This window comes from Chiloscyllium plagiosum, unplaced genomic scaffold, assembly GCF_037043375.1.
Source record: "Chiloscyllium plagiosum isolate Xiang-an unplaced genomic scaffold, Cpla_swu_hap1 HiC_scaffold_12, whole genome shotgun sequence".
NCBI lineage: Eukaryota > Metazoa > Chordata > Chondrichthyes > Orectolobiformes > Hemiscylliidae > Chiloscyllium > Chiloscyllium plagiosum.
In genome coordinates, this window is record NW_028270150.1 from 100,830,579 (window position 1) to 100,902,667 (window position 72,089).

The 72,089-nt window shown below is 41.1% G+C and overlaps 2 protein-coding genes across 2 annotated transcripts; both read right to left on the reverse strand.

Annotated features, from left to right (window-relative positions):
- Positions 1-3,424: 3,424 nt before the first annotated feature.
- Positions 3,425-8,064, reverse strand: LOC148148648 (putative G protein-coupled receptor 139). Its single transcript, XM_087992417.1, has 2 exons — positions 7,866-8,064; positions 3,425-4,335 (listed from the first exon to the last, which is right to left on the reverse strand). Exons 1-2 carry the CDS (start codon positions 8,011-8,013, stop codon positions 3,425-3,427), a joined length of 1,059 nt encoding a protein of 352 aa, XP_087848543.1. The 5' UTR covers positions 8,014-8,064.
- Positions 8,065-28,750: 20,686 nt separating this feature from the next.
- On the reverse strand, positions 28,751-33,245 carry LOC148148649 (putative G protein-coupled receptor 139). The gene is made up of 2 exons (XM_087992418.1): positions 33,176-33,245; positions 28,751-29,661 (listed from the first exon to the last, which is right to left on the reverse strand). The coding sequence occupies exons 1-2, from the start codon at positions 33,243-33,245 to the stop codon at positions 28,751-28,753; spliced, it is 981 nt and encodes a 326-aa protein (XP_087848544.1).
- Between the last annotated feature and the right edge of the window lie 38,844 nt (positions 33,246-72,089).

Sequence of the window (72,089 nt, forward strand, 5' to 3'; positions counted from 1 at the left end):
GCTTTAGTGAGCAGAATTAAGGAGAATCCCAAAGCATTTTATTCTTATATAAGAAGCAAGTGGATAACTAGAAAAAGGATTGGTCCACTAAAGGATAATGAAGGAAGGCTGTGTGTCGAACCTGAGAGAATGGGTGAGATTCTGAATGATTACTTTGCATCAGTGTTCAATGAGGAGAGGAACATGATGAATCTTGAGATTAGATATAGAAGTTTGATTAGTCTGGATCATTTTGACATAAGTAGGGGAGATGTGTTGGGTAGGCTGGAGGTTATTAAGGTGGACAAATCCCCAGAACCGGATGGGATCTATCCCAGGTTGCCGAGGGAGGTGAGAGAGGAAATAACTGGGGCCCTGACAGATATCTTTGTGACATCCTTAAATACAAGTGAGGTGCCAGAGGACTGGAAGATTGCTCATGTTTGTACCCTTGTACAAGAAGGGTAGTAGGGATATTCCAGTTAACTACAGACCAGTGAGCCTGACATAGGTGGTTGGAAAGTTGCTGGGGAGGGTACTGAGGGATAGGATCTATTTATATTTAGAAAAGAATGAGCTTATCAGTGATAGGCAACATAGTTTTGTGTGGGGGAGATTGTGCCTTACCAGGAAGTGATCAAGTTGATAGATGAAGGAAGGGCTGTTGATGTCATATAAATGGACTTTAGTAAGGCATTTGATAAGGTTCCCCATGGTGTTCTAATGGAAAAAGTGAAGTCACATCGTGTGCAGGGTGTTCTAGCTAGTTGGATAAAGAACTGGTTGAGCAATGGGAGACAGAGTGTAGTAGTTGAAGGGAGTTTCTCGAAATGGAGAAAAGTGACCAGTGGTGTTCCACACCAGGTCAGTGCTGGGGCCACCGTTGTTTGTGATATACATAAATGATCTGGAAGAGGGCACTGTTGGTATGATCAGCAAGTTTGCAGATGACACGAAGATTGGTGGAGTAGCAGAAAGCATAAGGGACTGTCAAAGAATACAGGAGGATATAGATAGACTGGACAGTTGGGCGGAAAAGTGGCAGATGGATTTCAATCCAGACAAATATGAGGTGATGCATTTAGGCAAGACTAATTCTAGAGCGAATTATACAATAACGGAAGAGCCTTGGGAAAAGTTAATGGGCAGAGAGATCTGGGAGTCCAGGTCCATTGTACCCTGAAGGTTGTGCACAGGTGAATAGAGTGGTCAAGGCGGCATATAGTATGCTTGCCTTCATTGGATGGGGTATTGAGTATAAGAGCTGGCAAGTCATGTTAAAATTGTACAAGACATTGGTTCGGCCACATTTAGAATATTGTGTACAGTTCTGGTCACCACATTACCAAAAGGATGTGGACACTTTGGAGAGAGTGCAGAGAAGGTTTACGAGGATGTTGCCTGGTATAGAAGGTGCTAGCTATGAAGAGAGGTTGAGTAGGTTAGGTTTGTTTTCATTAGAAAAAAAGGAGATTGAGGGGGGAACCTAATTGAGGTTTACAAATTCATGAAGGGTATAGTCAGGGTGGATAGAGACAAGCTTTTTCCCAGGGCGAAGGATTCAATAATGAGAGGTCACTCTTTCAAGGTGAGAGGTGGAAAGTTTAAGGGGGATACACGCGGCAAGTACTTTATACAGAGGGTGGCGGGTATCTGGAACGCGTTGCCAGAAGTGGTGGTAGAGACAGGCACGGTAGATTCATTTACGGTGCGTCTGGACAGATGGATAAGGAGGTGGGAGCAGAGGGATACAGATGCTTAGGAAGTGGGCGACAGGTTTAGATAGTAGATTTGGATTGGCTCAGGCTTGGAGGGCCAAAGGGCCTGTTCCTGGGCTGTAAATTTTCTTTGTTCTTTCTTTGTTCCATCTGCCACTTCTTAGCCCATTGGCCCATCTGGTCAAGATCCTGTTGTAATCTGAGGTAACCTTCTTCGCTGTCCACTACACCTCCAATTTTGGTGTCATCTGCAAACTTACTAACTGTACCTCTTATGCTCTCATCCAAATCATTTATATAAATGACGAAAAGTAGAGGACCAACACTGACCCTTTTGGCACTCCACTGGTCACAGGCCTCCAGTCAGAAAAACAGCCCTCCACCACCACCCTCTGTCTTCTACCTTTTGAGCCAATTCAGTATCCAAATGGCTAGTTCTCCCTGTATTCCGTGAGATCTAACCTTGTTAACCAGTCTCCCATGGGGAACCTTGTCAAACGCCTTACTGAAGTCCATATAGATCACATCTACCACTCTGCCCTCATCAATCCTCTTTGTTACTTCTTCTTCAAAAAACTCAATCAAGTTTGGGAGACATGATTTCCCCCACACAAAGCCAAGTTGACGATCCCTAATCAGTCCTTGCCTTTCCAAATACATGTACATCCTGTCTCTCAGGATTCGCTCCAACAACTTGCCCACCACCGATGTCACTGGTCTATAGTTCCTAACTGAGTAAAGCTACAACACAGGACTACCTCCACGCCAAGCAATGTAGGCAGCATGCAATAAAGAATGCTTTACAATCCAACAACCAAAGAACAGGTCAAAGTGCTGTAGACCTGTCACATTCAGACAAGATGGTGGTGGATAATTAAATTATATTGCATTAGATCATAGTTTTAGGATATGGGGTAGCAGATTGAAAACAAAGTTGAGTGGAAATTATTTCTCTTAAAGGATCTTGAATCTAGAATTCACTATCCCAGAGTGTGGTGATGTGGCACTTATAATAAATTTATGGAAGAGATAGGTTTGTAATGGATAGTGGATTGAAAGATTATCGAGAGTGAACAAGGAAGTGGAGTTAAGGATGAGATAAGATCAGCCATGATTGTATCAAAGGATGGAGCGGGCCCAAAAGGCCTACTCCTGCTTTTACTTTGTGTGTTAATAATAGTAAGGTTTATTCTACAAACATTCAATGATGGGGGAGGTCAGTACATCAGTGCAAACTACAATCATCTTCAGAAGAATTGCAGCACGGATGATCCATCTCAGTCTTCTGTGATATCCCCAGCATCACAGATGCCAGTTTTCAGCCACTTCAATTCATTCTATGCGAGAGCAGAAAATTGCAGAAGATACTGTGTAATGTAAAGCTATGGCCCTGATAAAATTCCAACAATACTACTGAAAACATGTGCTGCAGACTAATTGTGCCCTAGTTATGCTTTTTCGGTTCAACTACAATCCTGGCATCAAAGCAGAAATATAAGCTTGCTCAGGCATATCCTGTACATAAAAAGTCCAACAAGGCCCATTGTTGCCTGGTCGATATCCTCTTGCCAGTCACTGAAAACAATTTACATAATTGACTTTTGCAGTGATACAATGTTTCTTAAGTTCACAATCTGTGTTAGGATATAAAAGCTTGTGTCCATTGCATGTGACATGGAGAAAAAAAGACAAAACATAAAGTACAGTTTGTGTTATATTATCCTTTGTTAAATTCTAAATATTTTTACAAATAGACTGAGTGGGTACTTCATCCCCTTCTTTAACTCGTCTCTGATCTTACTCTGGGTCCCAGCATAAATAAAAGGATTGATGCAAGAACTCAGTAGCTGAAGCATATATCCGCTTTGTTGGAGAACAAACGTGGAATTGCCAAAATCAGAACCCGTGGAATAAGTTACACTTGCAATTCGAACGTAGAGAATATTGACAAAAAATAGCACATATGAAAGCATGAAACTGCCTGAGATGGCAAAAAGTAAAACAATGGATTTTTTGCGCTTCTCAACCTCTGGATCACTCTGTTTTTCTCCATTGTTCTGGTTCCGGAGTCTACTGCGGGCTATATTTGCTGCTAGAATGTATCTGACGGTCAGAGCATTGAGCAGTAAAATCAGGATAAATGGGAGACAAGGAGTCAAAATGGATCGAATCCAGTCATAAGCAGTCCATGCAGGTGATGTATAATATATATCTTTTATGCTGCAGAGCCAAGGTATATTGTTTGTTATGTACATAGGTTCGAATTCAAAATATATGAAGATATTTTTTACGCAACACAGTGCACACACAATTAATATAACACGCACTGCCACCTTCTCAGTGCAATATTTTATTTTCAGGTTGTGGAAAGCAATGGCCATAAATCGATCAAAGGTGAAAGCAACTGTTAACCAGGCAGAACTGTCAATGGCTGCAATGTTTAAGGCAGCACGAAAACTGCATACTGGTGTGATAGAGAGGAAACTGGATGGAAAATAAATCCCAACAATCCGGTTTAATATTACAGCCGTAACCATGACCAGAAGATCCGTCACTGCCATTGACACCAGATAGGAAGTGATACACTTCGAGAGGCCACATCTCCTTTGAGACAGGATTACAATCACTGCCACATTAGCTGTTATAGAGAGAGAGAGAGATCATGTTTGAACAAAACCATTCATTTCATAGGATTATTTTTGAAATTTAAAGTTTTAAGAGGTGGTTCTAACTTTGAATTTATCCTAATGCTGGACACAAATTATCCTTATGTTGGTGATACCAGATATTGTGCGAAAGGCATTGGACAAGTAAACTCCAGGCTCAAGTTAGTGTTCTTAAGAAAATGGATTCCAATTCCTCACAGCAGGCTGGAAAAATGGAAGATCAATACCAAAATTAATAATGTGAGGATATGAAGCGATTAAAACACATCAAAAATGAGAAGAGCTCATACAACCAAATGAACTAGGAACAGACCTAGGCCATTCAGACAATCAATCTTCCTCTGTCATCCTTGATTTATTTGTGTTTTGAATTTCCATTTAATCCAATCAGCTTTGATTCCTCTGCCGTACAAATATGTATTTGTATTTACCTTAAAATATTTACTGACTTGCTATAAGGTAGAGATCCAAAACAGTACAACCCTTTGAGGAAAAAAAACCCTATATCTGTCCTAAAAAGACAACTCCTAACTTTAAAACAGAGCTCCTTAGTTCTGGGTCACTCACAATAAGAAGCATCAATTCATGTTGTCAAGACAGTTCAGGATCTTTTACTCTTCACTCAAGTCATTTCTCACTCCTCTAAATAAGCCTGGTCTGTCCAACCTTTCCTCATAAGGTGACCTGTTCATTTCCAGTATCAATCTAATACATTTCCTGAGATTCACTTCTAATGTATTATAATGTATTTACATAGATCCTTAAATAAGGAGACCAAAACTATATGCTGCATCTAAGATAGATAGGTACAATGCCCTGTAGAATGAAAGCATGGTGGGTGGCGTGGCAGTTCAGTGGTTAGCACTGCTGCCTCACAGTGCCAGGTTCCAGGGTTCGGTTCCTGCTTCGGATTACTGTTTATGTGGAGTTTGCACATTCTCCCTGTGGTTTCCTCTCATAATTCAGAGTGTGCAGGTCAGGTGAATTGGCCATGCTAAATTGCCCATAGTGTTAGATGCATTAGTCAGGGATGAATATAGGGTATGGGAATGGATCTGGATCTAGGTTACTCTTCAGAGGGTGGTGTGGACTTGTTGGACCAAAAGGCCTCTTTCCATTCTGTAGGGAATCTAATCACATATCCTTGTGTATATAATATCAAGAACAGAAACTTCTAGAGAAGCTCAGCAAATCTGTTAATTTTCTGTGGAGAGAAAGCAGAGTTCATGTTTCAAGTCCACTAGCCCTTCAAAACTGATAGTAGCCAGTAAAATGGTACCAAACACAGAAAGATGGTGGCATTTGGGGAGGGTTGGTGGGGGGATTGAGGGGAGATGTGATGAAGTGGAGCCCAGAGAGAGAGAAAACAGGTAGAAAAGAGGATGAATGTTCAATATGTTTAGTTCCTGCCATAATGAAGGATTGCATTCCATTAACCTTGTTAGTAACTTGTACCTGCATACTAACTTTTTTGTAATGCATGTCCTAGATCCCTCAGCACCTTATAATTCTAGTTGTTATCTGTTTAAGTTAATTATCTGCTTGTTCATTCTCACTGCCAAAGTGAGCAACTTCAAATCTTCCCACAATAAACTCCATCTTCAATTTGTGCGCACTCATTCAACCTATCTGTATTGGTCTGCAATCTCCTTATATCCTCTCCAAAACATACTTTCCTCACCATCTTACTCTAATCTACATATTTAGCTATTATGCTTTTGCCAACCCCAATCTCCTCCCATCTAAGTCATTGATATAAATTGTAAGTCCCTTTAAGACGACTCATTACAACCTGTAAGTCAAAAGAAAAGCCCGTTTATAAATGGTATGTTTTCTACCGGTCAGCCTAACTTCTGTTAAAGTTAAAAATCACACAACACCAGGTTATAGTCCAACAGGTTTAATTGGAAGCTCTAGCGGAGCGACGCTCCTTCATCAGGTGATAGTGACAATCACCTGATGAAGGAGTGACGCTCCGAAAGCTAGTGCTTCCAATGAAACCTGTTGGACTATAACCTGGTGTTGTGTGATTTTTAACTTTGTATACCCCAGTCCAACACCGGCATCTCCGAATCATGTCTGTTAATGTTAGTATCTTACCCCTATACCATGTGTTTCTATTTCATGCAATAACATTATGTGGTCCCTTGTCAATTGCATACTATATGCAAAACCTTTTCACGTCAGCAAAGAAAAGAAACCTATTGAAGCAAGTAAGAAAGGACCCAACACGACGGCGGAAATTAACAATTATATCTGACTGACAATTCAAACTGATTAATTTTCAATGAATACTTGTGAAATTATTGACTGTTGGAACAACGTGTACAAACTATCACCAAACTGAGGTGGGTGAAGAGACAATTATCGTATCTCTGACCTTATAGATAGCTTCCGAATAGCATGAAGTCGTAAATCTGAGTTCACCTCGTAAGCCCCTGGAATGTTCGTTATGAGTCTAACGTTAACTAACAAATTATGAAGAAACTGTCAGAGATATAGCCTTGTACACAATGCACAAAATCCTGTCACATTGCGCTGTTCAGATAAATGAACAACTTTATATCGCATAAGAACCTAATTTATTTATCCACAGGAGATGTCACAGGTTACGGGCCTTTCCTCAGTGTGGAGACATTAGAGAAGATGTGAACAGTTTGAATATTGTTGGGAGCAGGAGAAAATCCCGCATTCAGCAGTCTTCAATTTAGAATCAGCAGCTAGTGTGGAGAGGAGAGTCCCCCCCCCCGAAACAGTGTAATAACCGTACGAAAGTTTACCCACAAACCCTGACAAAAACATAATAGTACTTCATTGACGTAGTGATAACTGTGAGGACTGACCCAGTCCTCAAGAACAGTGATAGTAACGGAACAGAACTTCCTTTACTATGTAACAACACCGAGAATTCACCCACAGGTACAGTAGCAATAACGAAATGAAACTTCGTTTACGCTGTGATAACAGCATGGGAATTTACCCACAAACCTTGAGAATAACGCAATAGAACCTCATTAACTCTGTGATAACAGTGAGAATTCACCCACAGGAACTCTGACAGTAACGCAATAGAACTACACTTAAGTAATAATTGTTTGATAATTTACCCACAGTTTAGCAAATGATGCCACAAAAACGGAACTATAAATATGTCATGATTAGTGTGAGAATTCACTCGCAGGAACATTGTGAAGAATACAATACCACAACGAGAAGTTGGTATTAAATCTGTACACTTTTAAATGCGATAACTTTAAAAGCAGTATGTGCTGGAAAACGTGTGAACTCTCAATGTTAAAAGCAACGTTTATAGCAGCAATACGATAAAATATGTCACTGAGAGGAAGGAACCATAATGCTAAAAGACAAATTGATAAAGTTGAAAAGGGAAAAAAAGTAGAAATGTAAATAAGAAAAAATATTGTATCGCTGAAAGGGCTAATATACATAAACTTGAAGAGAGGATGATTCACGCAGCTACGAACAAACGGCAATACTTCACCTGGAACTCCAATAACAGCAAGGACCGGGTAGTAGACGGCAAAGACCAGACCTTTTGGTATCTCGTGCATTTCTGTCAGAAACTGAGCCCTTTCTTCAATCCACTGATAAATTGTAACATTTAAGGTGATTTCAGGCTCCGGGGACATAATTAGATGCTGTGATCTTTACAATTTAGTTCATTCATTGCATTAAACAAAGGGCGCAGCTGCTGCTTTCTGCTGTTTACTTTTTTGTGGAATTGAATGTTTACCGTGGGATCTGACACTAAAATGAAATACGTATACCAGGGACAATAGAATGATCACAGTTACATTTCTTCATGAAAAAAAAGTTACTATCTGGATACTGGGGAAGAGCAATTCATGGCACACGAATTGCCACAGACAATGGAATGATCCCGGTTATGTTGGCCTGGATTTGCATGCCCAGAACGAAGTAGGGGTATTCACGGCTAAGAAATGCGAATTTTCCTTATTCATTGGCAGCAGCGACATTTTAAACCTTGCATCAGCGCATCGGAGAGGAGCCGTGTCCTTAGTGTCTTGATAAACCGTGGACAGGTCACACTTCATGTCAAAGGCAGCTACACGCTAATAAAATGTTTGACGAGTTTTTGAAATTAAAAAAAATGACACCGTGGGACAAATTAATATGCATTGACATATTTGTATGTACTTTGGCACACGAAGACATGAGGGCCTGAACTCTGATCTGTACCAACAGAAAATGTATACCAGACATAGGGACCTTGGCGTGGGTTTTGTAGAAAACTCCTAGATCTCCATGTGGCATTCACCGTAATTGTTTTTTAAAGAATAGGAACATTTTAAGAGATCTTAACATAACTCTGGCATTCACCGTCTTTATAAGTTTGAACTATTCCGCACTGTAGGGAATCTAATAAGTTAAATTATAAGGCATTAGTAGGGGAATGGGTCTGGGTGGGCTACTCTTCGGAGGGTCGGTGTGGGCTCGTTGGGCCGAGGGCCTGTTTCCGCACTGTAGGGAATCCAATATTCCCTTGGAGAAAGTGAGGACTGGAGATCAGAGTCGAAGAGTGTGGCGCTGGAAAAGCACAGTCGGTCAGACAGCATCCCAGGAGCAGGAGAAGCGGCGCTTCAGGCACAAGCCTGTCAGCAGGAATATGAGGCTTGTGGGCCAAGGGGGTTGAGAGATAAATGGGAGGGGCTGGGAGGAAGATAGCTGGGAATGCCATAGGTAGGTGAAGGTGGGGGTGAAAGTGATAAGTGGGAGAGGAGGGTGGAGCAGATGAAAAGCTTCCAACCTATCTGCTCCACCTTCCTCTCTGACCTATCGCTTTCACCTACCTATGACATTCCCAACTAACTTGCCCCCAGCCCCACCCCCTCCCATTTATCTATCATTCCCCTTGTGCCTGAAACGTCGATTTTAAAAAAAAATCTTTCGATGACCTCGATCCCTCTGGGCCATTTGTATTAAGAACTCTCTGGGTGACTTTCTTTAATTTAACATTCCCATTCGTGGTTTCAACGTGTTCCCGTCGCTGGCTAACTGAGCTACATGTCCGGAGCACAAGTGATCGTGGATTCCAGTTTTCTTGTTATTTAATTTAATTTATAGGATGTATTTAAATAAAGGAACAAAAATGTAATATTCTGCAATCTAGTTTGCAGCGTGTTTTAAATATATATTGCCAAGATTTTAAACATTGGCGCTTTCATTCCAAATAGCAGTTAAAATTGAAATCACGTTCGTACAGAAAGAAATCCAAGATAGACCATCATTTGCGTCAACCATAGCATTATTGGCACCTGACAGTGCCGGTGCTCTTGAGCAGGCCTTATGCCTCATATTAGCAGCGAAAGTTACGCTGGCAGTCACTTGCAAAGACAAGTGAATGTTAATTCCGTGTGTCCTGACTTCATTGGAAATGAAGCCAAGTTCACACTTTTAATTATCATGATAGATCTTGGGTATGTGCAATACATCTCTGAAGCTATAAACAATCGTATTTGTATTCATTTTTAATTTTTTTTTGTTTTTTTTCTTGTATTACCCCCACACTACCGCCTAATTGCGGTACTGCTTATTTCGTCCCCAGCACCCACGTGTGTGTGCAGGTGTGAGACACAGTGAGAGACACAAGGTGCACAAATCTTTATTCAGTGGCCAGTGACAAGCAGTGTCCTTAACATCAAAGGGCAATGCTGCTTGATCAAACAGTGAAGGGGATTAAATCAAAATAGAATTGGAGGGGGAGTATTTGTATTCACTTTTTTTTTCTTTTTTTTGTTTCCCCACACCGCCTAACTGCGGTAGTGCTTATTTTTTTCCCAGCACCCATGGTGTGTGTGTATACATGTGAGACACAGTGAAAGACACAAAGTGCACGAATCTTTATTCAAATTCCACCACCAGGAAGATAGGAAAACACCCGGGTGGCCAGTGACAAACACTGCCCTTCACATCAAAGGGCAGTGCTGTGTGATCAAAACAGTGAAGGGGAGGGTAGGGTCTAAATCAAAATAGAATTGGAGGGGGAGTATTTGTATTCATTGTGTGCAAGTCCAATAGGCATAGTTATATATCGCGTGCAGAGGTCAACATAATCATACTGGGTACAATGTGGTCCTTTCAGTTTTGTTACATTTGACACAGATAGGCCCAATCTGCATGAATGAGTTCATTACTGCACAATTGCAATCAATGTGAAAGTGCAACATTCAGCATTTGGTGTCCTTTGCCCTGTTTACTGTATGTAACTTCAGTCGTCATAAATCTACTCATGTGTACAGGTCCAGAGTGGAGCTGTTATGTTCACTTTGGATTTCACAGTTTACAGAAAATTTCCATTCAGTGTAGAAGTTCTACGTTTAAAACCAATTTTGCGCAGACCAATACACTAACACATATTCAGCTGTACCCGATCCAGATCCCATTCAATGTGACAGTATTCAGAATGATTAATTTCCATGTGACCAGATTTCTTTAAGTCGGTGTGAAGTTGCCCAGGTCAACCTGGTTATAACTATGATGGAGAATTCAGTAATTTTGATGGTATTAGGCAAGAACTTTCAACAACTGATTTGGGGCAGATGTTCGCAGGTACAGGGATGGCTGGAAAATGGGAAGCCTTCAGAAATGAGAACGAGAATCCAGAGAAAGTATATTCCTGTTAGGGTGAAAGGAAAAGCTGGTAGATATAGGGAATGCCAGATGACTAAAGAAATTGTGGTTTGGTTAAGGAATAGAAGGAAGCATATGTAAGGTATAGACAGGATAGATCGAGTGAATCCTTAGAAGAGCATAAAGATAGTAGGAGTATACTTAAGAGGGAAATCAGGAGGGCAAAAGGGGGACACGAGATAGCTTTGGCAAATAGAATTAAGGAGAATCCAAAGGGTTTTTACAAATACATTAAGGACAAAAGGGTAACTAGGGAGAGAATAGGGCCCCTGAAAGATCATCAAGGTGGCCTTTGCGTGAAGCCGCAGAAAATGTGGGAGATACTAAACAAGTATTTTGCATCAGTATTTACTGTGGAAAAGGTCATGGAAGATATAGAATGTAGGGAAATAGATGGTGACATCTTGAAAATTGTCCATAATACAGAGGAGGAAGTGCTGGATGTCTTGAAACTCATAAAAGTGGATAAATCCCCAGGACCTGATCAGATGTACCCTAAAACTCTGTGGGAAGCTAGAAAAGTGATTTCTGGGCCTCTTGCGGAGATATTTGTATCATCAATAGTCACAGGTGAGGTGCTGGAAGACTGGAGGTTGGCTAACGTGGTGCCACTGTTTAAGAAGGGTGGTAAGGACAAGCCAGGGAACTATAGACCAGTGAGCCTGACATCGGTGGTGGGCAAGTTGTTGGAGGGAATCCTGAGGGACAGGATGTACATGTATTTGGAAAGGCAAGGACTGATTAAGGATAGTCAACATGGTTTTGTGTGTGAGAAATCATGTCTCACAAACTTGATTGAGTTTTTTGAAGAAGTAACAAAGTGGATTGATGAGGGCAGAGTGGTAGATGTGATCAAATGGACTTCAGTAAGGCGTTCCCCATGGGACATTGGTTAGCAAGATTAGATCTCACGGAATACAGGGAGAACTTGCCATTGTGATACAGAACTGGCTCAAAGGTAGAAGACAGGGTGGTGATGAAGGGTTGTTTTTTCAGACTGGAGGCCTGTGACCAGTGGAGTGCCACAAGGATTGGTGCTGGGTCCACTACTATGCGTCATTTATATAAATGATTTGGATGTGAGCATAAAAGGTATAGTTAGTAAGTTTTCAAATGACAACAAAATTGGAGGTGTAGTGGACAGCAAAGAAGATTACCTCAAATTACAACAGATGGGCCAATGGGCTGAGAAATGGCAGATGGAGTTTAGTTCAGATAAATGTGAGGTGCTGCATTTTGGGAAAGCAAATCTTAGCAGGACTTATACACTTAATGATAAGGTCCTAGGGAGTGTTGCTGAACAAAGAGACCTTGGAGTGTAGGTTCATAGTTCCTTGAAAGTGGAGTCACAGGTAGATAGGATAGTGAAGGAGGCGTTTGGTATGCTTTCCTTTATTGGTCAGAGTATTGAGTACAGGAGTTGGGAGGTCATGTTGCGGCTGTACAGGACATTGGTTAGGCCACTGTTGGAATATTGCGGGTAATTCTGGTCTTCTTCCTATCGGAAAGATGTTGTGAAACTTGAAAGGGTTCAGAAAAGATTTACAAGATATTGCCAGGGTTGGAGGATTTGAGCTTTGGGGAGGGGCTGAACAAGCTGGGGCTGTTTTCCCTGGAGGCTATAAGGGTGACCTTATAGAGGTTTACAAAATTATGAGGGGAATGGATAGGATAAGTAGACAAAGTCTTTTCCCTGGGGCGGGGGAGTCCAGAACTAAAGGCATAGGTTTAGGGTGAGAGGGAAAAGATATAAAAGAGACCTGAGGGTCAAAGTTTTCACGTGGAGGGTGGTACGTGTATGAAATGAGCTGCCAGAGGATATGGTGGAGGTTGGTGCAATTGCAACATTTAAAAGGCATTTGGATGGGTAGATCAATAGGAAGGGTTTGGAGGGATCTAGGCCGGGTGCAGGCAGGTGGGACTAAATTGAGTTGGGATATCTGGTTAGCATGGACAGGTTGGACCGAAGGGTCTGTTTCCATTCTGTACATCTCTATGACTCTATGAACTTCTCGTTCAGATTATTGTTGTTCAACTATAGTGCTGTTCAACTCACTATAGGGTTACACTAAGTGTGAACTGATTTGGTTTATCGTGGTTGCATTCAGTGATGACAAGTGCAGAAAAATGTGGCTACATTCAGCGCTCAGAACCTCACTTTAACATACCTACATTCTGACTTAATAGTGTCCTGCCACGGATGGATTTGCATGGGAGCAGGTTGTTCTAAGAGGGCTCAACAGGTCACCCATTCCCACAATATAGTTTCCTACTTTCCTAATACAGCACAGACTTTCCCCTAAATTTGATTAGAAGAAGGTATAAGGGCAATGTCAGAGATAAGTTCTTTACACAGAGAGTGGTGGGTGCATGGAATGCGCTGCCAGAGATGGTAGTAGAGTCAGAGACATTAGGGACATTTAAGTGACTGCTGGACAAGCACATGGTTGGTACTAAATTCAGGTGTGTGTAGGTTAGGGTGATTTTAGATTAAGACAAATGCTCAACACAACATTGCATACTGTACTGTCCTATGTTCTATGTTTACTGTCCAAATCCTCAGAACTGAACATGATCTATCCCTCGGACCGATCTTGTGAGGGCAGCCCAACTGAGCACAGCCTAAGCCTCTGACTGATGCTCCCCAACAGATTTGACAGTAATCTCTGAACTGGTTGGACATGACCACGGGACTGACCATTACCCAGTTCCCAAACTGGAACCCCTGCAATGTTAATGGATCAAACACATGTACAGTTGGGAGTATGACAGAATGAGGAAACACATTTAAGCAATTGGTTTAGTTTTAACTTCAGAACAGAAGGTTCAAAGTTTTAGTTTAGAAGACCGAACAGTTGAGTTCAGAAGAGCAATACTTCTCCCAGCAAGAGAACCAAAATTTTCCAGTTCAGTTTAAGGGAACCAGTCACCTCAGTAGAAGCGGTTTCTAATTTGTTGAGCATCGAAACCAGCAGAGTTTGGAATTAGAATCTTTAAGTTGGAACTAAGGGAGTTCAGACAATCAGTAGTGCGAGGTTTACAGCATCAGACATGTAAAGGAATCCTGAAATTGTCTGCAGAGTCCAAGGAAAATAAACTGGAAAGCTTCATTTAAATAGAGATTTAAAAGCTGATGAAATAATAATATTTCTCTAGAATTGAGTCTCTGTGATGGACAATGTTACAAAGCTTTTTACCGTGCCTCGGTACACGTGACAATAAATTCAATTCAATTTAATTCAATTCAATGTTAGAAAACAGGTTGAACCTCTTTTGATGTTTGTCTTAAGATGTTCCTTACAGCTGAGATACAGCTCTGTTTGTCTCTTCTTTGTGTTTCTGAAATAGACTTATATTCTGCTATTATTTAAAAAAATGCTAAAAATGAATCTAACCTTCACTTTCAGTGATAAATAATGATGAACAAAATCACATGTTAATCAAAACGACTCATCCACAGGCATTGTTACATGGTGAATTCCTCTGCATTTTGAAAAGCTTCAATTGTATAATTTTGGAATCTTTCAGTGAATTTGCTTTTAACATCCATACCAATCTGGTTCTACCGACCAAGACAACAAGACTCCAACAAATCTCCCCTTTGAATGGGAGGTGTGCACACAGGTTTTACACCTTGTGCGGTGGCTGGGGAATATGCTGGGGATGGAGGGTGGGTTGGTGGGGGCGTGGTCCTAATGAGGGAGTCGCGGAGGGAATGGTCTCTGCAGAACACAGATAAGGGTCAGGTGGGAAATATATTTTTGGGTGGTGGGGTCTGTTTGTAGGTGGCGAAAAAAGTGGAGGATAATGCACTCTATCCGGAGATTAGTGGTGGAAGGTGAGGACCGGGGTGTTCTATCTTTGTTGCATTTGGAGGGGTGGAGTTCAAGGGCAGAGGAATGGAAAGTGGAGGAGATGCACTGGAGGGCATTGTTGATCACGTGGGTGGGGAAATTGCAATCCTTGAAACAAGAACATCTGGGAAGTCAAGGAGTGAAATTGCTCCTCCTGGATACAGTGGAGGCAGCGGAATTGGGAGTAAGGGATTGTGAGCTCAGCAAGCATAAGCAGATGATGAAGCTTTAGTATGAGATGACAGCATCATAGGAATGGGAGTAGGTCATGCAGACATTCAATCCATTCCGTAATTCAGAGCAATTATGGATGAACTGCTGCCTTAGTTCATAAACATACTCTTGCCCATTCCCTTACTACATTTTGTTTACAGAACTCAGTTTTAACAATTGATGAGCATTAATTTGTAGAGATGATGATTCAGGACAACATTAAGAGATGTACACAATAAATGTGGATACCTAAAGAAAAATCAACATGAATTATTAAGAGTAAATCATCTTTATCTAATCTGTTTAAGTTTTTTGTCGAGGTGACAGCGAGGGTTGTTGCTAATTGTGTTGTTGATGTGGCACAGATGATAGTGAGTGGTTCTGTTCAGACTGGAGGAAGCTGCTTGCGGAGTTCCCCTGGGATTATTGTCCAGATCTTTCCTTTTCTAGGTACATGTTAATGTTCTGGAATTGGGGGTGCTGTGCACAAGGGCACGGAGAGAATGATGGAATGGAAAGATAAGTTGCAGAGAAGTGTGAAGTGATTCATTTTGATTGGTGGAATGAGGAGAAACAATGTAAAATGAGGATCAAATTGACAGTGTAAAGATTATCGTTGAAGACTTGAAGAAAGTGATTAGTTTCAAGTACCTGGGGTCAGAGGGAAATGGGTCTGGGTGGGTTACTCTTCGGAGGGTTGGTGTGGACTGGTTGGGCCAAAGTGCCTGTTTCCACACTGTTGGGAATGTAATCTAATCTAAAATAAGGATTTTTTTTAGAATTACATTACAGTGTGGAAACAGGTCCTTCGGCCCAACAAGTCCACACCGCCCCGCCGAAGCGTAACCCACCCATACCCCTACATTTACACCTTACCTAACACTACGGGCAATTTAGCACGGCCAATTCACCTGACCTGCACATCTTTGGACTGTGGGAGGAAACCGGAGCACCCAGAGGAAACCCACTCAGGGAGAACATGCAAACTCCACACAGTCAGTCGCCTGAGGCAGGAATTGAACCCGGGTCTCTGGCGCTGTGAGGTAACAGTACTAACCACTGTGCCGCCCACAAAGGAGTACAATTATAAAGGGGATGCAGAAGAACTTGAAACTGTCTCATTAGCTTCCATCTCTAGCTAGGCTGGTCAGTGTCTGAAAAAATGGATGCTTCAAGGCTCACTCATCAATGATGTGCTTTGGAAGATTAGAGCTCAGCCTGGCAGCCCTAACCAAATGGATGTGAACTGTGCTGGTTTGTTGAGCAGCAAGAAACAGCAGGTGAAATGCATTGGCCAAGCCTGGGACCACTAATGTGCCTGTTAAAAGTATAGTCATCTCATAATTAAAGTTATTAAATAGAGGTTTATAAAATCATGAGGGGCATGGATAGAGTAAATGGACAAGGTATATTTCCCGGGGTGGGGGAGTCCAGACGTAGAGGGCGATGGTTTAAGATGAGAGGGGAAAACTTTAAAAAGGACGTAAGGGGCAACTTTATCACACTGAGCATGGTTCATGTATGGAATGAGCTGCCAGAGGGAGTGGTGGTACAATTACAACATTTAAAAGGCATCTAGATGGGTACATGAATAGGAAATGTTTAGAGAGATATGGACGGCATGGTGGCTCAGTGGTTAGCACTGCTGCCTCACAGTGCCAGGGACCTGGGTTCAATTCCTGCCTCAGGCAACTGACTGTGTGGGGTTTGCACATTCTTCCCGTGTCTGCGTGGGTTTCCTCCGGATGCTCCGGTTTTCTCCCACAGTCCAAAAATGTGCAGGTTAGGTGAATTGGCCATGCTAAATTGCCCGTAGCGTTAGGTGAAGGGGTAAATGTAGGGGAATGGGTCTGTACAGCTCTATGACTCTAAATCTGATTCTGGAAAAATTCTTCTATTGAAAAGTAAGCTAGTTTCCTAATTGCATTGCTGCATCATCTCTAACTCCATGAAAACACTATAACTCCTGTATTTAGCAATCTAAATTAATTCCTAATGAAGCGCTTTTGCCCGAAATGTTGATTTTCCTGCTCCTCGGATGCCTAACCTGCTGTGCTTTTCCAGCACCACATTCTCGACTCAGAACTACTACGAATGTTAACTCCTGCTTGCTGGTGTTCCCACCCTCACTGTACACTGACATTCACATGAATCGTTAACTACACTTTTGGATTTAATATTCATAGATATAAACAATTTTTCCTGTCTTAAGTGGTTTATGTGTGTGTGCGGCTCGTGTTTATGCATGTGTGGTCATGATTTGACTGGGGAGTATCCTATTCACCTCATCTTATAAACACACCTTGATGACAGAATGTGAAGCTGGGAATCCAATGTTGTATTTGTAATGAAAATTATTATTACGCTTGACATTTACTGAATGTCTCGGCTGATCAGTATTTGTAGGGCTTTAAACTGAATAGTGGGGGAGAGGGGTTCATTTGCATGGAAACCAAGAACAGCGAAGTTAAAGGAGAAGTCGTGGCTAAGTGTAGAACTTAAAAGTAACAAAGACAAAACCTAAGGTGTGTCGTGTTGCAAAGGTGAGTGGCAGGTTAGAAGATTGGGAAACTTTTAAAGGTCAACAAAGGGTTATAAAAAAGTCATAAAAAGCACACAGATAAATTATGAAAGAAAACTAGCTCAAAATATAAAAATGGACAGCAAAAATTGATTGTTTTGTAAGTATATCAAAGGAAAGAGAGTAGCTAAGCTGAATGTTGGTCCTTTGGAGGATGAAATTGGGGAGTAAATAATGGGAAACACAAAAGTAGGAGAGTGCTTTGGTTTTCATGGTGGTGGGCACCATCCCAATGGTAACAGGTAATGTAGAGGTTGTGGATGTGTAATCATCATCACTAAAGGAAAAAGTACTGAGCAATTATTGAAATTGAAGGTAGACAAGTCCTGAGAGCCTGACAGCTGACATCCTAGTATCTTTAAAGAAGTGGCAGCAGAGATAGTGGATCCATTGATTATAACATTCCAAACTTCTATGGGTGGAATATAGGTTGTAAAAAAAAATGCTAATAATACAACCTTGTTCAAAAAGGGAAGGAGGCAGAAAGTAGTAAATTACAGACCAGTTAGTTTAACATCTGTAATTGGGGAAATTGTTAGCATCCATTTGTGGGTGGCACGGTGGTTAGCACTGCTGCCTCACAGCGCCAGAGACCTGGGTTCAATTCCCGACTCAGGCGGCTGACTGTGTGGAGTTTGCACATTCTCCCAGTGTCTGCGTGGGCTTCCTCCGGGTGCTCTGGTTTCCTCCCACAGTGAAAAAAAAATGTGCAGATTAGGTGAATTGGCCATGCTAAATTGCCCGTAGTTTAGGTAAAGGGGTAAATGCAGGGGAATGGGGGAGGGGGTTGCGCTTCGGCGGGTCGGTGTGGACTTGTTGGGCTGAAGGGCCTGTTTCCACACTGTAAGTAATCTAATCTAATCTTTAAGTAATAACAGGATGCCTGGAAAGTCAAAATACAAGACATCAGACACATCATGATTTTATGAAGGGTAAATTGTTGATTGCAGGTAAGGCATGGCTGAAAAATGGGAAGCCTTCAAAAAAATGAGATAATGAGAGTCCAGAGATAGTATGTTCATGTTAGAGTGAAGAGCAAGGCTGGTAAGTGTAGGGAATACTGGATGATGACAGAAATTGAGGTTTTGGTCAAGAAAAAGAAGGAAGTATATGTCAGGTATAGAGAGCAGGAACCGAGTGAATCCCTCGAAGAGTATAAAGGCAGTAGGAGTATACTTAAGAGGGAAATCAGGAGGGTAAAAAGGTGACTGCTTTGGTAAATAGGATTAAGGAGACTCCAAAAGGATTCTACATATAATTTAAGGACAAAAGGGTAATGAACAGAGAGAATAGGGCCCCTCAAAGATCAGTAAGACTGCCTATGTGTGGAATCGCAGGAGGTGGGGAAGATACTAAATGAGTATTTTGCATCAGTATTTACTATGGAGAAGTATATGGAAGACAGAGAACACAGGGAGATAAATAGTGACCTCTTGAAAAATGTCCATATTACGGAAGAGGAGGTTTGGACTTCTTAAAATGCATAAAGGTAGATAAATTGCTGGGACCTCACCAGGTGTACCCTCAAACGCTATGGGACACTAGGATAGCTGGGCCCCTTGCTGAGATATTTGTATCATCGATAGCCACAGGTGAGGTGCCGGAAGACTGGAGATTGGTTAATGTGGTGCCAATGTTTAAGAAGGGTGGTAAGGAAAAGCCAGCGAACTATCGACCAGTGAGCTTGACATCAGTGGTGGGCAAGTTATTGGAGGGAATCCTGAGGGACAGGATTTACATGTATTTAGAAAGGCAAGGACTGATTAGGGATAGTCAACATGGATTTGTGTGTGGGAAATCCTGTTTCACTAACTTGATTGAGTTTTATGAAGGAGTAACAAAGAGTGCTGGTGAGGGCAAAGTCGTGGACATGATCTATGTAGGACTTCAGTAAGGCATTCTACAAGGTTCCATATGGTAGACAGACTTCTGCTGATTGACAACAGCTCCACCTTCAACACCATTATCCCCTTCAGACTGATCTCAAAACTCTATGAGCTTGGTCTTGGCTCTGCCCTCTGCAACTGGATCCTCATCAGCTTTCTACCCACAGACTGCAATCAGTGAAAAATAGGTAACTGCACCTCATCTACTATAACACTCAACACTGGAGGCACCCAAGGATGAGTCCTCAGCATCCCCCCCACCACTGTACTCATTGTACATCAACGAACTGTGTTGCCAAATTCTGAACCAACGCTATCTTTAAGTTTGCTGACAACATCACCAAAGTAGGAAGGATATCTAACAACAACGATTCAAAATATAGAAGGGAGATATCAGGTTTAATGATATGGTGTAATGAGAACAATCACTCTCTCAGTGTCAGCATAGCGAAAGAACTGATCATTTACTTTAGAAAGAAAGGAGGAGAACGCCCCCCCTCCCCTATCGACGTCAATGGAACTAAGATTGAGAGGGTGGAGAGCCTCAAGTTCCTCAGAGTGATGATAACTGACAACCTGTTCTAGATTTTCCACATAGATGCGACGGTCAAGAAGACATAATAGCGCCTCTTCTTCATCAATTGGCTCAGGAAATTTGGCATGTCCATAAGGACCGTCACCAATTTTTAAAGATGTGCAATTGAAAGCATATGGCCTGACATGGCAACTGATCTGCCGAGGACCATAACATAGATCATAGAACAATACAGTGCAGAACAGGCTCTTTGGCGCTCAATGTTGCACTGACCTGTGAACTAATCTAAGCCGATCCCCTTACACTATCCCATCATCATCCATATGCTTATCCAAGGACTGTTTAAATGCCCCTAATGTGGCTGAGTTAATTACATTGGCAGGCAGGGCATTTCATGCCCTTACCATTCTCTGAATAAAGAACCTGCTTCTTGACATCTGTCTTAGATTGATCACCCCTCAATTTGCAGCTATGTCCCCTTGAACAAGCCAATGTCATCATCCTAGGAAAAAGACTCTCATTGTCCACCCTATCTAATCTTCTGATCATCTTGCATGTCTGTATTAAATCCCCTCCTTAGCCTTCTTCTCTCCAATGAGAATAGACCCAAGTCCCTCACCCTTTCCACATAAAACCTTCCCTCCAGACCAGGCAACATTCTGGTAAATATCCTCTGCACCTTTTCCAATGCTTCCACATCCTTCCTGTAATGGGGCTACCAGAACTGTACACAATATTCCAAGTGTGGCCCCACCAGCATTTTGTACAGTTGCAGCATGACATCATGGCGCCGGAACTCAATCCTTCTACCAATAAAACCTAACACCACTGTATGCCTTCTTTTTTTTTTAATAGATATTTTTATTAGAAATTTAACCTTTAAACAAGTTTACAAAAATAAACAAAACTCTCAAGTACAAACATTGATATACAATTAAATCTTAAATATATAATAACCAAGATTTAACAAATGAAAAATACCGAGAAAAAAAAACAAAACTCAACTAACTACTAATCTAACCTACAACCAACCAGAGTGTATATTTAAGTCTCTTACATTATTCAAATAAGAGAAAGAAAAAAAAAACAACGGATAACATAGAAATTGGGTAGTGAGATACATGTGTTAACATCAAATGTAATAAAACCCGTATTCGTGCGGGATTCCTCTCCCAAGGGGCCCCGGACCAGCCAGGTTCGTAATCTCAATTAAATAAAAGCCCTTGTTAGGATAGCCGAAATATCTGTATTCATATAATTCAAGAAGGGCTGCCATATTTTATAAAATAATTCGGTCTTTCAGTGCACCATATTTGTAAGGAAGTCAAGGGGAATACATTCCATAATTAATCTGTGCCAATTTGAAAGTCCGGGGGGCCCTCAGCCACCCAGTTTACCAAAATATTTTTCCTTGCACAGAAAGAGAGAATAGAAAATAGTCTCTTCCCGTGCATGTCCAGGGAGGGGAAGTTCGAAAAGCCCAAAAGGAGAGATACAGGGTCCACTTTAATTTCCATTCCTAAAATTTCTGTCAGGGTACTTGCTACTTTAGTCCAATATCTACGGATCTTATGACAGGTCCATAGACAATGTCCAAGAGTGCCCAACTCTATTTTACATTTGGGACACATTGGAGATGCTCCTGCCTTAAATTTTGCCAATCGATCAGGTGCTATATGGGCCCTATGAAGTATCTTCAGCTGGATAGCCTGGGTTCTGTTACAGATGGTGATTCTTCTGGCGTTTTCCCAAATATCATTCCACGTTTCTATAGAGATTTCTAGTCCCAATTCCTGATCCCATGTTTTAAGCAGATTGTCCATATCTCCCGATACTTCATCATGTAGTAAATGATAAATAGTATTGATGGAGGATACCCCCATTGGTTGTAGTACTCCACATTCTCTATCTGATTTATAAAGACTATCTAATAACGTAGTCTTCTTTTGTATATAGTCTCGAATTTGGAAGTATCGATAGAGGTCTCCATTAGGTAATCTGAATTTCTGACGCAGCTGTTCAAAAGACATCAGGATCCCATCTTTAAATAGGTCCCCTAGACATGAGATACCCCTGGATCTCCAGAGTTTAAAAGTGGCATCTGTAATCCCCGGTTGGAATCCCCATGCTCCCACTATAGGCGCATAGGGGGATGTTTTATGTGAGTTGCCCTCATTTTGCCGCATTATATTCCAAACTTTAATTGTATTTAGTATTATAGGGTTTTTACAGTGATCCGTAATGATTTTCCTCTTGTCTGAAAATAAAAGGTTAATAAGTGGGTATTTTACTTGAGAAGCTTCGATGTCCAGCCAGATTGATTGTGGATCAGACAAGACCCAATCAGCTATGTAACTTAATAGGGAACTTAACTGATATTTCCTAAAATCTGGGAAGTCAAATCCTCCCCTTGCCTGTGGAAGCTGTAGCTTCTTCAGTTTAATGAGGGGCCGTCTATGATTCCAGATAAAGGAACCCAACCAGCCATATAATTTACGTAGTGCCAGCCTCCGCAGCATCACCGGAAGCATTCTCATAGGGTATAGGACACGGGGCAGGACATTCATTTTAATTAGTGCTATTCTACCCAGCCAGGAAATTGGAAGGTCTCCCCATCGCTGGAGGTCCTGCCGTATCCTTTCCAGTAAATGCACAAAGTTAGCCTTGTATAACTGACCAAATACTGGAGTAATAAAAATGCCTAAATATAAGAAACCCTCCAGGGACCAACGAAAGGGAAAAAGGGATCCGTCCACTAAGTGGGGTATCATAGCAAGGCCACCCATTGGCATAGCCTCCGATTTTGAGAAATTAATTTTTTAGCCTGAGAATGCGCTAAATGTATTAATAACTTGAATTAAGTGAGGTACGGACATCAGAGGATTACTGAGGAATAGAAGAACACCATCTGCGTACAGGGTAATTTTATGTTTACCTGTACCAATCCTCGGAGCCGTTATATTAGGATCAGCCCGTATAGCTTCTGCTAGTGGTTCAATTATTAGCGTAAATAACAATGGCGAGAGGGGACATCCCTGACGGCAGCCCCTACCCACACTGAAGCTATCCGAACCTAATCCATTGGTAACCACAACTGGTTTGGGATCACTATACAATGTTGAGACCCATTTGGTAAACACCTTTCCAACACCAAACCTTTCCAATGTGTAAAATAAATATGACCATTCAACCCTATCAAATGCCTTTACCGCGTCTAATGAAACTCCTGGTATCTTTCCCTGATGACAGGCTTGAATCATATTCAAAACCCTTCTAATATTATTGGATGATCTACGGCCCTTAATAAACCCCGTCTGATACTCCTTTATAATATGTGGCAGTACCCTTTCTAGTCTCAATGCTAACGTTTTAGAAAGGATTTTAAAATCTACATTTAGCAAGGATATTGGTCTGTATGACGTACAATCTTCTGGATCCTTTCCTTTTTTAAGGATAAGAGAGATATTTGCCTCTTTCAGCGAAGGTGGGAGACAGCCCTGACTATGTGCATAGTTATACATGTCCATAAGTGGACCAGCCAACATTTCTGTAAATTCTTTATAGAATTCAGCTTGAACACCGTCTGGGCCAGGTGCCTTACCGCTCTGAAGTTGCCTGATTGCGTCAAGTATTTCTTGGACTGTTAGAGGAGCATTTAAGACCGATACCTGTTCCGGAATTAGGCCCGGAAAGGTCAAATTTTAAAAAATGATTGCATCCTCCTAATCCTGTCTTCACAATCCTGTGATTTATATAAATCAGAATAAAATTTTCTAAAGATTGCATTAATCTTTTTATGATCATGAGTCAAAATACCCGTATTTTCCTTGATAGACGTAATAGTTTGTTTGCGAGATGATTTTAAGTCTTATCTTGTATAATTACCTGGGTCAGCTCTACTGCCCTTCTTGAACAAGGCACAACACTTGCAATCCTTCACTCCCCTGGTACGAAACCTGTAGACAATGACAACGCAAAGATCAAGGCCAAAGGCTCTGCCATCTCCTCCCTAGCTTACCAGAGAATCTTCGGACAAATTCCATCTGGCCCAAGGGACTTATCTACTTTCACACCTTCAAGAATTGATAACACCTCCTCCTTACTAACCTCAATTGTTTCTAGTCTAGTAGCCTGTATCTCAGTCTTCTCCTCTACAATATTCTCCTTTTCCTGAGTGAAAACAGATGAGAAATATTCGTTTAGCACCTCTCCGATGTCCATAGGGTCCACAGACAACTTCCCACTTCTGTCTTTGACTGGCCCTATTCCTACCCTAGTCATCCTTTTATTCCTCACTACCTCAGAAACTACATAAGGTGGTGTGCACAGCCCAAGCCATCACAGAAGCCAATCTTCTGTCCATGAACTCCATTTACATGGCTTGCTGCCATAGAAAGGCTACCAACATCATCAAAGATCCATTGCAACCTGGTAATGATCTTCCATCAGGCAGAAGATACAGAAGCCTGAACATCTGCACCAGGAACAGCTTCTTCCTGGCCATTATTACATTGATGAATCCTCTCTCTCACCTCAAATAATGCTAATCTTGCTAAAATTGACCTAGCCTAGTACACGCCCTGTACAATGTTACTTGTATGCCTCTGTCTAAGTCTTTTTGACCTGAACATCCTTGCTTACTATGATCTGCCTGTACTGCCCATAAACAAATCATTTCACTGTACTTTGGTACATATGGTGATAAATCAATCAATTAATAAGGATCGGTGCTGGGTCCCCTGCTTTTTGTCATTTACATAAATAATTTGGATGTGAACATGGGAAGTATAGTTAGTAAGTTTGCAAAAGACACCAAAATTGGAAGTGCAGTGGATAGTGAACAAAGTTATCTCAGAGTATAGTGGGACTTTGATCAGATGGGCCAATGGGCTGAGGAGTGGCAGATGGAGTTTGACTTAATTTAGATAAATGTGAGTTGCTGCATTTTGGAAAGGCAAATCAAGGCAGGATTTATACACCAATAAGAGACCTTGGAATGCAGGTTCACACTTCCTTGAAAGTGGAGTACCCAGTTGACAGGATAGTGAAGAAGACGTTTGTTATGTTCACCTTTATTGGTCAGTGCATTGAGTATAGGGATTGAGAGGTCATGTTGTAGCTGTACATGACATTGGTTAGGTCACTTTTGGAATATTGCATGCAATTCTGGTTTTGCTGCTAGGGGAAGGTTGTTGTGTAACCCTTGTGAAAAGGTTCCGAAAAGATTTACAAGAATGTTACCAGGGTTGGAGGATTTGAGCTATAGGGAGAGGCTGAATAAGATGGAACTATTTTCTTTGGGGCATCGGAGGCTCGGTTTATAACATCATGAAAGATATGGATGTGGTGAACAGCCAAGGTCTTTACCCCAGGATAATAGACTTCAAAACTAGAGGGCATATGTTTAAGGTGAGAGGCAAAAGATTTGAAAGAGACCTAAGGGGCAGACTTTTCACGCAGATGGTGGTTCATGTATGGAATGAGTTGCCAGAGAAAGTGGCGGAAGCTGGTACAATTACAATATGAATGGGAAGGGTTTAGGGGGATATGGACCAAAGCCTAGATTAGAATGGTGCTGGAAAAGCACAGCAGGTCAGGCAGCATCCAAGGAGCAGGAAAATCGATGTTTCGGGCAAAAGCCCTTCATTAGGAATGCTGGCCCTGCCGGATATGGACCAAATGCTGGCAAATGGGATTAGATTAATTTAGGATATCTAGTCAATCACATGGCGTTGGGGTAATTTATTAGTTTGGATGACGATTGGCTAAACAAGAGAAAGCAGGGAGTTGGGATAAATGAGTCTTTGCCTGGCAAGGTGTAACTAGTGAGATGCCATAGGTTTCAGTCCTTGGGTCACAACTATTTACAATCTAAATCAATGACTTGGATGAAGGGATAAAAAGTACTATAGCCACATTTTCTGATGACATTAAAACAGGTGAGAAAGTAAGTTACAATGAAGAAACAAGAAATTTACAAATGGATATGAATTGGTGAGGTGAATAGGCCAAAATTTGGCAAATGAGGTTTAATATGGATAAGTGTGAGGTTACCCATTTTGGTCAGAGGAGTAGAAAGACAACTTACTATCTAAATGGAGAGAAACTTCAGAGTGTTTCAGTGGAGAGGGATCTGGCTGTCTTCATGCATGAATCACAGAAAACTAGTGTGCAGGTACATCAGGTAATAAGGAAGACAAATGGAATTTTGGCATGTATTGCTAAAAGACGATATAAGTAGGGAAGTGTTGCTTCAACTGTACAATGCACTACTGAGATTGAACCTGGAGTACTGCACACATTTTGGTCCCCTTATTTGAGGAGGTATGTAGTTGAATTGTTTTATAAAGAAATTGAACAGTTTATGTCTATAGTCTCAGGAGTTTAGAACAGTGAGAGGAATTCTAATTGAGGTATATAAGATACTAAAGGGGATTGACAAAGTAGACATAGACTGTTTCCTCATGTGGAGCAATTTAGGATAATTCTATATTAAATTATATTACATTACGTCTTCATTTTAGGATGAGGGGTAGCAGATTGAAAATGAAGATGAGGAGAAATTATTTCTCTCAAAGGACCATGAATCTGGAATTCACTACCCTCAGAGTTTGGTGGATGCTGGGACGTTGAGTAAATTTAAGGAAGAAATAGATTTATCGTGAGTAATGGATTGAAGGGTTATGTAGAGTGGACAGGAAAGTGGAGATGAGGCTGAGATGAGATCAGCCATGATTGTATCAAATGGTGGAACAGGCTCTAGAGGTTGAATTGCCTACTCCTGTTCCTAGTTCTTGTGTTAATAATGGTAAGGTTTATTAATATTTGTAAAGCTTTATTACTAAGGTTTATTAGCAATTTGAAAAAAAATTATTTATTAATGATAGAAAAATTGCAGGGACACTGCAACGTCCAGAGTACACTTCCTCTTCTATGTGGGTACTCCAGGAAACTTTCCATGTCATGGGTAACCATTTTGTTAGACGGTGTCATCAGTTGCTACAATCTGAGGTTGGATTTCAGAACTTGAGCAGCTGTTGATTTTACCGTGTTGCACCTTTGGTGTCGAAGGCTATGTAGACAGTGCATTTTTAAAAGAAGAGGGAGAATTGGTTTACCAGATAGTCAAAAAAGAAGAGGCACATAATGTAAGAGTCTTATGGTGCATCCATCTTTTCAAACAATCTTTACTTTTGAATGCTGATGTCAGTGAAGGTTCATCCTGAGTGCAGCTAATGCCAGTGATTCAATTGTACTGAAGTTGCTAGGAAGACTGGAGGAACTATATTGACAGGTGATTTGACAGGGGAAAAGATGGATGTGGGATAGAGGGTCAACAATCAGCCTTTCCACATTGACAGAAATGACATAGCTGTAATGGTAAGTGGTGCTTCAGTCAGAATCTAGCATGGAAATTAGCATACACGATGTCAATGTCTCGGGCACACCGGACATTGCTGGGATGGATCTAATTCAGAATGCACTGAGGGTGACAAGGGTACACAATGGATTCTGAGGGGGGACTTCAATGTCCATCACCAAGAATAGATCAGTAGCACCATTGCTAATCAAGTTGGCCAGGTCTTAAAGGACATAGGTGCTATACTGGGTCTGCAGTGAGAGAACTAATAAGAGCAAAATTTCAATTAGACTTCATCCTCACCCATCTACCTGTGGCAGAACCATATATCCAGGGCATTCTTGGTAAGAACGATTACTGCACGGTCATTGTGAAGACAAATTACTGTCTTCACTTTGGATAGACCCTCCATTCTGATATTGACCACTACCACTATGCTAAATGAACTGATTTCAAACAGATCTAGCAGCTCAAAACTGGGCATTTGTGAGGTGTTTTATTGGGCTACAGCAGAATTGTATTTAACTACACCTTCATGGCCCAGTAGATTCCCCACTCTATCATTATCATCAAGCCATAAGATCAATTATCAATCCAAGCTGGCATGCCAAAGTATACCAGATATGCCTAAAAATGAGTAGCCAACTGAGTCAAGCTACAAAACAGAACTACCTGCATGCAATAAACAGGGCTAGGTAATGCCACAACCAAACAGCTGGACTAAGTTCTGTGGACCTGCTGCATCCAGGCATGATGGTGGTGGACAATTAAACAACTAACACAAATGTCCTCATCTTCAATAATGGGGGAGCCCAGTATATAACTGCAAATAATAAGGCTGAAGTATTTACAATCAGCTTCAGCCAGAATTGCCAGTCTTCAGTCACTTCAATTCACTCTATGTGATTTCAGAAAATTGCAGAAGGCACTGTGTCATGCAAAGCTATGGGACCTAACAACATTCCAATGATAGTACTGAAATATCTGTGCCCTAGCAAAGCTGTTTCAGTACAGCCACAACCCTGGCCTCTAAGCAGAAATAAGAAGAAACTTGCTCAGGTATATTCTGCACACAATAAGCAGAACAAATCCAACACGGCCCATAGTTGCCTAGTCGATATTCTCTTGCCACTCATTGAAAACAATTTACAAGACTGATTTTTTCAGTGATACAATGTTGCTTAAGTTCATAAATTATATAAGGATTTTAAAGCTTGTGACCATTGTATGTGATATGGAAAAAAAAAGACAAACATAAAGTACAGTTCGTGTTGTATTATCCTTCGTTAAATTCTAAATATTTTAACAAATACACGTAGTGGATATGTCATCCCCTTCTTTAACTCATCTCTGATCTTACTCTGGGTCCCAGCATAAATAAAAGGATTGATGCAGGAACTCAGTAGCTGAAGCATATATCCGCTTTGTTGGAGAACAAACGTGGAATTACTAACATCAGAACCCGTGGAATAAGTTACACTTGCAATTCGAACGTAGAAGATATTTACAAAAAATAGCAGATATGAAAGGATGAAACTGCCTGAGATGGCAAAGAGTAAAACAATGGATTTTTTGCGCTTCTCAACCTCTGGATCACTCTGATTCTCCCCATTCCTCTGAGTCCGGAGTCTACTGCGGGCTATATTTGCCATTAGAATGTGTCTGACGGTCAGAGCATTGAGCAGTAAAATCAGGATAAATGGGAGACAAGGAGTCAAAATGGATCGAATCCAGTCATAGGCAGTCCATGCAGGTGATGTATAATATATATCTTTTATGCTGCAGAACCAAGGCATATTGCTTGTTATGTACATAGGTTCAAATTTAAAATATATGAAGATATTTTTTATGCAACACAGTGCACACACAATTAATATAACACGCACTGCCACCTTCTCAGTGCAATATTTTATTTTCAGGTTGTGGAAAGCAATGGCCATGAATCGATCAAAGGTGAAAGCAACTGTTAACCAGGCAGAGCTGTCAATGGCTGCAAAATTGAAGGAAGCACGAAAACTGCATACTGGTGTGATAGACAGGAAACTGGATGGATAATAAATCCCAACAACCCGGTTTAATATTACAGCCGTAACCATGACCAGAAGATCTGTCACTGCCATTGAGACCAGGTAGGAAGTGATACATTTTGACAGACCACACCTCCTCTGAGACAGGATCACAATCACTGTCAGGTTAGCTGTAATGGAGAGAGAGAGCAAGAGAGAGAGAGAGATCAGTGGAAGAATAGGAACTTTATTGGTTCTAGGCTGAAAAAATCCATTTTATATGTTTTTTAAAAATTTGAAGTTTTAAGTGTTTTTAATTTTGAAATTGCTTTAATGTTAGAGACAAATTATCCTTATGTTAGAGATATTAGATATAGTGGTAAAGGCATTGGACAAGCAAACACCAGATCCAAGCTAATGTTCTGAAGGACATGGATTCAAATCCCACATAGCAACATAAAAATATGGAAGATCAATGCCATCATTAATGTGATGAATTAGAGGACAAGATGAGATTAAAATACATCGAAAATAAGATGAGCTCAGACAACAGTATGAACAAGGAACAGAACTAGGTCATTCAGGTCATCAATATTTTCTGTCCTGCTTGATTTGTTTTGAATTCCACATTCCCATTTACTCCAGTAGATGTTTGATTCCTCTGCCGTACAAATATCTGTTCATTACATTACATTTTACATTACTTACAGTGTGGAAACAGGCCCTTCGGCCCAACAAGTCCACACCGACCCGCCGAAGCGCAACCCACCCAGACCCATTCCCCTACATTTACCCCTTAACCTAACACTATGGGCAATTTAACATGGCCAATTCACCTGACCTGCACATTTTTGGACTGTGGGAGGAAACCGGAGCACCCGGAGGAAACCCACGCAGACACAGGGAGAATGTGCAAACTTCACACAGTCAGTTGCCTGAGGCAGGAATTGAACCCGGGTCTCTGACTCTGTGAGGCAGCAGTGCTAACCACTGTGCCACCGTGCCGCCCACGTATTGGTCTTAAAGTATTCACTGACCTTGCACTGAGGCAGAGATCCAAAGCAGTATGAACCTTTGACAGGAAAATAAAACCCCCATCTCTGTCTTAAAAGGGTAACTCCAAAGTTTAGAATAGAGCCCCTTAGCTCTGGATCACTCAGAAGAAGCATCAATTCAACATTCATGTTGTCAAGGAAGATAGGATTTTCTACACTTCACTCAAGTCATTCCTCACTCTCCTAAACAAGTCTGACCAGCCTTTCCTCATAAGATGACCTATCCAGTATCAGTCTATTAAATTTCCTGAGATCCACTTCTAATGTGTTTACATGCTCCCTTAAATAATGACACCAAATCTACACGCTGCATCTAAGATAGGTGGGTATGATGCCCTGTATAACTAAAGCATAACGTCCTTACATATGTCATATCAAAAACAGAAATTTCTGAAGAAACACAGCAAGCCTGGTACCCTGGAAGGAAGGCAGAGTTAATGTTTCAAGTTCAGTAACCTTTCTTCAAAACTGACTTTAGCTCGATAAAGTGCTATGTTGAAGACAGAGAGAGGTTGGGGTGGGGAGCTGTTGTGGGCAGATATGATGCGGTGGAGCTCAGAGACAGAGAAAACAGTTTAGCAGAAAAGGAGGTGGATGTTCAAAATGCTCAGTTCCTCTCATAACAAAGGATTGTGTTCTATTAACTTCCTTGTTAATGTCCTCCATACTAATGTTTTGTAACTCATGTCCGAGGATTTCTAGATCCACAGCATCTCAGAATTCCAGTTGATCTTTGTTTAGGTAATTATCTGCTTGTTCATTCTTACTGCCAAAGTGAACAACTTCAAATTTTACCACATTACACTCCATCTTCCAGATTTGTGCGCACTCATTCAACCTTGGTATTGGTCTGCAATCTCCTTATATCCTCTTCAGAACCTTCCTCGCCATCTTACTATAATCTGCAGATTTAGCCATATGCTTCTGCCACCCTCCCCCATCTAAGTTATTTGATGTAAATTGTAAATTGAGGCTCCAGCACAGATCCCTGCAGGACTCTCCTCATTGCATCCTGTATGATCGAAAAAAAAAAGCCAGGCAACCAATCTTCTATTCACATTAGTATGTTTCCCCCCATACTATGTGTTCCTATTTCATGCAATAGCCTTTTATGTGGCCCCTTGTCAAATGCATAAGATATACAAAACCTTTTAACATCAGCAAAAAATATAGAACATATTGAAGCAGTAAGAAAACACCCAACAATAACAATGGAAATTAACAATTATATCTGACTGACAATGCACATTGACTAATTTTCAATGAATTATTGTGAAATAATTTACTGTTGGATTACCTTGCTCAAACTATCACCAAACAGAAGGAGGTGAATAGATAATTATTATACCTCTGACTTTAAAGTATTTTCTGGGTAGCACGAAGTAGTAAAGCTGAGCTGTTCACCTGGTGATTCCCTGGAATGTTCAATGTGGATCTACACGTTAACTAAAAGTTATGAGGTCACTTTCAGAGAGATAGCTTTGTACAATGCACCAAATCCTCCCTGTGGTATTGCAATGTTTGGATAAATGATCAATTGTATTCCATATTTGATTTTTGTGATAAGAAACTTAGACATTTACATACAAGGGATGTCACAGGACTTTGATCTTCCCTCAGTGTGAAGACATCAGTGAATTTGGGAACAGTTTGAAACAGTGCTGGCAGCTGGGAGCAGGAGGAAATCCCACACTCAGTAATCTTCAATTTATGATCAGCCGCCATTGCCAGTATGGAGAGGACATCCCGCCTGGAATACTGAGCGTTTCAGAGACTGCGAACAAAATCACTGTGCTCTCTGAATTTGGGAAATATCAATCATCCACTGTAGGGAAACTTTACCATTGCTTGTAAATCTGCTAACATCTAGATGGCTTATTAACATACGTAAATGGCCCAATAAAATGGTTCAGTAAATTCAATCAGTAATTATTTCATGTTTTAATTCTCTTAATTTGTTAGGTTACCGTCAAAGTCAAGAACACAATAGAATTTACGCTGTGATAACACTGACAATCCGCCCGCAGGAACAGTAGCTGTAATAACTATATGAGGGTGTACATACAAGCCCCGACAATAATACAACAGAACCTCAGTACCGCTGTTGTAACAGTGTGCGAATTCATACACAGGAACGCTGACAATAAAACAATATTTAACTAACAATTATTTGATCATTGACCCACAGTAACAATCAATACCACAATAGGAACTACGCAGAAATCATGATCGGTCTGAGAATTTACTCGCAGGAACTTTGCCAAGAACACAATACCACAACGACAAGTTGTGCAATTAAATTATTGATGTGGGACCTGTCGCAGGAAGTCTGTAAACGCTTAAATGCGATAATTTTTTAGAAGTAAGATGACGAAACTGTGCTGGAAAGAGTGAACTCACATTGTCAGAGGCAAGACGTTTAATAGCAGCAATACCGCCAACAGTGTTACTAAGTGAAAGGGACTATTTTGCTAAAAGACAAATTGGTGAAGTTCAAATGTGAAAATTAAATGTAAAATAAGAAAAAAAAAGCATTGGTTAAACGAAACCTATTGTATCGTTGAAAGGGATAATAATATCCCATAAACTTGAAGAGAGGGTGTCTGTAACCAATGATTCACGCAGCCACTAACAAACGGCAATACTTCACCTGGAACTCCAATAACTGCAAGGACCGGGTAATAGAAAGCAAAGACCAGACCTTTTGGTATGTCGTGCATTTCTGTCAGAAACTCTGAGCCCTTTCTTCAATCCACTGATAAATTGCAACATTTAAGGTGATTTCAGCCTCCGGGGAGATAATTAGATGCTGTGATCTTTACAATTCAGTACAATCATTGCATTAAACAAAGGGCGGAGCTGCTGCTTTCTGCTGTTTACTTTTTAGGGATCTGATACCAAACTGAAACATAATCCAGAGACGATAGAATGGTCTCAGTTACGTTTTTAATGAAAAATAATAACTATCTGGATACTGGAGGAGAGCGAGTCAGGGCACACAAATAGCCAGAGACAACAGAATGATCCCAATTACCTTGCCTCATTAAAGGATAGTAACCTTGGCCTGGATTTACATGTCCGGACAGAAACAGGGGGATTCACGGCGAAGGAACGTCATTTTCCCTTATTCATTGGCAGTAGAACTGACTGCCAAGTGGAGCTGTGCCCTTAGTCTCTGAATAAACTGCAAACAGGTCACAGGCAAAGGCAACCGCACGTGAATAAAATGGTTGAGGTTTTTTTAGATAAAAAAAAGACACCGTGGGACAAATTGATATACGTTGAAGCATATTTATGTACTTTTTCACATTAAATCACTCAGGCCTGAGCTTTCAACTGTGCCAACAGGCAATCAGGATCAGGCATAGCGACTCTGGGGTGGATTTTGTAGGACAAGTTTTAGGTCTCCCTGTGGCATTCACTGCAATATTTTTTTGCAATGGGAATGTTTTAAGCGGTCCAAACATAATTCTACATTCACCGCCTTCGAAAGCTTGAACTACATTCCTTTGGTGTGGCCCAGCTCCTACCACTTCCAAGAGGAGAGGAAATGCATCTTTTTTTAAAAAAAATCTTCCTTATAAACTCAATCCCCTGAAGCAGACCAGGCTGTTTCTGGATCATTTATATTAAGAACTCTCTGGATGATTTTCTTCAATTTATTATTTTCATTTTCAGTTCAATGTATTCCTGCCACAACCGACTGTGTCCAGAGTGCGGTGCTGGAAAAGCACAGCAGGTCAAGCAGCATCTGGAGCAGGAGAATTGCCAAACCCTAACCACCCAATGTTTGGAGGAAGTTTGCCTCATCTCCCACCTTGGGACCCCGATTAATGTGGATTTCACCAGTTTCCTCATTTTCCCTCCCCCACCTTATCCCAGTTCCAAGCCTCCAATTCAGCACCACCCTCTTGACCTGTCTTTCCCATCTATTGCTCCACCCTCCTCTCCGACCTGTCTTCTTCTCCCCCACCTTCGTCTACCTATTGCATTCTCAGCTACCTCAGTGCCTCCCCTCATTTATCTCTCAGCCCCCAGCCACACAAGCCTCATTCCTGATGAAGGGCTTATGCCCGAAACATCGATTCTTGCTGTGCTTTTCCAGCACCACACTCTCGACTCAAATCTCCAACATCTGTAGTCCTCACTTTCTCCCTGTCACAACCAACTGTCTAACTGACTTACACCTCCTGAAGACAAAATCTGTGAACATTGATTTCCGTTATTTTGTTTACCATATAGGATGTTTATAAAAATAAGAACAAAAATGGAATATTCTTCAATCTAGTTTGCAGCAAACTTTTAATATACAGTGCCATGTTTTAAATAATAATTGTATTTAAATACTTTTATTTCAAATTGCAGTTAAAATTAAACTCACGTTCATAAAGAGAAAGAAATCCAGGATAAACAATCACATGCGTCAATTGTTAGGGCCATCCTAACTCTGCATGAGCTCTTGAACAAGTCCTACACTTGTTCAATGGGCGGCACGGTGGCACAGTATGGGCAGCACGGTGGCACAGTGGTTAGCACTGCTGCCTCACAGCGCCAGAGACCCGGGTTCAATTCCCGACTCAGGCGACTGACTGTGTGGAGTTTGCACATTCTCCCCGTGTCTGCGTGGGTTTCCTCCGGGTGCTCCGGTTTCCTCCCACAGTCCAAAGATGTGCAGGTGAGGTGAATTGGCCATGCTAAATTGCCCGTAGTGTTAGGTAAAGGGGTAAATGTAGGGGAATGGGTGGGTTACGCTTCGGCGGGTCGGTGTGGACTTGTTGGGCCGAAGGGCCTGTTTCTACACTGGAAGTAACCTAATCTAATCTAATCTAATCTACACCTCATATTAGCAACAAATGTTATGCTGGCAATCAGTTGCAAAGATGGAAGTGAGTGTTAATTCCATTATTGCTGACCTGAGGGGTCTGTACACAGTATAATTGACCTGGGTTATAACGGCCCTTATTGGAAATGAAGCTAACTTTTCACTCTTAAACATGATCATAATGGATCATTATCATGTGCAACATGATGCCTCATCTCTCTGAACATGTAACCAATTCTGTTTATATTCATTATGTGCAGGTCCAAATCGGGATGGTTACAGACCACGTGCAGGGGTCATCATGATTATGCTGGGTGCAAATGTGGTCCTTTCAATTTGGTTACATTTGAGATAGACTGGCCTAATCTGGGTGAATGAGTCCATTACTGCACAATTGCATTAATTGTGAACATGCAACATTAAGGCTTCGGAGTCCCTATGCCCTATTTAGTATGTGTGACTTCAGTGTAAACTCATCTAACCTGGCATAAATTGACTCAGTGTGCTCAGGTCCACAGCAGAGCACCTATGCTCAGTATGGGTTTCATAATATCCAGAAAAGGTCCATTCAGTTTAATGTTTAAGTCCAATATTTTCCAGACCAATACTGTATGGCATATTCAGTATGTTCAGATCCAGATCCCATTCAAGGTGACAATATTCAGAACGATTCATTTCCCTGTGACCAGATTTATTTTAAGTCGATGTGAAATTGTCCAGGTCAGCCTGGGTATAACTATGGTGGAAAGTTCAGTAACTTCGCATTCAGTTTTGACAAGCGCTGTTCAACTCACCATAGTTACGCTGAATGTGAACTGGTTCGTCATCCTATTCCCACTTTCCCCAGCACAGCACAGATAACTCCTGACAATTCCTTTGATTTTTACTGTCCACACCCTCAGGACCGATCATGATCTATGCCTCAGAGTGACCTTATGAGGGCAGTCCAACTGAGCACATCCTAAGCCTCTGACTGATGCTACCCAACAGATTTGACACTAATCTCTGAACAGTTTGGCCACAGCACTGACCATTGCTGGTTCCCAAACTGGAAGGATACTGAGAACTCCTGCGACATTAATGGATCAAGTACATATACTGTTGGGTTTATGAGAGGAAGAGGAAACACAAACAATTGTTTAAGTTTTGACTTCAGAACAGAAGATTCGAAGTTTTAGATCAGAAGACTCAAGAGTTCAATACAGAAAAGCAACACTTCTCCATGCAGGAGAACCAAGCCTTTCCAGTTCAGTTCAGGGGAACCACTCACTTCAGGGGAAGTGGTTTCTAGTTTGTTGAGCACTCAAGCCAAGAAAATTTGGAATAGGAATCATTATGTTAAAACTGAGGAAGTTTGGGCATTCAATACTGTGTAATGTTTATAGCATCAGACATGTAAAGAAATCCTAAAATTTTCTCCAGAGTCTAAGAAAAATAAACTGGAAAACTTCATTTAAATCAAGATTTAAAAGCTGATTAAATAATGAAATTTCTCTGGAATTGAGACTCTGTGATGCACAATGTTAGGGAAACAGGTTGCCCTTTGTTTTAATATTTGTGTTGTCTCTAATGGCTGAGATATAGCTTTGTTTATCTTTTCTCTGTGTTTGTGAAATAGACTTATATTCTGCAGTTACAAAAACCAGCTGAAAATGAAAAAAAATCTTGACTTTCAGACATAAATAGCGATGAAAAGAATTTCTTGTTAATCGAAATGACTTATCTATAGGCATTGTCACAGATGAATTCCTCTGCATTTTGGAAAGCTTCAATTATGCAATTTTCGAACCTTTGAATCAATTTGCTTTTAACATCCACATCAATCTGGTTCCACCAGCAAAGACAGCAACAGACTCTAACAGCTAAATCCCCTCTTTGAAACCTGATTCTGGAAAGATTCTTTGATTTGTTTGAGAAGTAAACTAGTTCCCTATTTAAATTGCTGCATCATCTCTGACTTCAATGAAACACTCCAACTATCTGAAATAATATGAATGTTAACTCCTGATTGCAGGTATTCACTGTACTCTAACATTCACGTGAATTGATAATTACACTTTTGGTTTTAATATTCATAGTTTTTTTTTACCCTGTATCTTTCTTAAGTGCTCTATCATTTGATAGGGGAAAAGGTGGATGTGGGGTAGAGGGTCAACAATAAGCCACATTGACAGAAATAACACAGCTAGAAAAGGAAAGTGGTGTTTCAGTCAGAATCTAGAATGGAAATTAGTATGTAGGCTGTCAATGTCTCTTGGGCATAGATGCTGGGATAGATCTGATTCAGAATGTTCTAAGAGTGACAAAGGTATAGAATGGACTTTGAGTGAGGGACTTTATTGTTCATCACCAACAGTAGGTCAGTTGCATCATTGCTAATCAAGTTGGCCGAGTCTTAAAGGACATAGGTGCTGCAGTGAGGGAACTAGTAAGAAGGAAAAATCAATTAGATCTCATTCTAACCTCTCAATCTGTTGCAGATGCATCTGTCCATGACATTATTGCAGTGAATGATTTCTGCAAATTCCTGTCTTCACTTTGGAGAGACCCTCCATTCTGTTGCCTACCACTACCACTGTGCTAAACGGATTGAAGACAAGCAGATCTAGCAACTCCAAACGGGGCATTCGTGAGGTGCTTTACTGAGCTATCAGCTACAGCAGAATTGTACTTAACTACAATTGACACCCTCATGGTATAGTAAATCCCCATTCTATCACTGTCATCAAGCCTTAAATAAGGAGATCAAAAGTACATATTGCATCAAAGATAAGTAGTTACAACGCTCTGTATAACAAAAGCATTACACGCTTACATTTATAATATCAAAAACAAAAATTTCTGAAGAAACTCAGCAAGTCTGGTAATTTCTGTGCAGAGAAAGCAGAGCCAATGTTTCGAGTCCAGGGACGCTTCTTCAAAACTGATAGCTAGCTAGGTAAAGTGGTACATATGCTGAAGACAGAAAGGGGGTGGAAAAGGGGAGGGAAGTGGGCAGATATGATGAGATGGAGCTCAGAGAAAGAGAAAGCAACAGACAGGAAAAGGGATGCATGTTCAATATGTTCAGTTCCTTTCATAATAAAGGATTGCATTCCATTAACCTTCTTAATTACTTATACCTACATACTAACTTAAAAATCACACAACACCAAGATATAGTCCAACAGGTTTATTTGGAAGTATTAATTTTCAGAGCGCTGCTCCTTCACCAGGTAGCTGTGGAGCAGGATCATAAGACTCAGAATTTATAGCAAAAGATCACAGTGTCATGCAATTGTGATTTATGTGGCCCCTTGTCACATGTCTGCACGGGTTTCCTCCGGGTGCTCTGGTTTCCTCCCACAGTTCAAAGATGTGCAGGTTAGGTGGATTGGCTATGCTAAATTGCCCATAGTATCCAGGGATGTGTAGGCTAGGTGGATTAGGCATGGGAAATGAAGGGCTACAGGGATAGGGTAGAGGGGTGAGTCTGGGTGGGATACCCTCAAAATGTTGCTGTGTACTTGTCGGACCAAATGGCCTGTTTCCATACTCTAGGGATTCTATTACTCATTACATCCAGTAAGTTAGAAAACAAAGCCCATTTATGGATACTATATTTTCTACCAGGCAACCAATCTTCTCTTCATGTTACTATGTTACCCCCATATCATGTGTTTGTATTTCATGTAATAACTTTTCAGGTGGCCCTTTGTCACATGCAAAAGATATGCAAAACCTTTTAACATCATCAAAAAATATAGAACATAATGAAGCAGATAAGAAAGTACAAACAATAACAGTAGAAATTAACAAATATATCTGACTGGCAATTCACACTGACTAATTTTCGATGAATTTTGTGAAATTTTGACTGTCGGTCAACTTGTTCAAATATCACCAAACAGAGGGAGGTAAATATATAATTATCATATCTCTGACTTTACAGAGTATCTTCTGGATAGCATGAAGTAGTCAATCTGAGTTCTTCACATGATAATCCCCTGGAATGGTCAATGTAGATCTACCCATGATTAACAAATTATGAAGTCATTTTCAGAGATGTAACCTTCACACTGTACCAAGCCTTCCCTGTCACATTGCATTGTTTGGATAAATGATTAATTTTATTCTATTTTGATTTTTGAAATAAGAATCTTACACATTTAGACACAAGAGATTTCACAGGTTAGGGGTCTTCTCTCAGTGTGGAGCCATTAGTGAAGATGGGAACAGTTTGATTGAGTGCTGGGAGCAGGAGAAAATCCCACACTCAACAATCTTCAATTTAGAATCAGCAACAGCTGTTAGTGTGGAGAGGAGAGCCCCCCTGAAACAGTGAGTGTCAGAGACTGACAACAAAAACACTATGTTCTCTGAATTAGGGACAATATCGATCCTCCACTGGAGAGAAACGTTACCATTGCTTATATATCTGCCAACATCTGGGTGCTTCTTAAAGTCCTTTAATGTCCCATAAAATGGTTCAGTAAATTCAATAAAGACTTATTTAACGTTTTAATTCTCTTTTTTTATTGGATTGCTGTCAAAGTCAAGAACATAATAGAACTTCACTTACACTGTGACAACACTGAGAATTCGCCCACAGGAACAGGGGCTATAACAAAATGGGACTTAATTTATACTGTTAAGAGGGTGGCGATAGCAGAATTTGAATTCAATAAAAAAATCTGGAATTAAGAGTCTAATGATGACCAATCCAATTGTCAGAAAAATGAATCTGGTTCACAACTGTTCTTTAGGGAAGGAAACTGCAATTCTTACCTGGCCTAGCCTACACGTGACTCCAGACTCAGAGCAATATGGTTGACTCTTAACTGCCATCTAGTCAATTAGGGAGTAAATGCTGGTCTAGCCAGCAAAGCTCTTATCCCTGGAATGAATTTTTAAGAAGTATAATAATTTATTGTACACACAAACTCTGACAATTGAACCTAATTTCCACTGTGATAATAATGTGAGAATTCACCAACAGGAACACTGACAATAACACAACAGAATGATATTTAAGTAATACTTGTTTCATAATTTACCCATAGTAGCAATTAATGGCCACAGTGGGAAGTATACATATATCATGATAAGCATGGGAATTCACGAGCAGGAACATTGCCAAGAGCACATTACCACAACAAAATGTTGTGTGATTAACTTATTGAAGTGGGACCTGTCATTGGAAATCTGTATATGTTTAAAAGAGATAAATTTTAGAATTAGTGTGATGAACCTGTGCTGGAAAAAGAGTGAACTCACATTGTTAAAGGCAAGATGTTATAATAGTAACACCACAAACTAAGTCACTAAGTGGAAGGGATGATGTTGCTGAAAAGACAAATTGATAAAGTTAAAAAGGGAAAATTAGGTGTAAAATAAGAAAAAAAGATACAATGATTAAACAAAATCTATTGTATCACTGAAAGGGAAAATCATATTCCATAAACTTGGAGAGTGGATGTCTATAACCAATGACTCATGCAGCTACTAATAAACAATACTTCACATGCAACTCCAATAACTGCAAGGACTGGGTAGTAGACGGCAAAGACCAGACCTTTTGTATCTCATGCATTTCTGTCAGAGACTCTGAGCCCTTTCTTCAATTCACTGATAAATTGCAACTTTTAAAAGTGATTTCAGGCTCTGGGGAGATAATTAGATGGTATGACCTTCACAATTTAGCACATTCATTGCAATAAACAGAGGGCGCAGCTCCTGACTTTTGCTGTTTACTTTTTTATGGAATCAGATGATTATTATGGGATCTGACACCAAAGTAAAATATATCCAGAGACAATCAAATGGTCTCAGTTACATCTCTTTCTGAAACTAATAACTATCTGGATACTGGAGGAAAGCGATTCAGGGCACACAAATAGCCAGAGACAACAGAATGATCCTGATTACCTTGCCTCATTAAAGGATAGTTACCTTGGCCTGGATTTATGTGTCTGGACAGAAACAGGGGGATTCATGGCTAAGGAATGTGAATTTCCCTTATTCATTGGCAGCAATGACAATTTCAATGTCTGCATTAGGGCATCAGAAAGATACCGACTGCCTGGTGGAGCCGCGGTTCTTGAATCTCGATAAACCGTGGACAGGTTGCACTTAAAGTCAAAGGCAACTACACATTCATAAAATGTTTTATGGCGATTGAAACCAGGTAGAACTCATTGACTATGAGATCCTTGATGGGGTTTTTTAATCTGGACCATTTAGGAAGTAATGGCTGACTAACATAAACAGGGGATTTAGACTCTCCTCAGTTCTCGGGACTGACTCCAGGCTGGCTGGCCACAGCTGGTGTACTGTGCACAAATAAAAATAGGGGAACTTAGTGATGGGACACTGTCCTCTGTGATATTATTTCATGTTCAAAGATTAGTCTTTTAAAAATGACACCGTGGCCCCAATTTGTACACATTCAAACATATGATTTACTTTTGGATTTACTTTTTTGAAATCACGCGGTTCTGAGCTCTAAACTGCACCAATGGGCAATGAGTATCAGGCATAGGGACTCTGGTGTAGCTTTTGTGGGAATGTCACCACGTGACATTCACTGTCAATGCTTTTTTTTTCCAAAATGGGAACATTTTAAACAGTCTTAACATAATTCTGCATTCACCATTTTGGAAAGGTAGAATTATATTCCTTTGGTAGACCATGTCCAAGTTGAGGAGAAATGCAATTTTTTTCAATACCTTCCTCATGACCTTCATTCCCTGAAGCAGATCCGGGCTGTCTCTGGGTCCATTCTATTAACAACAGTCTTAATAAAAAAAAAATTCCTTCAATTTATCATCGTCATTCCCGGTTGAATGGATTCCTGTCACAAATAACTGTATTTTTAAAAATATAGTTTAATTGAAATAAAAGGAAAAAGAAAAAAATTATTTTGAATATTACAGCAAATACAAAACCAAACAATTCAAAGCAACGTTAAAAAAACAAACCCATTAATAACTAAGCTAAAAAAGGACAATTTTAACAGTAATTATAATAATAACAATAATGCCGCTCAACGAAACAAAGCGATAGCTCTTGATCATTGAGCACATAAGTTTATATGTAAGTTTATATGTTTGTAGTTCCTCCTCTTTGGATACCAGATTCATTACATTGAATTGCCATTGGCATACTTCAGAGTAGAATTTCTGAAATGCTGCATTAATCCTTTTAGAAACATGGGTTAAATTTCCAGTGTCCTCACTGATCGAAGTAATGGCTTGGGGGACACTCCTTTTCCGGCAAGGTTTGCTAGGTATTTGGTGGCTTATCTCCATGCTCGAACAACCTTTGACTTGGAAATGTAAGCTCCTGTCCCTGTGAGCATGGAGTTCAGTGCAAACCGAAGCAGTGATCCTCTGCAGTTTCGCCAGCGAGGGCCTGTCAAAGTATGTCTTTTCAGCTACTTTCAGATGCGTCTTGAGCAAGTGTTGCTGCTCACCTGTCTGCCGCTTCTTCCTAGCTGGATAGGAAATAACCAACCCTGTAACATAGGTTTTAGCTGCTTTTCAGAGGATGGATAGGCTACTGGCCACCCTGAATTAATATCTAAAAACTCCCTGAACTTAGTAGAAAAGACTTCGATAAACTTGTTATCCTTGAGGATGAAGGGTCCAATCACCAGTGCCTCGAGCCTACTACAGTATACTTACTCTTAACCATCAAATACCTTGGTGTGTGATCATAAATAGTGATATTACATTGTATTAGTGATTGTACATGATGCCACCAGGCCTGGATGTGCCAAGGGGGTCAGAAAAAGATCAATCCTGGTATGGCATTTATGTGGGTCTGAAAAGAATTGTGAAGTCCCTGCCAGTAGGGTGGAGGTTCCTCCAAACATCTATCAATTCCAATTCAGCATACAAATCCCTTAATTGTTTAGACTGCAAAGAAGATTAGATTCCCTACAGTGTGGAAACAGGCCCTTCGGCCCTACAAATCCACATTAACACTCTGAAGAGTAGCCCACCCAAACCCATTTCCCTCTGACTAATGCACCTAACACTATGGGCAATTTAGCGTGGCCAATTCACCTGGCCTGCACATCTTTGGACTGTGGGAGGAAACCCAGAGCACCCAGAGGAAACTCACACAGACACAGGAAGAATATGCAAACTCCACACAGACAGTCACCTGAGGCTGGAATCAAACCTGAGTCCCTGGTGTTGTGAGGCAGCAGTGCTAACCACTGAACCATCATGCCACCCGTGGCTCAGTGGTTATTGGAATGCCTTTGAAATCCTCTCCTACGACAATATGCTGAGATACAAGATTAATCAGTCTAGAAAGAGCGTCTGTCAAGAATTTAAGAGGGTGGGCCAGAGGACAGTAAACAGTTAAGATCCCATATTCTTCACCGTGTATCAAAGTTTTAAGGATTACAAATCTCCCGTGTGTGTCTTTAATACACTCTAACAACTTAAATGGGAGATTCTTTCTAACTAAAACTCCTCGTATTGAAAGATGAAAAATAAACCCGGTCATACCATTCTGTTGGAGCTGCAAATGCATCATCCAGGTGTGTTTCTTATACTAAGGCAACATCCACCTTCTCCCTTTTAAGACTGGAAAGTACCTTCTTCCTCTTGACTGACGAATGACTCCCCTTAATATTCCAGGTGCACCATTTAAACTCGTCCTTTGCCATAACAATCAGTAGCACCATTTAGACTCCAGAGAGGAAGAACCTGAACTATAGATCGCTGGGTTTTAATGCAAAAAAATCCACAAAACCCAAAAACTACATAGACTAAAATAGCTACAGCTAACAAATCTACAAAACTTACAAAAACTATATACAGCAAAATCAGAAAAACAAAAAATCGCCAAAGGATTGGAGAAATTTACCCCCCCTATTCAAAGGGGGCACCTACACACCCTACACCCCTACTAACCATCCTAACCACTCTCTCAACTCCTACCAGCTAGGGACACGCCACATATACTGGCAACCTGGTAGGAAAAAAACAAACCACAAAGAGCAAGATTAGTAGTATAGACAAGAAAATGAAAAAATAAATATGCATGTCACCCATGCCTTCGCCTAACTTAAAGATTAAAGTAGCAGGTGGAGCTAACTGCTTCATGCCACTACCATGCTGCAGCTACCTGAACGGTGCTTGCCACTAACCAGATTGGTTTAGTTTATTCCTACATGGATGTGGGCATCGCTGGTAAGGCCAGAATTTGTTGTCCACCTGTAGTTGCCAGATATCCATCCCAGATATCATTTAACACAACTTATTACCAGGAAGGAGACTCCCATCATTTTCTTTTTAAAGAAGAACAAACACAAACAGCTCCACCCTCTACGTCTATTCGGCCGTTCCACTTAAGTCAATGTATCAACAAAGTTCTTTGCTTTCTGTGGTAAGTTGAACAAATGTATGCATCCATTATGATTGATCCTAAGCACTGCTGGATATCTTAAAGAATACTGGATCCCAAGCTCTCTCAATTTCCTCTTGACGCCATCGTAGAACTTCCTTTTCTGACTACTGCCACCAAGAGGCATTGAAAGAACATGACCCTGGAGCCACCACACACCAACGCCCTTGGATCCCTCCCCTGGGGTCTAGACCCTCTGCTTGTCTTTATAATGATGGAACCTTGTCAGGACAGGGCATGGACGCTGATCCATACTTGGCTTTCATATCACGATCTGGTGGGCTCTCTCAATTGTTATCCTTCCCTTCTCAGCCTCCAAACTAAGGAATTCTGGGAAGCACTTCTCAAAGAACTCCACCAGTCGCTCACCTTCTGCCCTCTCCAGTATGCCAACAATGCGCAGTTTCTGTCTCTGCCCCTGTTTTTGAGATCATCTACCAGATCCAACAGACCACTGACCTGCATTTCCAGGGCTTCAATCCGGCTCTTGAAGGAGTCAGTCTCTGCCTCTACGCCTGCAGCTCGGCACTCGAGTTCATCGCTCCTTTTTCCCAGGTCCAGAAGCATGGCAGATACAGGAGCCAGATTCTCTTTGATATTTTCTTCGATCTTCTTCCCCAGGACCTCACAAGATTTGGCCAGCTCCTCAACCAGGGGTCTGGTGAGTAAACAAGTCCGCTGCTTCAGTGAGCTTGGCCGTAGCCCCAGTCCTGGGCGAGCTTCTACCTTTTTTAGGCATTCTCCAGCTGCAAGAACAAAGACAAGTCACTTTTTTCAAGTTTCTAGCTCCTTTACTGTGTTTTTACTCACAGTAAAGTGACTGGGACGGGTTCTAGCCCTGTCGGGTGGAGCCCATCAAATGCAATCTTAACAGGATGCCGCCATCTTGGATTCCCACAAACAACTGTCTAACTGAGCTACAAATCCTGAACACAAGTCTGTGAACATGGAATCCAGTGAACCTCTTATTTTATTCACTTTATAGGATGTATTTACATATAAGAACAAAAATTGAATATTCTTCAATCTAGTTTGCAGCATGCTCTTAATATACATTGTCAAGATTTTAGACATTGGCATTTTTATTCCAAATTGCAGTTAAAATTGAAATCAGGTTCCTGTCCTGAAATCCAGTAAAGAGAATCACTTGCATCAACTATGGCATTGTTAGCGCCATCGGAAAAATGCATGCACTCTTGAGCAGGCCCTATGCCTCATATTAGTAATGAATGTCATGTTGGCAGTCAGTTGCAAGGGCAGAAGTGAATGTTAATTCTGTGTGTGCTGATCTGAGTGGTTTCTGTACAAGGTATAATTGCCCAGGGCTATATGGTCCTCATAGGAAATGAAGCCAAGTTCATGCTCATAATCATGATCATGAGTAAAATAGTGCCAAATCTCTTTGAAACTGTAACCAAATCCATTTGTATTCATTTTCTGCAGGTCCATTTAGGAATGGCTACATACCACATGCAATGGGCATTATGATCATGCTGGGTACAAATGTGGTCCTTTCAAGTTGGATACATTTGAGACAGACTGGTCCAATTTGCATGAATGAATTCATTACTGCACAACTGCAATCAATGTGAACACGCAATGTTCAGCATTTGGTGTCCCCTTGCCCTCATTAGTGTGTGTGACTTCAGTGTAAACTAGTCAACTTTGATATAAATCCACTCAGAGTGTACAGGTCCAAAGCTGACCTGTTATGCTGACTGTGGGTTTCAAATGTATGTTTAAATTCAATATTGTCCAGTCCAATACAGTATGGCATATTCAGTCTAACCCGATCCAGATCCCATTCAATGTGACAATATTCATAATGATTAATTTCCATGTGACCAGATTTTCTTTATGTCGGTGTGAAGTTGCCCAGGACTGCTTGATTATAACTGTAGTGGAAAGTTCAGTAACTTCATATTCAGTTTTGACAAGTGCTGTTCAACTCATCATAGTTACACTGAGTGTGAAATAGCTTGATTCATCGTGGTTGCACTCAGTGATGACAAGTGCGGAAAAATGTGGCTACATTCAGTGCACAGAACCTCACTTTCACATACCTACATTCTGACTTAATAGTGTCCTGTCACGGATGGATTTGAATAGGAACAGGTTATTCCAAGAGAGCTTGACCAGTTCATCCCATTCCTACACTAGAGTTTCCCACTTTCCCAATAAAGCACAGACGTTCCCCTGATACTGCACACACCCTGTGGCCTGATCATGATCTATTCCTCGGACTGACCTTGTGAGGGCAGGCCAACTAATCACAGCTCAAGCCTCTGAATGATGCTCCCAACAGCTTTAGCAGTAATCTCTGAATTGGTTTAAAATGACCACAGGACTGACCACTGCCCAGTCCCAAAATTGGAATGACACTGAGAACCCCTACAATGTTAGTGGGTCAAATACACATACTGTTGGGTTTATGACAGGAAGAGGAAACGCATTTAAGCAATTGATTTAGTTTTGACTTCAGAACAGAAGTTTCAAAGTTTTAGTTTAGAAAATCAAATAGTTTAATTCAGAAGAGTAATACTTCTCCCAAGATGAGAACCAAGTCTTACCAGTTCAGTTCAGGGTAACCAGTCACCTCAGTAGGAGTGGTTTCTAGTTTCTTGAGCAAAAAAATCAAGAGAGCTTGGAACTGGAATATTTAAGTTAAAACTCAGGATGTTGGGGCAATCAATGCTTTGTGAGGTTTATCGCACCCAACATGAAAGAACTCCTAAAATTATCTCCTGTGTACAAGAAAAATAAACTGGAATTCTTCATTTGAATAAAGATTTAAAAGCTGATAAAATAATGACATTTCTCTGGAATTGAGTCTGTGTGATGGACAATGTCAGGAAACAGGTTGAACATTCGTTTTAACTTTTTGCGTTAAGCTGTTTCTTACAGCTGAGATATAGCTTTGTCTGTACTTTCTTTGTGTTTCTGAAATAGTCTTATGTTCTGCTGTTACAAAAACAGCTAGAAATGAAATAAACCTTGATTTTCAGAGATAAGCAACAATGAACAAAATCTCTTGTTAATCCAAAAGACTCACTTATACGCATTGTCACATGATGAATTCCTCTGCATTTCGAAAACCTTCAATTATACAGTTTTGGAACCTTTGAAACAATCTGCTTTTAACACCCATACCCAGCTAGTTCCACCAGCCAAAACAGCAACAGACTCCAACAGCTGAATCTCCTCTTTCAAATCTGATTCTGGAAAGATTCTTGTATTTATTTGAGAAGTAAACTAGTTCCCTGTTTATGTTGCTGCATCATCTCTAACTTCAGGGAAACACTATAACTCCTGTATTCAACCATCTGAACTAATATAACTGGGGTGTATATCCTATTCACCTTATCTAATAAATATACCTTGGACACTTAATGTGTAGCTGGGGAATCCAACCTTGTACTTTTATTTAAGATTATTCCCACAATTGCAGTTTACTGAATGCCTGTAGGCTAGTCCCTATTGGTAGGACTTTCAACTGAATAGTAGGGAGGGGGCTTCATTTGCATGGAAAATTGGAACATTAAAATTAAAGGAGAAGTCAGGAATGCAAGTTAGTAATGAGTCTGATTGTTCCTAATGAAAAGTAAAGGACAGAATGTGTGAATATTATATCACATCAAGAAACTGTTTTAGAGGAGGGAAATGTATTATGGACCAGGCCAGACCCCAAACCCCCCCCCAACAAAATATTTTCAGAAGGTAGCTTAGACCCTAACTCATTCTTACTTTAAAGGCAGATGTGAAGTGGATATTCCAGGTGTGATGCAGCCGGTCAACTACTCGGCTTTACGCAAAACAGAATTTATTTAAACACTATAGTTGAAACACGAACAAAAGAAAACAGAACTCAGAGTAATTTAATTATTGGAAAGCGTAGCCGACCCGATACAATAGCTTAACTAAGAAGCTGTTCCAATCCAATAGCATCCCCTGAACTCAGCCCTTGAAAAAAAGGTAAATTGAAAATCAGATTGTTACTGGCAGGAGGGAAGAGCCTCCAAAGAGATTTCGGAGAGAAAGTTAGTCAGGAATCTTCACTGAAGCTTGCGGTCTTCCAGCATCTTGTGACTGCCACAGCTAAACCAAACTAGAAGAGACCTGAACGGGGAGAACTGACCACGCCTCTGCCATTGTTAAACTAGACAGTTTGGTACCTCTGCCTTTACAAACTCTATTGAAAAAATAAACTAAGGACGACCTTGTTAAAGAGACAGCATTGTCACAAATGCAATAATAGAGCAAACATAAAGGTATTGTATCTGACTGCATGAAGATTTGGAATAAAATTAATGAGTTAATAATACAAATACAGGCAAATATATTTGATTTGATGGTGATTGCAGGGAGACCAACTTTAGGAAATGAGTAGGATGAGGAAGGTGTTCTGGAATTGGTATTATATGATGATGATATTGGATTAATTAATGATATTCATTGTGAATGATCCTCTTGAATAGAATGATCATAGCATGCTAGAATTTCAAATTCAGTTGGAGGGCAAGAAACTGAAATTCCACACTAGTGTTCTGGGAGTTAAGGAAAACTATATAGGCATGAGGATAGATCTGGCCCTAGTGAACTGGGTGGAATGACTAATATGTAGGAAAGTTGATGATGTTTAAGGCGATATGAAATTGCTGCCAAGTAAAATATATTTCAGAAAGGAAAAAAGATTGTAAGGGGGGGAAAGCATCAGCAAGTTGAAGATAACATAAAGACAAAAATTAAGGCATACTAAATTGCAAAGGTGAGTGGCAGCCTAGAAGATTGGGAAACTACTCAAGGTCAACAATGGGTTACTAAAAAAGTCATAAAATGCACAAAGGTATATTATAAACAGAAACTAGTGGGAAATATGAAAATGGACAAAAGTTAATTAAGGGCTTTTGCCTGAAACATCAATTCTCCTGCTCTTTGATGCTGCCTGACCTGTTGTACTTTTCCAGCACCACACTCTCGACTCTGATCTCCAGCATCTGCAATCTTCATTTTCACTAAGCAAAACTTGATTATTTTGTAAATATGTAAAAGGAAAGAGAGTGGCAAAAGTGAATGTTGGTTCCTTTGCAAATGAGACTGGGGTGGAAATGATGGGAAACACAGAAATGGCAGGGTAACTAAATTAATATTATGCTTTGGTTTTAACATAGAATACAGAACATTACAGAGCAGGCCTTTGATGTTGCGCCGACCTGTAGAACCAAGCTGAAGCCTCTCTATCCTACACTGTTCCATTTTCATCCAAATGTTTATCCAATGACCATTTAAATGCCCTTGCAGTTGGCAAGACAACTACTGTTGCAGGCAGTGCGTTCCACACCCCTACTACTCTCTGAGTAAAAAAACTACCTCTGACATCTGTCTTATATCTATCACTCCTCAATTTAAAGCTATATCCCCTCGTGCTAGCCATCACTATCTGAGGAAAAAGGTTCTCACTACCCACCCTATCTAATCTTCTGATTATCTTATATGTCTTAATTAAGTCACCTCTCAACCTTCTTCTCTCTAATGAAAACTGCCTTAAGTCCCTCAGCCTTTCCTGATAAGACCAAATGGTAGTGGACACCATGCCAATGGTAACAGGTAATTTAGCGATTATGGAAAGGGGGAACGTAAAATCATCCTCAATAAGGAAAAACTACCAAGCAACTATTGAGACGGAAGGTAGACAAGGCCCAAGGGTCTTATGGTTTACGTCCCAGCATTGTAAAAGAAGTGGCTGCTGAGATAATGGATCCATTGGTCACGATACTCCAAAATTCCATGGATGGAGGAAAGGTTGTAAATGATTTTAAAAATGCTATTATAACACTCTTGTTCAAAAAGGGAGGGAGACAGAAAATAGGGCATTACAGACCAGTTGTTTAACATATGTAATTGCAAAATTGTTAAGATGCATTTAAGTAAGAACAGGACATTTGGAAAGTCAAAATACAATCCATCAGAGTCAGCATGGTTTTGTGAATGGCAGTCTTTAATTTGTTAGAGAACTTTAAGATCCAACAAGTAATATGGATTATGGGGATGTTGTAGGTGTTGTACACTTGGTCTTCCAGAAGACATTTGATAAGGTGCTGCATAAAAGGTGAATATCCAAGGGGTTGGTGTTATTTATTAGCTTGGAGGAGGATTGGATAACCAACTAAAATCTGGGAGTCAGGGTAAATGGGTCTTTTTTTTTAGGCAAGATGTAACTAGTGGGATACAACAGGGTTCAGTCCTTGAGTACCAATTACTTACGACCTGTATAAATAACTTGGATGCAGGGATAGAGAGTACTTTGGCCAAATTTGCTTGAGACATTAAAATAGATGGGAAATTAATTTACAATGAAGAAATAAGAAGTTTTCAAACGAATATGCATAAATTAGGTAAATGGGCCAAAATTCAGCAGATGAGGGTTAACTTGGATAAGTATGAGGTTATTTTGGTCAGAGAAGGAGAAAGGCAACTTATTATTTAAAGAGAGTCATAGAGCCATAGAGTCATAGAGACGTACAGCATGAAAACAGACCCTTCGGTCCAACCTGTCCATGCCGACCAGATATTCCAACCCAATCTAGTCCCACCTGCCAGCACCCGGCCCATATCCCTCCAAACCCTTCCTATTTATATACCCATCCAGATGCCTCTTAAATGTTGCAATTGGAACTTCAGAGTGTTTCAGTGAAGAGGAATCTGGGTGTCTGCATGCATGAATCACAGGAAGCTAGTCTGTAGGTACAGCAAGTAATAAAGAAAGCAAATAGAATTTTGTCATGTATTGCTGAAAGAATAGAGTATGAAAGTAGGGAACTGTTGCTTCAATAGTAGAAGGCATCAGTGAGACTGCGTCTGGAGCTTTACACACAAATTTGGGATGTAGTTGAGTTGGAGGTTGTTCAGAGGAGGTTCACTAGATTCATTCCAGAGGTGAGAGGGTTGTTTTATGAAGACATTGATCAGTATTTCCCAAACTCTCAGGAGTTTAGAACAATGAGAGGAAATCTAATTGAGATTTATAAATGCTAACGGGGGTTGACAAAGTAGACATAGAAAGAATATTTCCTAATATGGAGCAATCTGGAATGATTATATATTTGATAGTAAATGATATTGTATTAGGTCACATTATTAGGATAAGGAGTTGCAGATTGAAAACAAGTATGAGGAGAAATTATTGGTCTCAAAGGATTGTCAGTCTGGAATTCATGATCCTAGGGCATACTAGTTGCTGGGACAATAGGGAGGAGATAGATGTGTAATAGGTTGCAGGGTTATGGAGAGAGGACAGGGAAATGGAGGTGAGGCTGAGATGAGAGCAGTCATGAGTGTATCAAATGGTAGAGCGGGCTTAAGAGGTTGATCTGCCTACTCATGATCCTAGTTCTTGGGTTAATAATAGGAAGGATTATTCATATTTGTAAAGCTTTATTACTACTGATAAGATTTATTAGCAGTAACAAAACTATTTGTTAGCACATAGAAGATTGGTAGCAGTGCTGCAACATTCAGAGTACATTTTCTGTGCTATGCGGGAATTGCAGGAAACATTCGATGTCACGGGTACAGGAAGTGCAGGAAGTGTCAACAATGCAACAGTCTGAGCTTGGATTTCAGAACTGTGTAAGATAGCACATTTTGAAAGGTTGTGATACCACAACTAGGGGTTATGCAGGAAGAGAGGGAATTGGTTTACCAGTCGGTATAAAAGGTAAAGCACATGATGTCAGAGACCCATGAGTGCATTCAACTCTTCAAACAATAGTCAGTTTTGAATATTGATGACAGAGAAGGTTCACCAGGGAAGTGCAGCCAATCCCATGTCATCACAGTTGAATTGTACTGGAGTCGCAAGGAAGGCTGGAGGAGGTATGTTGATAGGTGATTTGGCAGGGGGAAAGATGGATGTGGGGTGGAGGGTCAACAATCAGCTGCCATTTCCACATTGTTAGAAATGTCATAGCTGAGAATGAGTGCTGTTTCAGTCAGAATCCAGCAGGGAGGATGTCAATGTGTTGGGCATACAGGATATCGCTGGGATGGATCTGATTCAGAATGTATTGAGGGTATGCAATGTTGTCTGTATGGGAGCCTTCAATGCCCATCACAAATGTAGATCAGTAGCACCATTGCTAATCAAGTTGGCCAAGTCTTGAAGGATGTAGCTCATAGACAGGGTCTGCAGCTGGCGAGGGAACTAATAAGAGGGAAAAAAATCACTGAGACCACATCTTTACCTATCTACCTGCTGCACAGGCATCTTTTTGACATTCTCAGTGAGAATAACTAGTGCACAGTCATTGTGAAAACAAATTCCTGTCTTCACTTTGGACAGACCCTCCATTCTGTGTCTGCCACTACCACTATGCTAAACAATTGATTTCAAGAAAATCTAGCAACTGGGCATTTGCCATGTGTTTTATTGGGCCGTAGGCTACAGCAGATCATGGCCCAGAAGATCCACACTGTATCCTTATCGTCAAACACTCGTTTAATTATGAATCCAAGATGCCTTGCCAAGGTATACCAGGTATACCTAAAAATGAGATGTCAACTGAGTAATGCTACAAAACATGACTATCTGCATACCAAGCAATGTAAGCACCATGCAGTAGACATAGTTAGGTAATCACACAAACAAAGAACAGTACAAAGTTCTGTGGACCTGCTACATCAAGGCACAATGGTAGTGAACAATTAACAACTAATACAAAGAAAACATTCCACAAGTATCCCCATCTTCACTGATGCGGGAGCGCAGTATATCAGTGCAAATGACAAGGCTGAAGTCTTTACAATCATCTTCAGCCAGAATTCCTGAGTTGATGATCCATCTCAGACTTCCGTGATATCCCTCGCATCGTAGGTGGTAGTCATGAGCCACTTCAATTCACTCTACATAATATTAGGAGGTATTGTGCAACGCAAAGCTATGGGTGTTGACAACCTTCCAATGAGAGTACTGAAAACATGCCCTTCAGAACTAGCTGTGCGCTAGCAAGGCTGTTTCAATACAGGTACAACCCTGACATCTAAGCAGAAATAAGTAGAAACTTGCTCAGGCATCTCCTGCACACAATAAGCAGAACAAATCCTACATGGCCCGTTATTGCCCAGTCAATATGTGCCAGAAAACAATTTACATGACTGACTATTGCAGTGATATAATGTTCCTTGAGTTCATAAATTGTATAAGGATTTAAAAGCTTGTGCCCATAGTTTGTGACATAGATAAGAAAGAGGACATAACATAAAGTACAGTTTGTGTTACATTATCCTTTTTTAAACTCTAAATATTTTAACAAAAACACGTAGTGGATATTTCATCCCCTTCTTTAACTCGTCTCTGATCTTACTCTGGGTCCCAGCATAAATAAAAGGGTTGATGCAGGAACTCAGTAGCTGAAGCATATATCCGCTTTGTTGGAGAACAAACGTGGAATTGCCAAAATCAGAACCCGTGGAATAAGTAACACTTGCAATTCGAACGTAGAGAATATTGACAAAAAATAGCACATATGAAAGCATGAAACTGCCTGAGATGGCAAAGAGTAAAACAATGGATTTTTTCCGCTTCTCAACCTCTGGATCACTTCGAGTCTCCCCATTCCTCTGGGTCCGGAGTCTACTGCGGGCTATATTTGCTGCTAGAATGTGTCTGACGGTCAGAGCATTGAGCAGTAAAATCAGGATAAATGGGAGACAAGGAGTCAAAATGGATCGAATCCAGTCATAGGCAGTCCATGCAGGTGATGTATAATATATATCTTTTATGCTGCAGAGCCAAGGTATATTGTTTATTGTGTACATAGGGTCAAATACAAAATACATGAAGATATTTTTTACGCAACACAGTGCACACACAGTTAATATAACACGCACTGCCACCTTCTCAGTGCAATATTTTATTTTCAGGTTGTGGAAAGCAATGGCCATAAATCGATCAAAGGTGAAAGCAACTGTTAACCAGGCAGAGCTGTCAATGGCTGCAATGTTTAAGGCAGCACGAAAACTGCATACTGGTGTGATAGAGAGGAAACTGTATGGAAAATAAATCCCAACAATCCGGTTTAATATTACAGCCGTAACCATGACCAGAAGATCTGTCACTGCCATTGACACCAGGTAGGAAGTGATACATTTGGAGAGACCACATCGCCTTCCAGACAGGATCATAATCACTGCCCCATTAGCTTTAATAGAAAGAGAGAAGTCAGAGGGAGAAAAGCAACTTTACTGGTTCTAGCCTGGAAGGAAACCACTCATTTTATAGGGTTATTTTTAAAATTTTGTGGTTCTAATTTTGAAATTATCCTAATGCTGTAGCCAAAATATCATAATGTTGGTGATACTTGCAGGAGTTGGTGCAGGAGTTGTACAAATAAACCCCAGGCCAAGCTAATGTTCTAAAGAACATGGATTCAAATCCCTCACAGCAGCTTAGAAATATGGTAGATCAATCCCATAATTAATAATGTAATCCATTGGAGGACAAGAAGAGATTAAAACACATCAAGAATGAGATAAGCTTATGCAACCATATGAACTAAGAACCAATCTAGGCCATTCAGGCCATCAGTCTTGCTCTGTCATGTTTGATTTGTTTGTGTTTTGAATTCCACATTCCCATTTAATCCAATAAGCTTTGATTTCTCTGCCTTATGTATTCACATCTGCATTGGAATATTTATTGACTTTGTGCTGAGGCAGAGATCTGAAGTAGCACAAACCTCTGACAGAAAAACAAAATCCCCATTTCTGTCCTAAAAGGGCATCTCTTTAAAGCAAAGTCTCCTGTCTCTGGATCACTCAGAAGAAGTAGCATCAATTCAACATTCATGTTGTCATGTAGTTCAGGATTTTCTACAATTCACTCTCCTAAACAAGCTCGGTCTGACCAATGTTTTCTTATAAGATGAGCTATCCATTTCAGGTATCCATCTAATAAGTCTGCCGATGCACACCTAATGCACTTACATCATACTTTAAATAAGAAGACCAAAAATAAATATTGCATCAAAGATAGGTATAACTAAAACATTACACACTTACATGTATAACATCAAAAACAGAATTTTCTGAAGAAACTCAACATTCTGGTAATTTCTGTGGAGGGAAAGCAGAGTTAATGTTTTGAGTCTAGGGATCCTTGTTCAAAATTGATATTAGGTAGGTAAAATGATATACATGTCGTGGGGACGGAGTGGGGTGGGGGTGGAGGAGGGGAGGGGAATGGGCAGGTATGATGAGGTGGAACCTAGAGAAAGAGCAAACAACAGTTAGTCAGAAAAAGGGACGCATGGTCAATATGTTCAGTTCCCCTCAGAACGAAGGCTTGGATTCCACTAACAGTCTTAACTATTTATACCTGCATACTAATTTTTTTGTAACTCATGCCACAGAATATCTAGATCCCTCATCACCTCTGAATTCTAGTTGTTCTCTCTGAAGGTAATTCTTTGCTTTTTCATTCTTATTGCTAAACTGAACAGCTTCACATTTTCCCACTCTATAGTCCATTTTCCAAATTTGTGCACACTCACTCAACCTATCTATATTGGGCTTCAGTCTCCTTATATCCTCCCCAAATCATGCTTTCCTCACTACTGACTATAATCTGAAGATTTACCTATTATGCTCTTGCCCTCAGCAACTCCCCATCGATCTAAGCCATTTGATAATGTAATGAAGGTGTAGGTGTGTACTGTACCTTTAAGAGAGAGGAAGCTAGCAAAGACTGACCATAAGCACAGAGAGTGCTGTACAAGGCAAAAATGTAACACTTGGTTGAAATAAATAGCTGGAGCTGCATTGCCATTGAACAAAAACAAATTCAAATTCGGCCAATCTGTTTAAATTATGCCCCAGATAGCAAAATCTAATCGAATTTAAACTTAGTGTTTTGATGACATCAAACCAATGAATTGATCCAATATTTTGGAGTATAAAACCAGACATTTTGAACAGTTGGGGGAGAACTGCCAAGGAGAAAGTGAGGACTGCAGATGCTGGAGATCAGAGCTGAAAATGTGTTGCTGGAAAAGCGCAGCAGGTCAGGCAGCGATTCCTGAAGAAGGGCTCATGCCCGAAACGTCGATTCTCCTGCTCCTTGGATGCTGCGAGAACTGCCAAGCCATGTCAGACATAAGCCCTTCATCAGGAATGAGGCTTGTGGGTCGGGGCGACCCCCTCCTGTTCCTCTGCTACATCAATGATTGTATCGGCGCCGCCTCGTGTTCCCATGAGGAGGTTGAACAATTCATCAACTTTATCAACACCTTCCACCCCGACCTCAAATTCACCTGGATCATCTCAGAAACCTCCCTCCCCTTCCTGGACCTCTCCATCACCGTCTCTGGTGACCGACTAACCATGGACATCTACTACAAGCCTACTGACTCACACAGCTACTTACACTACACCTCCTCCCACCCTTCCTCCTGTAAAAATACCATCCCTTATTCCCAAATCCTCTGCCTCTGCCGCATCTGTTCCCAGGATGACCAATTCCACTTCAGAAAATCCCAGATGGCCTCCTTCTTCCATGATTGCAACTTCCCTTCCCACGTGGTTGACAATGCCCTCCAGCACATCTCCTCCACTTCATGATCCACCACCCTCAGACCTCACCCCTCCCAAAGCAACAAGGACAGAATGCCTCTGATCCTCACCTTCCACCCCACCAACCTCCACATAGAATGCATCATCCTCCGTCACTTCCACCACCTATGCCCTCACCACAGAGAAAAGACTTTGTCTATTTATCCTAACATCATTTTATAAACCTCTATCAGGTCACCCCTCAAACTTCGACGTTCCAGGGAAACAGACCCAACCTATTCAGCCACTCCCTATAGGTCAAATCCTCCAACACTGGAAACATCCTTGTAAATCTTTTCTGAACCCTTTCAAGTTTCACAACATCCTTCCAATAGGAAGGAGACCAGAATTGCTTGCAATATTCCAAAAGTAGTCTAACCAACATCCTGTACAGCTGCAACATAACCTACCAACTCCTGTACTCAATGCTCTGACCAGTAAAGAAAAGCATACCAACACCACCTTCACTATCCTATCTACCTGCGACTCTACTTTCAATGAGCTATGAACCTGCACTCTAAAGTCTCTTTGTTCAGCAACACTTCCTAGGACTTTACCATTATGTATATAAGTCCTGCTAAGATTTGCTTTTCCAAAATGCAGCGTCTCACATTTATCTAAATTAAACTCCATCTGCCACTCCTCAGCACATTGGCCCATCTGATCAAGATTATGTTGTATTCTGAGGTAACCTTCTTCACTGTCCACTACACCTCCAATTTTGGTGTCATCTGCAAAATTACTAACTGTACCTCTTAAGCTCACATCCAAATCATTTATATAAATGACGAAAAGTAGTGGGCCCAGCACCGATCCTTGTGGCACTCCACTGGTCACAGACCTCCAGTCTGAAAAACAACCCTCCACCACCACCCTCTGTCTTCTGCCTTTGAGCCAGTTCTGTATCCAAATGGCTAGTTCTCTCTGTATTCAATGAGATGTAACCTTGATAACTACCCTCCCATGGGGAACACCTTACTGAACACCTTACTGAAGTCCATATAGATCACGCCCACTGCTCTACCTTCATCAATCCTCTTCGTTACTTTTTCAAAGAACTCAGTCAAGTTGGTGAGACATGATTTTCCCCTCACAAAGCCATGTTGACTATCCCTAATTAGCATTGCTGCCTCACAGCACCAGGAACCCGGGATGATTCCAACCTCGGGTGACTGTCTGTGTGGAGTTTGCACATTCTCCCCATGTCTGCGTGTGTTTCCTCTGGGTGCTCTGGTTTCCAAAGATATGCAGGTTAGGTGAATTGGCCATGCTAAATTGCCCCTAGTGTCAAGGATGTGTAGGTTAAGTACATTAGTCAGGGGAAAAGCAGAGTAATAGGGGGTATTGGTCTGGGTGAGTTACGTCTTAGAGGGTCAGTGTGGACCTGTTGGGCTGAATGGTCTGTTTCTACACGCTAGAGATTCTAATTCTAATAAAATTCTCTAAGAGAGATTATTCTGCTGGAGGAGTTTTAAAGCTCACTTCCAGAGATGATAAGAATTCACATGAAGGAACAGAAAGTTCAGGAAGTAAGAAGAGCAGCAGAATTAGCAGATGAGTACATTTTGGTGCATAAGACAAGCTTCCAGCCAGAATTTTGTCCTGTGAGGGATAGAAGTTGGGAGAAGGGGAGAATCTCCACTATGAAACACTGGTAAGTGTTTACCACAGGTTAACAAGAGACCCAAGAAGGTGGAAAGGTAAAGTGGGACACATAAAGTCACAATGCTGGTCGTTAAAGAAAGGCACTGTGGGAAATTATGTGGTTAAAAAAAACTTAGTCAGTGGCATCAGTGAGAGTAGTAAAGGAAACCCCAAATACTGCCAAGGATCTGCAGGAGGGAGCACAGCCGAGGCAGGGGCTGGGTGTGAAGTTAGTGCCTGATCTCTATAAAGAATTCACCTCTGTGGGTAAAGTTTACTTAGAAAGAATAGGGGGAGAAAGACAAGAAGTTATAATTTTGAGAGATACAGAATCTAACTAGCTTCTAATAGTAAGAAATGAGTGAGTTTTCACTCTTTCTGATCTGTTACCCAAAAGTGTGATCATTTGTGGGATAGACGGACAAAACTTTAGCGTACCCCTATGTAAGATCAGGTTGGAATGCCAACTAAAGACTGGGGAAGTGACAGTGGGAGTGATTGACAGAGTGTCAGTTCCAGGAATCCAGTTTGTTCTTGGGAATGATTTAGCAGGATCCAAGTTAGGAGTGAAACCCCTTGTTGTGTAAAAGCCCAAGGAAGACCAAAACTCCAAGGAGTTAAAAGAAAAATATCCTGGTATTTTCTCAGACTGTGTATAACAAGATCCCTATCATAAGTCACAGCACAAAGCAAAAACTAAAGTGAAAGATGAAGGAGTTGAGGTTCAGTTAGCGGACACCCTGTTTGACGTAATGGTGCAGGAAACACCTGAACAGGCAGACAGTCGGACAGAAATGTTTAGTCCTGAAATGCTAAGTGACTTGCCAGAGCAAGACAAGACAATAAAAGATAAGACAATAAAAGATATATATGTGGATGCGAACTCTCAAAAGGAGGTAGAAAATATTCCTGAGGGTTATTACCTGAAAGATAGAATCCTAAAATGCAAATTGAGACCACCGCAGGTTAGTGCAGAGGAGAAATGGGCAGAGATGCACCAGATTGTGTTGCTGGTAGCACACAGACAGGAAGTGTTACATGAACTACCTTTAGGAGGTCACCTAGGTGTGCAAAAGACTCAGAGAAAAAGAAAGAAGCCATCTGTTCATTATGATGGTTCATTTTTTTCTTTGGGGGGGAGGTGTTATGAAGGTGTAGGTGTGTACTGTATGTTTAAAAGAGAGAGGAAGCTAGCAAAGACTGATCATAAGCATAAAGAGTGCCGAACAAGGTAAAAATGTAACACTTGGTTGAAACAAATAGCTGGACTTCCATTACCATGGAACAAAAACAATTTCAAATTCGGCCAATCAATTTAAATTATGCTCCAAATACCAAAATCCAATCGATTTTGAACTTAGTGTTTGGACTTAGTGTTTTGATGACATCAAACCAATGAATTGATCCGATGTTTTTGGGTATAGAACCAGACATTTTGCACAGTTATGGGGAGAACTGCCAAGCCACCAACAAGTATAGACTGCTAGCAAAATAGCTCTCTGAAAGGTACCTGTTGGTGAGCAACGTTGTGCAGCAGAAGACTAAAGACCATGAACCAGGAAAACCCAGAGGAAAATCTGCAGAGGACAATTGACAAAGCTGACTAGTTTTAAAATGTGAGGTTTTTTTTTGTAAATCTTAATCGGACCAATATTTTAGAGTGGGAGGTAGAAGATAGGGTTAAGACAAAGGAGATGTGATTAGTGGTTCTAATGTTCTCTGTTGGACTTAAAGAATAAAATTGTTAATTTTTACTTTAAACTGTGAAATCTGGATAGTTCTTTGTCTCTTGAAATTTAACAGATTATAGCACGAGGTGAGCTTCTCTGTGTGTCAGGTTTAAATTAGCAGAGGGGTTACCCCGTGTCGTAACAATGTAAAATGTAAGTTGAGATCCCAGCAAAGATCCTGTAGGAGGGCAGCATGGTAGCTCAATGGTTAACACTCCTGCCTCACAGTGCCTGGGTTCAATTCCAGCCTTGGGTGACTGTCTGTGTGAAGTTTACACATTTTCCCCATGTCTGCACGAGTTTCCTCCCACAGTTCAAAGATATGCAGGTTAGGTGGATTGGCTATGCTCAACTGCCCATATAGTATCCAAGGATGTTGGGCTAGGTGGATTAGCCATGGGAAATGCAGGGTTACAGGGATAGGGTGGGGGGGTGAGTCGGGGTGGGGAAAATAAAGACCCATTTTTGGACACTATATTTTCTAACAGGTAACCAATCTTCTCTTCATGTTAATATGTTACCCCCATATCATATGTTTCTATTTCATGCAATGACCTTTCATGTGGTCCCTTCTTATATGCATAAGATATGCAAAACTTTTTAACATCAGTAAAAAATATGGAACATATTGAAGCAGGTAAGAAAGTACCCAACAGTAACAGTAGAAATTAACATATGTGGATGAAAATGGGATAGTGTCAGATAGATGAGCTTCAGATCGGTTTCACAGGTCGGTGCAACATTGAGGGCCGAAGGGCCTGTACTGCGCGGTTGTGTTCTATATCTGACTGCGATTCACCCTGACTAATTTTCAATGAATGATGCCGATATTATTGACTGTTGAATCAACCTGTTCAAATTATCACCAAACAGAGGGAGGTAATAGACAATTATCATAACTCTGAATGTCTTCTAGGTAACATGAAAGTAGTGAATGTGAGCTCTTCACATGATAATTCCCTGGAATGTTTGATGTGGATCTACACATGATAACTAACAAATTATGATGTAACTTTCAGAGAGATAGCCTTTACAATGCACCAAACCCTCCCTGTTACTTTGCACCATTCGGAAAAATGATCAATTTTATTTAATATTTTAGATTAGATTACATTACAGTGTGGAAACAGGCCCTTCGGCTCAACAAGTTCACACCGACCCGCCAAAGCGCAACCCACCCATACCCCTACATTTACCCCTTACCTAACACTACGGGCAATTTAGCATGGCCAATTCACCTAACCTGCACATCCTTTGGACTGTGGGAGGAAACCGGAGCACCCGAAGGAAACCCACGCAGTCAGTCGCCTGAGGCGGGAATTGAACCCGGGTCTCAGGCGCTGTGAGGCAGCAGTGCTAACCACTGTGCCACTGTGCCGCCCATTTGGTTTTTGAAATAAGAACGTTATACATTTAGATACAAGAGATGTCACAGGTTATGGGTCTTCCCTCAGTGTGGAGACATTAGTGAATTTTGGAACAGTTTGAAACATTGTTGGGTGCTGGGAACAGGAGGGAATCCCACAATCTTCAATTTATGATCAGCGGCTGCAGCCAGTATGGAGAGGAGAGCCCGCCTGGAATACTGAGTGCTAGAGAGACTGCAGACAAAAACACTGTGCTCTCTGAATTAAGAAATTATCGATCCTCCACTGGAGGAAGACTTTACCATTGCTTGTCCATCTGCCAACATCTCAGTGTTTATTAATGTCCCAATAAAATGGTTCACTAAATTCAATCTGGAGCTTTTTAATGTTTTAATTCTCTTAATTTCTTTCAAAGTCAAGAACCCAATAGAATTTCACTGACACAGTGACATCATTGAGAATTCATCCAAAAGTGCAGTAGAAATAACGAAATGGGACTCCATTTATACTGTTATGAGGATGGCAATTGTGGAATTTGAACTCAATAAAACAAAATTGGAATGAAGAGTCTAATGATGACCAAGCCAATTGTCAGAAAAAACCCATCTGGTTCACTAATATCCTTTAGGGAAGGAAACTGCCATCCTTACCCGGTCTGGCCTACATGTGACTCCAGACCCACAGCAATGTGGTTGACTCTTCACTGCTGTCTGGGCAATTCGGGATGAGGAATAATTGCTGGCCTAGCCTGCAAAGCTTATATCCCGTGAATGGATTTTTAAGAAGTTTGAGAGTTTACCCACAAACCCTGACAACAACACAATAAAACCTTGTTTACGCAGTGATAACAATGTGAGAATTCACTGATACAAATGCTGACAATAAAACAATAGAACTATATTTAACTAATAATTGTTTGATCATTTACCCACAGTATCATAATAGGAACTATACATTTACCAGGATAGGTGTGGAAATTCATTTGCAGGAATGTTGCCAACAACACAGTACTATAACAAGAATTTGTGTAACTAAATTACTGAAGTGGGACCTGTCATGGGAAATCTGCATACATTTAAATGCGATTTTTTTTAGAACTATTATGATGAAACTGCTGGAAAAAGAGTGAACTCACATTGTTAAAGTCAAGATGTTATTATAGTGCTACCGCAAACCATGTCGCTTAAATGGAAGAAAACATGAAAAGACAAATTGATAAATTTAAAAAAATAAAATTAAGTGTAAAATAAGAAAAACATACATTGGTTAAATGAAACTGACTGTATCGCTGAAAGGGAAAATAATATACATAAACTTGAAGAGAGGATGTCTGTAACCAATGATTCACGCAGCTACTAACAAACCGCAATACTTCACCTGGAACTCCAATAACTGCAAGGACCGGGTAGTAGACGGCAAAGACCAGACCTTTTGGTATCTTGTGCATTTTCGTCAGAGACTGAGCCCTTTCTTTAATTCACTGATAAATTGCAACATTTAAAGATGATTTCAGACTCTGGGGAGATAATTAGATGCGTGACCTTTACAATTTAGTACATTCATTGCAATAAACAGACAGTGCAGCTGCTGCTTTTTGTAATAGGAACAGATGTTTATTATGGGATCTGACACCAAAGTGAGATATATCCCGAGACAATCAAATGGTCTCAGTTACATCTCTTTCTGAAACTAATAACTATCTGGATACTGGAGGAAAGCGAGTCAGGGCACACAAATAGCCAGAGACAACAGAATGATCCCGATTACCTTGCCTCATTAAAGGATAGTTACCTTGGCCTGGATTTACATGTCCGGACAGAAACAGGGGGATTCACGGCTAAGGAGCGTCATTTTCTCTTATTCATTGGCAGCAATGACAATTTCAATGTCTGCATTAGGGCATCAGAAAGATGCCGACTGCCTGGTGGAGCCATGTTTATTGAATCTCGATAGTCTGTTGTTACAAAGCTAGTCCTTTTTTTCCTAAAAGTTGTTCCTTGGCTCAAGGAAACTCTGTCCTTGATTTTTTTCAGAGGGGTAATAAACCAGGCCGGGCTCCGATGAGACTGGTTTGGTACTGAGATGAAAAGGATCTTGAGAGGTCTTTAGTTTAAATGTAAACAGATGAGACTTCAGGCCAAAGTGGTCATGTTTTAGAAGTGACCTGTAGAATGAAAGGGTAATGGTCTTATCTCTAGCTGAACAGTTTTGTTCAGTCCAGAACTGGCTGGGAGTTCAACAGTAAGCTGTGTGGAAACTCTCTCTTCTCTCCCTTCTAATTTCAACCTGCAAGCATCTGATCCCTTTTGTGCTGTGTTTTAAAGGGTTTTGCTTATTGGGACTGTTGTGTGTATTTGGAACAGCACAATTAAGTCTAGTTTGGATAGACTGAGTTCTGTAGGGGTTTTTAATTCCGTTCTTGGTGTTTCATTGTGTGAATTTTGTGAATAAATTTTTGTCTGTTTTAAACCTAGTAGTCTACCTCGCTAACTGGGTAATTGTCACTGTACACTTACCAAAACAAACTTGCAAAGTTATGGTCTGGGCTGCCTGCTTAAGAATGTTTTGAGTGGTCTGGCCTAGTCCATAACAGATTGGGGACTCTTTGCAGTATGTTAAACAGTGAGTGGTAGGTGCTAGTGTCTTTATTTCAGTGTTGGTTTGGTTGAGTAGAAAAAGCTAGGGATACTAATGGCTTTTTAAGTCACCAAAGGTTTTCTGGAAGTGGATGCAGTGGCTTTGGAAGTTTTGCAAAATGTGAATAAGACCAAGCTGCAGGAAGTAGCAGAGAAGCCAGAATGGGAGCAGCCTGGCAGGAATTTGATTATAAATAAAGCAGCTTAAGCTAGAGGTTAAAAATCACACAACACCAGGTTATAGTCCAACAGGTTTAATTGGAAGCACTAGCTTTCGGAGCGACGCTCCTTCATCAGGTGACTATCACCTGATGAAGGAGCGTCGCTCCGAAAGCTAGTGTTGTGTGATTTTTAACTTTGTACACCCCAGTCCAACACCGGCATCTCCAAATCATGAGTTAAAGGTGAGAGATAAGGAAAGGGCAGCAGAAATGAAACAGTTTGAGTTACGATTAAAAGCTGAAGAGAGGGAGAAAAAGAGAGAGCAGCAGAATAGAAAGAAAAAGAAAGTGCTTTTGAACTTCAAAAACTGACATTTAAAAATAAAGTCTGATCGTGTTTTCCGGGTCCTGGAGGGGGAGGGGGAGCAACCCGAAGTCGTGGTCCACATTGGCACCAACGACATAGGTAGGAGGAGTGCTGAGGATGTTAGACAGGCTTTCAGGGAGCTAGGTTGGAAGCTCGGAGTTAGAACAAACAGAGTTGTTGTCTCTGGTTTGTTACCCGTGCCACGCGATAGAGATTCGAGGAATAGGGAGAGAGAACACTTAAATGCGTGGCTTCAGGGATGGTGCAGGAGGGAGGGGTTCCAGTTTTTGGATAACTGGGGTTCTTTCTGGGGACGGTGGGACCTCTATAAACAGGATGGTCTACACCTGAACCTGAGGGGAACCAGTATCCTTGGGGGGAGGTTTGCTAGTGCTCTTGGGGGGGGTTTAAACTAACTCGGCAGGGGCATGGGAACCCAGATTGTAGCTTCAGGGTGCAGGGCCTGGAGTGTAGGGAGGTGAGGAACATGGCATCAATTTCCAAGGAGGGTGCCTGTAAACAGGGAAGTGGCTTGAAGTGTGTATACTTCAATGCAAGAAGTATACGAAATAAGGTAGGTGAACTTGCAGCGTGGGTTGGTACCTGGGACTTCGATGTTGTGGCTATTACGGAGACATGGCTAGAACAGGGACAGGATTGGCTGTTGCAGGTTCCGGGATTTAAATGTTTTAGTAGGGTCAGAGGTGGGGGTAAAAGAGGGGGAGGTGTGGCATTGCTTGTCAAAGATAGTATTACAGCGGTGGAAAGGACGATGGATGAGGACTTGCCATCTGAGGTAGTTTGGGCTGAGGTTAGGAATAGGAAAGGTGAGGTCACCCTGTTAGGAGTCTTTTACAGGCCGCCTAATAGTCCTAGAATCATTGAAGAAAGGATAGGGAAGGTGATTCAGGAGATGAGTGACAGTAATAGGGTGGTTGTTATGGGGGACTTTAACTTTCCTGATATTGATTGGGAAAGCTATAGCTCAAGTTCGTTAGATGGGTCAGTGTTTGTTCAATGTGTGCAGGAGAGTTTCCTGACACAATATGTAGACAGGCCAACAAGAGGTGAGGCCATACTGGATTTGGTTCTGGGTAACGAACCAGGCCACGTGTTAGAATTAAAGGTAGGTGAGCACTTTGGGGATAGTGACCATAATTCGGTGATTTTTACACTCGTGATGGAGAGGGATAAGTGTGTACTACAGGGCAAGAGTTATAGTTGGGGTAAGGGAAATTATGATGCGGTGAGGCATGACTTAGGATGTGTGGCTTGGAAAAGTAGACTCCAAGGCAAGAGTGTAAAGGATATGTGGAACTTGTTCAAGGGGCAACTATTGAGTGTCCTTGATAATTATGTACCTGTCAGGCAGGAAGGAAAGGGTCGTGCGAGGGAGCCGTGGTTTAATAAGGAATTGGAATCCCTTGTTAAATGGAAGAGGGCGGCCTATCTCAAGATGAGACGTGAAGGTTCAATTGGGGCGATTGAGAGTTATAGGGTAGCCAGGAAGGACCTGAAGAGAGAGCTAAAAGCAGCAAGGAGGGGACATGAAAGGTCCTTAGTCGATAGGATTAGGGAAAACCCTAAGGCTTTCTATAGGTATGTTAGGAATAAAAGAATGACTAGGGTAGGAATAGGTCCAGTCAAGGATAGTAGTGGGAAGTTGCGTGTGGAGGCGGAAGAGATTGGGGAGACACTGAATGAATACTTTTCTTCAGTATTTACTCAGGAACAGGGCATTGTTGTAGATGAGAATACTGAGTCACAAATAAGTAGAATGGATGGCTTTGAGGTATGTAGAGAAGAGGTGTTGGAAATCCTGGAAAAGGTGAAAATTGATAAGTCCCCTGGGCCTGATGGCATTTATCCTAGGATTCTCTGGGAAGCAAGGGAGGAGATTGCAGAGCCATTGGCCTTGATTTTTATGTCCTCTTTGTCTACAGGAGTAGTCCCAGAAGACTGGAGGATAGCAAATGTGGTTCCCTTGTTCAAAAAGGGGAGTAGGGATAGCCCTAGTAACTATAGGCCGGTGAGTCTCACTTCTGTTGTGGGCAAAGTCTTAGAGAGAATTGTAAGGGATAGGATTTATGCACATCTGGATAGGAATAATGTGATCAAGGATAGTCAGCATGGTTTTGTGAAGGGCAAGTCGTGCCTCACAAACCTTATTGAATTCTTTGAAAAGGTGACGAAGGAGGTTGATGAGGGGAAAGCGGTAGATGTGGTATATATGGATTTTAGTAAGGCGTTTGATAAGGTTCCCCATGGTAGGCTACTGCAGAAAATACGGAGATATGGCATTGAGGGTGAATTGGAGGTTTGGATTAGGAATTGGCTGAATGGAAGAAGACAGAGGGTAGTAGTTGATGGCAAAGTTTCTTCATGGAGTGCCGTCACTAGCGGTGTTCCGCAAGGATCTGTTTTGGGACCATTGCTGTTTGTCATTTTTATAAATGACCTGGAAGAGGGGTTAGAAGGTTGGGTGAGCAAGTTTGCGGATGATACGAAAGTCGGAGGAGTTGTTGACAGTGAGGAAGCATGTGGCAGGTTACAGCAGGATATAGAGAAGCTGCAGAGCTGGGCAGAAAGGTGGCAGATGGAATTCAATGTAGCTAAGTGCGAGGTGATTCACTTTGGGAAGAATAACAAAAAGATGGGGTACTGGGCTAATGGTCGGATACTTGGTAGTGTGGATGAACAGAGGGATCTTGGTGTCCATGTACACAGATCTCTGAAAGTTGCCACCCAGGTAAATAGTGCGGTGAGGAAGGCATATGGCGTACTGGCTTTTATTGGTAGAGGAATTGAGTTCCGGAGTCCTGAGGTCATGATGCAGTTGTATAAGACTCTGGTACGGCCGCATCTGGAATATTGTGTGCAGTTTTGGTCGCCATACTATAGGAAGGATGTGGAGGCATTGGAACGGGTGCAGAGGAGGTTTACCAGGATGTTGCCTGGTATGGAAGGAAGATCGTATGAGGAAAGACTGAGGCACTTGGGGCTGTTTTCACTAGAGAAAAGAAGGTTTAGGGGTGACTTGATTGAGGTGTACAAGATGATTAGGGGGTTAGATAGGGTAGACAGTATGAACCTTTTCCCGCGTATGGAGTCGGGTATTACAAGGGGGCATAGCTTTAAATTAAGGGGGGGTAGATATAGGACTGATGTTAGGGGTAGGTTCTTCACTCAGCGAGTCGTTAGTTCATGGAATGCCCTGCCAGTAACAGTGGTGGACTCTCCCTCTTTATGGGCATTTAAGAGGGCATTGGATAGGTATATGGAGGATAGTGGGTTAGTGTAGTTTAGGTGGGCTTGGATCGGCGCAACATCGAGGGCCCAAGGGCCTGTACTGCGCTGTATTCTTCTTCTAGCTATGGACTGCCAATACAGATCCAGTCAGATCAAGGATCAAACTTCACATCGAAACTATTCAAGTAGGTTATGGATAACTTGGGAATAAAGTATAGCTCTCTGAAAGATACCTGTCCATATGAAAAGTTGTGCAGCAGAAGACGAAGAAGACACAGCCCAGGAAAACCTACAGAGGGAAATCGTCAAAGCTGACGAGTTTTGAAAAGCGATTTCTTTTTCGGGGCTTTTTTATTGGACCAGTATTGTAGAGTGGGAAATAAAAGATAGGTTTAAGAGAAAGGATTTACAATTAGTGGTTCTAATGTTCTCTGTTGGACTTAAAGAATAAAATTGTTAATTTGTACTTTAAGTAGTGAAATCTGGGATAGTTCCTTGCCTCTTGAAATGTAACAGATTACGGCGCGAGGTGAGCTTCTCTGTGTGTTGGGTCTAAATTAGCAGAGGGGTTACCTTGTGTCATAACAGCTTGGGGGCTTTCATTCATGATTTGAACAGATCCAGTCAGAGATTTGGACAGATTTGAATAGATTTGGGGTAAAAAAAAAAGCCCAGCAGATTTAAACACTTGCCGGTTAGTGTCCTAGATCTTAAATAAGATGTAGGTGAAACAATTGGTTTAGTTTTGGTGGTTGGTTCAACTAAAAGAGAGAGAAATAGTTCTTAAAATTGTTAAAGAGGTTCTGGGGTTTGAAGATGATTCCTAAATTTGTGAAGCAAGTCTAGAAAGAAAAGAAAAGACCATACACCTAGAATTAGCAAAGAGGTTAGAATTGGGTTTAACCAAGGACAAAAGTAATGCGGAAATTATAAGGAAATTACCCAAACACATAGACAAGTGCAGTAGAGTTAGAAAAACTCTTACAATCGAGGAAAATTGAGTTAGAAGATAAACAAAAGGAGAGACTAAAAGAAAGAGAGGGAGAGAAGTTTCTTAGTTGAGCAGAGAGAGAGAGAAGAAAGGAAGAGAGAAAGAGAAAGAAGAAAGAGAGAGAAGGTTCTTAGCTGAGCAAAAAGAGACAGAATTTGAACTTGAGAAGTTGTGACTCAGTCAGCAAAGTTAAGTTAACAGGATGGAGATTAAAAGAGAACGTAGTGATATATATACAAATATGTCAAAACTCTGCCACACTTTGATGAGAAAGATATCGAAGCCTTCTTTATTTCATTTGAAAAATTGACTGGGCAGATGGGGTGGTCCAAGGATTTATGGGTAACACCAGTTCAGGCGAAACTGGTAGGCAGTGCTAGTGAGGTATTTGCTGTGCTGTCAGATGAGGGGTCAAGAGATAATGAAAAGATTAAACAGGCCATTTTGCGTGCTTATGAATTGGTATCAGAAGCATATAGACAGCAGTTCAGATACACAAAGAAGGAACCAGGTCAGAATTATCTTGAGTTTGAAACAATTAACCATAGTCACTTTGATAGGTGGGTGTGGGCCTTAAAAATAGACAAGACCTGTGAGGCTCAGGGGCGGCACAGTGGCGCAGTGGTTAGCATTGAGTCATAGAGTCATAGAGATGTCAGCAGGAAAACAGACCCTTCGGTTCAACTTGTCCATGCCGACCAGATATCCCTACCCAATCTTGTCCCATTTTCCATATTGACCTATATTCCTCTAAACCCTTCCTATTTATATATCCATTCAGATGCCTTTTAAATGTTACAATTGTACCAGCCTCCACCACTTCCTCTGGCAACTCATTCCATATATGTACCACCCTCTGCGTGAAACAGTTGCCCCTTAGATCCCTTATATATCTTTCCCCTCTTACCCTAAACCTATGCCCTCTAGTTCTGGACTCCCCTACCCCAGGGAAAAGACTTTGTCTATTTATCCTATCATGATTGTACAAACCTCTATCAGGTCACCCCTCAGCCTTTGACGGTCCAGGGAAAACAGCCCTAGCCTGTTCAGCCTTTCCCTATAGCTCAAATCCTCCAACCCTGGCAACATCCTTGTAAATCTTTTCTGAACCCTTTCAAGTTTCTCAATATATTTCCGATAGGAAGGAGACCAGAATTGCATGCAATATTCCAACAGTGGCCTAACCAATGTCCTGTACAGCCGCAACATGACCTCCCAACTCCTGTACTCAATACTCTGACCAATAAAGGAAAGCACACCAAATGCCTTCTTCACTATCCTATCCACCTGCAACTCCACTTTCAAGGAGCTATGAACCTGCACTCCAAGGTCTCTTTGTTCAGCAACACTCCCTAGGACTTTCCATTAAGTGTATAAGTCCTGCTAAGATTTGCTTTCCCAAAATGCAGCACCTCACATTTATCTGAACTAAACTCCATCTGCCACCTCTCAGCCTATTGGTCCATCTGGTAAAGATCCTGTTGTAATCTGAGGTAACCTTCTTCACTGTCCACTGCACCTCCAATTTTGGTGTCATCTGCAAACTTACGAATTATACCTCCTGTGTTCACATCCAAATCATTTATATAAATGACGAAAAGCAGTGGACTCAGCACCGATCCTTGTGGCACTCCACTGGTCACAGGCCTCCAGTCTGAAAAGCAACCCTCCACCACCACCCTCTGTCTTCTATCTTCGAGCCAGTTCTGTATCCAAATGGCTAGTTCTCCTTGTATTCCATGAGATCTAACCTTGCTAACCAGTCTCCCATGGGGAACCTTGTTGAACACCTTACTGAAGTCCTTATAGATTACACCCACCACTCTGCCCTCAAAAATCCTCTTTTCTACTTTTTCAAAGAACTCAATCAAGTTCGTGAGACATGATTTCCCCCGCACAAAGCCACGTTGACTATCCCTATTTAGCACTGCTGCCTCACAGCACCAGGGACCCGGGTTTGATTTCAACCTTAGGTGACTGTCTGTGTGGAGTTTTAATGTTCTAACCATGTCTGCATGTTTTTCCTATGGGTGCTCTGGTTTCCTCCCACAGTCCAAAGATGTGCAGTTCAGGTGAATTGGCCGTGCTAAATTGCCCCTAGTGTTAGGTGCATTAGTCAGGGGTAAATGTAGAGAAAGGGTCTGGGTGGGTTACTCTTCGGAGGGTCGGTGTGGATTTGTTGGTCCAAATGTCCTGTTTCCACACTGTAGGGATTCTAATCTAATCTTTCAGATTTGTGTGCACACATTCAACCTATCTGTATTGGTCTGTAATCTCCTTATCTCCTCTCCAAAACACATTTTTCTAACCATTTTACTATAATCTGCAGATTTAGCTATTGTGCCTTTGCTTCCAGTTCCACCACCACGCAACCCCATCTAAGTCAGGTAAAGGAACATACAGCACTTGTTTAAAATGTAAGTTAGAAAAGAAAAACCCCTTTATGGACACTATGTTTTCTACCAGGCAACTAATCTTCTCTTCATATTAGTATGCTACCCCACTACCATGTGTTTCTATTTCATGCAATAACCTTTTATGTGGCCCCTTGTCACATTCATAAGATATGCAAAACCTTTTAATATCAGCAAA

What these genes read in the sequence shown, in the direction of transcription:
- LOC148148648 (XM_087992417.1), bottom strand. Translation starts at nt 8,013, where the DNA reads ATGTCCCCGGAGCCTGAAATCACCTTAAATGTTACAATTTATCAGTGG. An exon ending in TGCTGTTATTGGAGTTCCAG is followed by an intron (nt 4,336 to 7,865) that starts GTGAAGTATTGC and finishes TCTCTATAACAG; the next exon opens with CTAATGTGGCAGTGATTGTA.
- LOC148148649 (XM_087992418.1), bottom strand. Translation starts at nt 33,245, where the DNA reads ATGCACGACATACCAAAAGGTCTGGTCTTTGCTTTCTATTACCCGGTC. An exon ending in TGCAGTTATTGGAGTTCCAG is followed by an intron (nt 29,662 to 33,175) that starts GTGAAGTATTGC and finishes TCTCCATTACAG; the next exon opens with CTAACCTGACAGTGATTGTG.